This window comes from Vicia villosa, linkage group LG7, assembly GCF_029867415.1.
Source record: "Vicia villosa cultivar HV-30 ecotype Madison, WI linkage group LG7, Vvil1.0, whole genome shotgun sequence".
In the NCBI taxonomy this organism is placed as follows: Eukaryota; Viridiplantae; Streptophyta; class Magnoliopsida; order Fabales; family Fabaceae; genus Vicia; species Vicia villosa.
This window is the reverse complement of record NC_081186.1, coordinates 86,932,845-87,000,115: the sequence shown is the minus strand read 5'-3', so window position 1 is coordinate 87,000,115 and position 67,271 is coordinate 86,932,845. Positions and strand designations below refer to the sequence as shown.

At 35.3% G+C, this 67,271-nt stretch overlaps 5 protein-coding genes and 2 pseudogenes across 8 annotated transcripts; 4 read left to right on the top strand and 3 right to left on the bottom strand.

Annotated features, from left to right (window-relative positions):
- Nucleotides 1–9,583: 9,583 nt before the first annotated feature.
- On the top strand, nucleotides 9,584–13,311 carry LOC131621097 (ankyrin repeat-containing protein ITN1-like). 2 transcript variants are annotated; one of them, XM_058892310.1, is made up of 4 exons: nucleotides 9,584–9,698; nucleotides 10,135–10,997; nucleotides 11,822–12,372; nucleotides 12,478–13,311. In XM_058892310.1, exons 2-4 carry the CDS (start codon nucleotides 10,184–10,186, stop codon nucleotides 13,198–13,200), a joined length of 2,088 nt encoding a protein of 695 aa, XP_058748293.1. In that variant the 5' UTR covers nucleotides 9,584–9,698; nucleotides 10,135–10,183; the 3' UTR covers nucleotides 13,201–13,311. The 2 variants fall into 2 exon arrangements, with proteins under 2 accessions (XP_058748293.1, XP_058748294.1); XM_058892311.1 differs by lacking the exon at nucleotides 9,584–9,698 and having other exon boundaries at nucleotides 9,733–10,997.
- A 10,252-nt stretch (nucleotides 13,312–23,563) lies between these two features.
- On the bottom strand, nucleotides 23,564–27,465 carry LOC131619594 (protein ACCELERATED CELL DEATH 6-like; annotated as a pseudogene).
- Nucleotides 27,466–29,501: 2,036 nt separating this feature from the next.
- On the top strand, nucleotides 29,502–32,701 carry LOC131619593 (protein ACCELERATED CELL DEATH 6-like; annotated as a pseudogene).
- A 5,960-nt stretch (nucleotides 32,702–38,661) lies between these two features.
- Nucleotides 38,662–41,278, bottom strand: LOC131617710 (uncharacterized). The gene is made up of 5 exons (XM_058888971.1): nucleotides 41,138–41,278; nucleotides 40,988–41,058; nucleotides 40,781–40,861; nucleotides 39,873–39,916; nucleotides 38,662–38,999 (listed from the first exon to the last, which is right to left on the bottom strand). The coding sequence occupies exons 1-5, from the start codon at nucleotides 41,175–41,177 to the stop codon at nucleotides 38,900–38,902; spliced, it is 336 nt and encodes a 111-aa protein (XP_058744954.1). The 5' UTR covers nucleotides 41,178–41,278; the 3' UTR covers nucleotides 38,662–38,899.
- A 3,934-nt stretch (nucleotides 41,279–45,212) lies between these two features.
- Nucleotides 45,213–51,954, top strand: LOC131621096 (probable disease resistance protein At1g61310). 2 transcript variants are annotated; one of them, XM_058892308.1, is made up of 2 exons: nucleotides 45,213–45,739; nucleotides 46,853–51,954. In XM_058892308.1, exons 1-2 carry the CDS (start codon nucleotides 45,656–45,658, stop codon nucleotides 48,182–48,184), a joined length of 1,416 nt encoding a protein of 471 aa, XP_058748291.1. In that variant the 5' UTR covers nucleotides 45,213–45,655; the 3' UTR covers nucleotides 48,185–51,954. The 2 variants fall into 2 exon arrangements, with proteins under 2 accessions (XP_058748291.1, XP_058748292.1); XM_058892309.1 differs by lacking the exon at nucleotides 45,213–45,739 and adding an exon at nucleotides 46,335–46,409.
- Nucleotides 50,911–61,589, top strand: LOC131619592 (uncharacterized). Its single transcript, XM_058890676.1, has 8 exons — nucleotides 50,911–50,997; nucleotides 51,464–51,620; nucleotides 56,296–58,248; nucleotides 58,495–58,883; nucleotides 59,024–59,753; nucleotides 60,064–60,227; nucleotides 60,463–60,585; nucleotides 60,811–61,589. Exons 1-8 carry the CDS (start codon nucleotides 50,911–50,913, stop codon nucleotides 61,555–61,557), a joined length of 4,350 nt encoding a protein of 1,449 aa, XP_058746659.1. The 3' UTR covers nucleotides 61,558–61,589.
- A 1,174-nt stretch (nucleotides 61,590–62,763) lies between these two features.
- LOC131617709 (vacuolar protein sorting-associated protein 29) lies at nucleotides 62,764–65,542 on the bottom strand. 2 transcript variants are annotated; one of them, XM_058888969.1, is made up of 4 exons: nucleotides 65,407–65,542; nucleotides 64,302–64,470; nucleotides 63,512–63,649; nucleotides 62,764–63,330 (listed from the first exon to the last, which is right to left on the bottom strand). In XM_058888969.1, exons 2-4 carry the CDS (start codon nucleotides 64,431–64,433, stop codon nucleotides 63,028–63,030), a joined length of 573 nt encoding a protein of 190 aa, XP_058744952.1. In that variant the 5' UTR covers nucleotides 64,434–64,470; nucleotides 65,407–65,542; the 3' UTR covers nucleotides 62,764–63,027. The 2 variants fall into 2 exon arrangements, with proteins under 2 accessions (XP_058744952.1, XP_058744953.1); XM_058888970.1 differs by lacking the exon at nucleotides 65,407–65,542 and adding an exon at nucleotides 65,175–65,320.
- Nucleotides 65,543–67,271: the final 1,729 nt, after the last annotated feature.

The window sequence follows — 67,271 nt, the reverse complement described above, 5'->3', positions numbered from 1 at the left end:
TAAAGGAAAACTCTTACGAAAGGATGGTAAGTTTGACAAGAAGAAAGGCAAAAGCCAGTCGAAGTCTTACAGTGGCGAAGCATCTGGCATTCGATGCTACCATTGTAAAAAGGAGGGTCACACAAGAAAGGTGTGCCCTGAACGCCTGAAATATCATGGAGGTAAGGATAATGGCAACGCTGCCATTGTTCAAGATGATTTCGAATCATCTGATGTTCTTGTGGTTTCAAGCAGTGACTCTAAGAAGGAGTGGATTATGGATTCAGGTTGCACTTGGCACATGACTCCAAACAAAGACTTGTTCGAGGAATTATATGATCAAGATGGTGGATCAGTATTGCTGGGAAACAACAAGGCTTGCACGATTGCAGGTGTTGGATCTGTGAGATTCAAGCTCCATGATGAGTCAATAAGGTTGTTGACTGAAGTCAGGTATGTTCCTGATTTGAAGAGAAATCTGCTTTCTCTTGGTGAATTCGACAAGAAAGGATATGTTTTCCAAGGAGAGAAAAGTATCCTAAGAGTCATGAAGGGTTCGAAGGAAGTCTTGAGAGGCGTGAAGAAACAAGGCTTGTATACCCTTGAGGCTGAAGTTGTAAGTGGTTAGACAAATGTTGCATCCACGAAACCTTTGTCGAAAACAGAAATCTGGCACATGAGATTGGGCCATGTCAGTGAAAGGGGTCTGGTCGAATTAGGGAAACAAAACCTGCTTGGTGGAGACAAAGTCGAAAAGCTGAAGTTTTGTGAACCCTGTGTACTTGGAAAATCTTGCAGAGTGAAGTTCAACAAAGGCAAACAAAGAACACATGGATCCCTTGATTACATCCATGCTGATCTTTGGGGGCCTGCAAGGTGTCCATCACATTCAGGAGCAAGGTATTTTCTATCCATAGTAGATGATTATTCCAGAAAATTATGGGTATTCATCCAGAAGACTAAGGATGAAACTTTTGAGAATTTCAAAAGTTGGAAGACTCTGGTTGAAAATCAGACTGGCAGAAAGGTCAAGAGGTTGAGAACCGACAATGGCCTTGAATTTTGCAATGAGGCATTCGACAGTTTTTATGCTGCCTCTGGTATTGCAAGGCATAGAACTAATGCAGGTACTCCACAGCAAAATGGTTTGGCTGAAAGGTTTGATCGAACTATTTTGGAGAGAGTCAGATGCATGTTGACTAGTGCGGGGTTAACGAAGGTGTTCTGGGCTGAGGCTGTTTCGACAGCAACATATCTGATAAACAGATGTCCTTCGACAGCGTTAGATATGAAGACACCTGAAGAAGTTTGGTCGGGACATCCACTAGATCTCGACAAACTGAGAGTATTTGGCTGCGTAGCCTATGCTCATATTAGGCAAGACAAGGTCGAACCTAGAGCTCTGAAATGCATGCTCATGGGATACCCAGAAGGAGTTAAAGCTTATAGGCTATGGTGCCTAGAGCCAGGTCACAGAAGGTGTATCACTAGTCGAGATGTAGTTTTCAATGAAGCTGAAATGGCTTTTAAGAAAACTGATGATGTTGATCAAAGTACAAAAACATCTAACGAAGAGCTGGAACAGGTAAAGATTCCTGTTAAGGTGGAGCATGTTGATGCTGAATTGCATATCCCTGATGAAGTCGTAGAAGAAGCAAAAGATGCTGAGGAGGATGAGGAAACTGTCGATGACTACCTATTGTCGAGAGATAGGTCGAGAAGAGTCATCAAGGCACCTCAGAGACTTGGGTATGCAGATCTTATAGCTTATGCCTTAATCTCTGCAAGTGAGGTTCTAGACGAAGAACCTAGAGACTACAAGGAAGTTATGAGGAGTCGAAATAAGACTGAATGGCTGAAAGCCATGGATGATGAGATGAAATCTCTTCATGATAATCATACTTGGGAACTGATCAAGAAACCTGCTGGGACAAGGTTAGTCAACTGTAAATGGATTTTCAAAGTTAAGGAAGGAATTGAAGGAGTGACGTCGAAAAGATACAAGGCAAGGTTAGTTGCAAGGGGTTTCACTCAGAAAGAAGGTGTCGACTTCAATGATGTGTTTTCTCCTGTTGTGAAGCATAGGTCCATTCGAATGTTACTTGCCATGGTAGCACAGTTCGATCTTGAACTGGAACAGATGGATGTGAAGACTGCGTTCTTGTATGGCGATCTAGATGAAACGATCCTGATGAGGTAACCTGAAGGGTATGTCGAAAAGGGGAAGGAAGATTATGTGTGCAAGTTAAAGAGATCTTTGTATGGGCTGAAACAATCTCCTCGACAGTGGAATAGGAGATTCGACAAGTTCATGACACGCATAAGTTTCATTAGAAGTCAGTTCGACCACTGCGTTTACTTCAGATTTCGACCTGGTAATTCATTTGTTATTTTGTTGCTTTATGTGGATGATATTCTCATAGCAAGCAACAATGTTGAAGATGTGATGAGGGTGAAGGCTGAACTCAATAAGGAGTTCGATATGAAGGATCTGGGAGCTGCTTCTAGAATTCTTGGAATTGACATTCGAAGAGATAGAAAGAAGTCTAAGTTATGGTTATCTCAAGAGGCATACCTACGGAAGATTCTTGAAAAGTTTGGTATGTCGAATTCGAAGCCAGTTGTGACTCCAACAAACCCTCAATTCAAGCTGAGTATTGATCAGTGTCCCAGTAATGATGTCGAAAGAGCCTATATGAATAGCATCCCATATGCTAATATAGTTGGTTCTTTGATGTATGCTATGGTCTGTACTAGACCCGACATAGCATATGCAGTAAGTCTTGTAAGCAGGTACATGGCGAATCCTGGAAAGGCTCACTGGCAAGCATTGAAGTGGATTTTAAGGTACATAAATGGGTCTCTGAAAAGAGTCCTAATTTATGGTGGAGCCTTGGGTGAAGATGGTAAAGTAGCAATTGGAGGATATGTCGACTCTGATTATGCAGGTTGTATGTATTCCAGGAAATCTATTTCAGGATATGTTTTCACTATGTTTGGCACATCAATTAGTTGGAAAGCAACACTTCAAAAGGTTGTTGCTCTATCAACCACTGAAGTGGAGTATATTGCATTAACTGAAGCTGTGAAAGAAGCATTGTGGCTTGAAGGTTTTGCGAAGGAGCTGAAACTTCAAGGTCGAGGTATCACTGTTAAATGTGATAGTCAAAGTGCAATACACCTGTCGAAGAATTCAGCCTATCATGAGCGAACTAAGCACATTGATGTGAGGCTGCATTTCGTCAGAGGAGTAATCGAGCGTGGAGAAGTCCAAGTGCTGAAGGTTTCGACTGAAGACAATGCTGCTGATATGATCAACAAGACATTACCGAGTTGCAAGTTTTTCCACTGTATGCAGTTGCTAAAGCTGCATGAAGAAAGCTAGTTTGTTCCCTTGATGTTGTAGAGTTAGATCCAAGGTGGAGATTTGTGAGATATTGGATCGAACTCTAGTATGGTTGAAGGGTAGCTTCTTGGTTCGACAGGATTAAGCATGAAGTCGAAGGTTGTTCACATGCTTGTGTCGAAGATGCTAGGGTTGTTAGCATGTTAAATTAGGTTTTAGTGTTTAAACCCTAATTTATTAAGTTAGCTTGTTTATTAAGTTGGCTTGTGTAATGGGCCTTGTGGAAAAAACCCATTAGTTAGTATGTTAGGTTTTATTATAAATAGCATACTAGTCTCTCATCATTGCTAAGCTGCAAATCATAATTTGGGGTGAGAGAGGTTATTTGTTATTCTTGTAAACTTGTAATCTTGTTTTAAGAGAAAGTAAAAGAATAGCAGTTATAACCAATCTTGTGTTCCTCTTCTTTCATGTCCTTTATTCTTCCCTTGCATTATTTTTTGTTCTTGGCATTGAATTCACAACAATATATATATATATATATATATATATATATATATATATATATATATATATATATATATATATATATATATATATATATATATATATATATATATATATATATATATATATATATATATATATATATATATATATATATATATATATATATATATAGAGTACTGATAACGTAGCTTAAGACACAAAACATATTAAACCGACCCCGCAAACAAACCGATATAAAAAAAACATGAAAATATAATCACCTATTGACCGAACACTAAAGATAAGTCTCGGTACAAGAACAACCATGAATAGAAATAGAATCCTTCAATAAGATATTAGAAAAGCTTCTCCCCAAGAATCAATTCAAAGACTCTCAACATCTATTGACATAGAGAATATAAGTTTCGAACTTGTTCAAGAAAGGATGTGGATAGGTCATATACCTATCAAATAACCATTTTCAAGCAAGAAAAATGCACTTTTCTTTATTAAAAAATGTGAATCATGGATTTCAAAATAGACTACACAACCAAATTAAAATCATGGAAATACCAGACAATGGCTTAAAAGAGTTTCAAAGAGCAAATAATCAAGCTTAGCCTTAACAAGAGAAATACACTACAACATTTTGACCGGCAACGCCTAAAATTTGAAAGGTCAAAAAACCGTTCTTGTGGTAAATAACAGACAATGGTTTTTAAATTTTGTTGCAATAGCCCTTTTATTTTATTTTTTTTTGCATATTTTATGCAACGGACACAAATCGCTATTGTATATATCAAAGAGTTTAGAATTATTTTTTTAATTATATAAAGTTAAAATGAAGTCTATTATTTTAAAACGTTTTACAAGTTCTATTGATTTTTTGTAAGTTAAAAAAATTAGATATTATTTTTTCAATACATTTGTAAATATATAGTTAATTATTATTTTTTTTAAAATATAAGAAAAACAAGTAAATATAAAAGTTACATCTAACTATATAACCACACGCAAAGTGAGTTTGAGAAAAAAAAGGGGAGAAAGGGAGTTCGATCTAGGAATCAGAGGGGTATTCTTCGACTTGAAATTTCAAGGGTTAACACCGTTGATTCTTCCTCTCACAAGTTTTTCTGCCCATTAGATTCTACACATTTTATTGCAGAAAATCAATGATGGCATTTAAGACATTTTCAAATTTATTATGTAGATCTATAATCCTTATTTGCTTTAGGTCCGATCATTTTCATTTTCAATTAGGAATGACAATGAGCGGGTTTTGGAAAGCTTACTATAATATCCGTCTCCATACATGCGGTTTAAAAATATCCCGTAGTCAAGCACAAACCCGTTGGGCACCAATATTCATATCCATACTGTGACGACCCGATTTTATTAGTTCTTTTATTATTTATTTTATCAGGTATTTATTTTATTATTTATTATTTTGTGTGATAAATTGATTATTTGGTGTGTTTTGTGATTATTTGAATATGTGTGATATTTGGATAATTAGATAGAAGTGATAATATTAGTAAATTAGCTAATGAGCCTAATTAATTAGAAAGAGTAGTTGGGTGGGTTAAGCCCAATATCACAAAGTAGAGTTAGTAGAGATTTGTGAGAGAAAACCTAATTACAAGAAAAAGAGAGAAAGATAGAAAGAAGAGAAAAGAGGCTAAAGAGTAGAGAAGAGAGAAAGAGGGGAATCTTGAAGAAGAAGGACAAAAGATTCAAGGTAAGGGTTGGAATCCAAATGATTATAAGTAGTATGATTGGGTAATGTTGGTGGGTTCTATAATATGCATGATTTGGTATGGGTAGGTTACTAGATTCTTGAGTTTTGAATTGGAATTGGTATGATAATCCATAAATGTGTATGTTCTAACTAGTATTTTTGATTCTATATGAGATTCTATGAATGGGTAAGTGAATAACATATGATTTAGTGTATGTATGTTGAATTTGAAAAAAACCTAACTTTTGAGATTGTGTAGAATCCATAAAATTAATGTTTGAAACATGTTTTGATACTGGTAAGTGAGGCATACATGTTATGTTGATGATATGAAACATTTGATTATTGATAGAGAAGGTTTGGGGCTTTGAAATGGGGTTGAAATTGAGTTTAGAAACATAAAAATCAGGTTTTTTTGGTTCTGGTACAGTGGTAATCGGTTGCGGTATATGTGTACCAGGTTACCACTCGAAAAATGGCGTTTCTGGACTTTTTAACATGGCGTAACCGGTTACAAGCCATGCCGTACTCAGTTACGGCTGAGTCTGACAGTTTTTTTTAAAACTTCAAAAATTCGTAACTTTTTAACCGTAAGTCCAAATTGAGTGTCGTTTGAAGTGTTGGAAAGCTAAAACAATGAGCTATATTATGATAGAATAAAATGAGTTATTTTATGTGTAATTATAGTTTCCATGTATTTATGAAAGTTAGACATTTTGTTGATGCGTTAACGATTTCCCGTTTTGATGATGAGCTTGATGTGAATGATGTTCTTGGTGATGAATGTGAATTATATGTGGATTATTCATGGAATTGTGTATTCCTTATATTCTATAATGATTATGATCAATTGATAATTGTTAGAACTATGTATTGGATATCTTAAATGCACACTTGATTAAATATGAAATTTGTGTATATGTGAGACATGTATGTCGTGATTAAGCATGGAATTGGAATGACATGGATGTACTCGTTTGTTATGTGTCATTGTGATGGTTTGGTGTGGATAAAATGTTTATGTGTTATGATGTGAATTGATTTATAATGATACAATACATGTTATGCTATACTTGAATACATGTGATTGAATTGTTGTGTGCTAGTTGAGGCTTTCTTTGAGATTGAAGTCATGTTGTGTAATGTTGTGCAATGTTGGAAAAGATGTGATTATGTAGTTTAAGAGGTTGAGAATCATCTTATTTGCATAAGTCTTGTTTGTTGCACACTTACTCTAGCATGAGTCTTTGAAAGAGGCAATGTCGGATAATCTCGTGGAGATTATTTGCTTGTCCCAAACCTAACGAGTATGGGGTTTGAAAACTTAACGAGTATGGGGCTTTGAGGTGGTTATCTAGTCTAAGAGATGGACAATCGGCTTTCCAGAAATGATAATGGAGGGATCCACATGCATATTGCATAGAGTCACACTTGAGTCGCAGGTGTCGGTGTAAATTGTTATTGTGTGTGATTATGTGATATGAATATGTGGAATGATTATTGGTGAATATGCATATATGTGGATTTTTGTGATTGGTATTGTTTATGGGAATTGTGTCTCGTAATTGTATACAATTGAGGATTATGGTAAATGAATATGATTACTTGTTTTGTGGAACTTGTCGTAAGAGGTAAACATGTATGATGCATGGTTATGTGAAGAGTGATGAATTCTTGGAATGTATTCATGTTGTGTTTTACATTTCCCATTATCATGTTGTTTATAATGATTTGAATTTTCACCCTTCTGTTTGAATGATGTTCATCGTGACATCATGCAGGTTCTGAGTATAGAGGCACTTCAGAAGAGGCCTATCTTGGAGATTATATCTCCTTTTTGATCAAATGACTTCAATTATCATATGTTGATGATTTTGATCCTTAAAAGTCCATAGTTGACCAAAAATTCAAAAAGTCAAAGGTGATCTTTAATAGTTGACTTTTTTCAAATGAACTGTGTTCTTGGAGATTTCAAATGAATCAAACTCTCCTCCTCAAATGAATGTTGTGAGTGGATTATAATGAGGCTATGGAGGTACTTGGGCTACGATTTGAGTCATGGAGCCATGTCCTGATCAAAAGTCAACTTCCCAAGTGAATTTGGTCAAAAACCCTAATTGTGGACCAGATGAAATTGAGAATTGTTGAACTGGAATTAAAGTGTATCTTCCCTTGGATATTGATGTAATAAACATTTGAGGATGTTTGGACTCCTTGGATCATTCTTTGAAGCTTTTTAAGCCTTCCCAAATGAAAGCCCTGATTTCACTCCCTGATAGGCCCAAAACCCTAATCTGGTGATTTTGATGGATCTGAAGCTTGATGCCTTGAGTTTGGAGGTCATGTGGAGATGAATAAAGTATCTTGACCTTTGTGATTGCATTAAGGATCGTTTCAATCATTGATTGGTCCTTTGCCTGAATCTCTTGACTTGAAACCCCGATTTGAGTACTTGGTGAACAAGTGATTGCTCTGGGTGTTTGTTTTGAGTTTAATGGGGTAGTTGAGATGTGACATCTCAGGGGATCAAAAATTAAGGTATGACAACGGGAAACCTCTATTTATTCCTCGGTCATAACATGAGGATGCATCTGTCTCTAAACATTCACCCCTGCCATATTTCATAGGAAACCGATATTCTAAGGTATTCATGGAGAGAACTTCATCTGACAATGATTCTTCAGTGGAATCTTCCATATATGAATCATCACTCAAAACAATGATTCCTAATTCAAAACCCCAACTAATATAGAGGAAGGGATGCGATTCAAACTCTGTTCCCTTATTTTAAGACGAATAAACACTACCCTCCAAGTCGCTGTCGACGGAAAAATCGACGGTGAGATTTATTCTACGTAAGACAACCACACTCGAGTGTACTTAAGTACACAAAAAGCTGCATCACGTTATTCCATACCTTTTCAGATCACACGTTAAAGAAAATCGACGAAACATTTCAATAATGAGATTACCTTTAATGCTCACATCCCTGTCACGCTTTGACAAAACTAAAGTGATGCACACAATACGAAGCCTCAATGAACCACCTATGAGGCCGACCACTCTTATTTAAAGACTCCCACGACAACAAACATGCCTGACGAGTCTTTGGAGCAAATGTTCCATATCGACAAAAGACTCGGGACCCACGGCTCCGCTCCGGCCAAAGACCCAATAGCACGAGGCTCATTATCTAACCTACTCTATCAAACCCAAGATATAAATACCTTCGTAAAGGGGTTCTCGGGTACACGATATCTAATCGCCACTTTCACTATCACTATTTTGAATTCCAAACTGACTTCGGTGTTGGATTGCTAACCATGCATGTTCTCCCCCCAGTCAACCGTATCGAAGATAGAAAGCACCGGTTAACGGCACCACGTCAAGATTGATACCTCTGGTTTAAGAAGCATCGTGATCACAACCTTCGATCTACGGTGTCACATCAACATAGTGCGTCGGAAGCGTCGCTCGGCCGTAATTTCCACAACTATCATCATTTCTGGGTCCACAACGTAACAACTTTATTTTTGTGTGTTAATATTTTTATTAGTCTTTGATCCGTTTTTAAGGGTCGTTTTTTTGTAAGGGTTGCACCCCTAGTGCATTTCCTTTAATCAATTGCTTATTGAAAATATTTTTATTAGTCAGCAACTTTAAAAAATTCAACATTCTTCATTTAAAAATCTTTGAATGATTTAATGATGAAAAATTTAGGGACAAATGTTTTCTTTAACTTAATCACTTGAAGAAAAAGTAAATCACTATTGAGAGATGCCAACTAAGCAACTAAGTCATCGAATAACTTACAAGTTCAACAATCAGATAATTATTATTATTGTTTATTTAGCAAAATTGTTTAATCATCCTTCATTCCTTCCTACTGAAGAAAGGGATGATATATATCTTTTATTGTAAATAAAGAAAAGAATTATTCTTTAATTGTAGAAGAAAAGCTTAAATAGCATCAAAAGAGAGTAGATAATGGGCAATCCACACGTAAAGAACATTAAAGAATCAATTAAAGTACTATATATAGATAGTTAGATATATTTTACAGAGTCATCACTAGCATTCAATACGCCAAGGGAAAGCTGATTAATTTGTTGATCTATCGAGCTTGAAGTAGTTCAGACAACATTGGTTTGTCATTAAATTTTAATTCATCACAACTCTACATGTTCTGCATTTTATTATTTTGTCATACATTAGATCAATACTTATTCTTTTACATATTATTATTTTACATTTCTTTTGCATACTTTATTTCTCTCTTGCATATAAATATACATGATGCCCCGGATTTTAGGTAAACTCTAATAGTTAATATGATAAGTTCATGGGTGCAAAATTTATATAAGAGCAACATGATTGACTGAATTCATACGATGTTTAAACATTGATTTTTTTATTAAAAATATGTGTGCTAACATGTGTGTTGATAACACTTTTTATTACCAAACAATGATGTTTGATTTATTTTTTACCGTATACTGTTCTAATCATACACAATACATAAAGTTGAACTTTTATCAAAACATTCATTAACATTTCATATTTTGGCTTGCAAATATTAAAGACACAATCATCTCACCATCGGTTGAGAATTCAATACGACGCGTGAGATAATGAGGAACAACATGGGTTTATCATGGAAGGTGAATAGTAGTGAAAAGGATCCTGAACTTGAAACTGAACATTCAGAAGTCGATCGGATAGTTGCAAAATGTTGCGAATTTGATAACCAAATTAATTTGATTAGTGAAGCATATCACTTGGTATATGGAGGTCCAAAGAATTTGTTAGATGAATTTTCTAATCTAACACAAATCAAGACTCCTATGGGAAACACTGTGCTACATCTTGCAGCTTGGAGTGGTAATGATGATATTGTTACTCTTTTAATTGATCGTGATCCACGACTTTTATTTATAGTTAACAATAACTTGGACAATGTCTTACATGTTGCTGCTCGAGCTGGAAACACCTCAATCATTAAAAAACTATTAAATGGTTATTTTAGTTTCCTAAAGCTTAAAAGAGATATGGGACATGGCGAATTTTGGAAAATATATCGGGAGAAATATTATGTAAGTGGGGAATACGATCCTAGATATATAACTCGACTATCATATTTTTTCACTCGGGGAAATAATCAAGGAAACAGTATGCTTCATGAAGCAATGTTAGGTGACAAGAGTAAAATTGATGGGAATATGATTTTCAAAGTTTGTGAAGAATGTGAAATAGAAGATTGGGAAGATAGTTGTTATACTTATGCAATATATTATGATAATGATGCACAGAAAACAGTACTTTACCTTGCAGTTGAAAATGGAAACAAGGATGCAGTCAACCTAATATTGGAGAAGTGTCGCAAGGATGATATTTGTATATCAGGATTATCACCCTTAGTAGCGGCAATCATGATGCATAATCCAGGTATGTCATTACATATTTATAATGTTTGGTAATATTATTGTGTTTTTTAAAATGAAAAATCAATTAAATGGAAGTTGAAAATATAACTAAGGTAATAAGGAGGGAGGACAATAAAGATGTCTATAAACTAATCTTTTGAGAATTTGTCTCTCAACGGAAAATTAGGGCTTTATCCAAATCATAGATCGAGCCTTAATACTTGGCCAAGCCTTGTCCTTTACAACCATGAATATGATTCACTTCTACACAAGATACACTGCAAGGTATTCTTAATCTACAAAAAAATAAGATTGACTTCCCATTAGAATTACATCATGTGGAAGAATTAATAGTCCCACTTTTACTCTTTGCATGAACAAAGCTCCAGACACAAAAAGAGCCGACCTACCAATGTGACACCGAGATTCATCTACCATGTCAGTTTTGGAATTTTGGTTATTTGTATTGCAAAAAAATCAAAACGGTTTTTTGAAATGAAATGTTTCACATTTTCTTGCTTTATGCTAATAGACTCACCAATAATTGTTTAAGTATTTTTGAATCCCTAACAACTTAATGTGAGTGTCCCTAACATTTATGTTTGAATAATCAAATTACTTATATATTAGTTAAAATTCACATGAGTATCACCTAATTTGTGTGGAGACATGTTTTCAAAATAGTGAAATGTTTTGTAAAAAATGTAAATAGCAAATTTTCAATATAATATTGATAATTTCTACAATAATTTAAATTCTATTTACAAATAATTAGAGTATATATTTTATAATGCGAATAGAAATTATAAGATATTATTGGCTATAATATTTATGTTTTTGTATCAGAAATATTCAAGATCATACTAAAACACCAACCAACTTTGATCCATTCAAAGGACACACATTATAGACGTCCTCTTCATTATGCTGCATCTATAGGTTACTTTGAAGGTGTCGATTTATTACTTGGATTATGTAAACGTTGCACAATTCAAAGGGACAAGTATGGTTATTTCCCAATTCATCTAGCATCTTATGGAGGACATGTGAAAGTAGTAAAGAAGTTGTTAGAATATTGTCCAGATCCAACAGAGATGCTTGACACATTTAATCAGCGTAATTTTCTTCACATTGCAGCAAAGCATGGAAAACACGAGGTGATATGCTACATATTACAAAGTGAAATTCCTGAATATCATAAGCTAATAAACCAAAAGGATAAAAAAGGAGAAACTCCTTTGCATTTGGCTGCAAGATCATGTCATCCCAAAACTGTTTACTATTTAGTTAATGAAAAAAACAAAAGAGTGAATCTTGATTTGGTTAACAAAAACAATGAAACAGCTCTTGACATTGTTATTTCACTTTACGAGGCTGGAAAATCATCTTTGAGACAGGCAAGTAATTCTATCTTCTTACAAGAGACACCAACAAATAATGACTTAAAAATTCTTACATACTCGTTTAGTTACTTTTTTTAACAATGTTTGCAATATTTACAGCATCTTACATGGACTGCACTAAAATCTGCTGGTGCAAAGCAAAGTTCAGGAAAAGAAAGAATTCACATTGAATCTACACTCAATGATTCAAATTCACAAAAAAAAGAAAACAATAAAAACAAAACTCAAAACCATGTTGAAGAATCACAAGAAAGTGAAAAACAACATAAAGCAAAAGAAATTGTTTCAAAAAGATATAAGGACAGATTAGAAAACCTCACAGTTGTTTCAACCCTTATAGTTACAATTTCAGTTGCAGCATGTTTAAGTGTTCCGGGAGAAGCAGATGGAAAAGCAAATAACTTAAATCAAGCAATGTTTCAATTTTTCATTATTTTCATCACAATATCATTCTTTAGTTCTATTAGTGCTACTGTCATACTTTTTTGGGCAACCCTTGGATTGACTGAATTGGTGACTTTAACTCTCAAAATTGTGATGCCAGTTCTTGGAATCGCTCTTTTTTCATTATCTATGGCTTTTATGGCTGGTCTCTACATTGTCATCAGTAAACTTAGTTGGTTGGCCAATGTATTTATGGTTATGACTGTGATATTTGTTATAGTCGTGGTTTTGTTATACACACTCCTTTTTCTTCCATCGCCATCAACTACAAAGTCCTTGAGATACTTTTCTCACTATCCCTTACTCTATTTAGCATCACGTACCGAATGTAAATTTGATCAAGGTCTTAAATCTTGGGGTAGTATAGGTAAAAATTAATATGTATTGTTTCCCTTTTTGTGTGTGACTGTAAGAGATTAATATTTGTGAGCCTATGTTGTGATAAATATGTATGTGTCTTTTGTCTGAACCAATAAATGTCAACGAATATTTATTCATAATGATACTTCTTTTTAAAATGATGTATTTGCCACGAATATTTATTCTTTTTTTAGGATATGGTTTAATGGAAAAATATACCACATTTCATTATGGTTTTAAAATATTGCGGCTTTGAATGCAATTATGTTGCGGATGTTGTACTTGTGTAACACGTATTTTGAATTTTGTGGTGTGAATAATATTTGCGAATTTCTTTAAATACATCATTGAAAAACTGTTACAATTAATATTTTTTTATTGCATTGGACAAATATTGAAACATGGGATTGGAGCAAGTCTCAATTCATTACTAAAGATAAGCCAGAACTTGAAAGTTATGAAGAAGAGTCAGAGTCAGAGTCAGAAGGTGATTCTGAAGACTCTGAAGATGAGACAGATGTTGAATCTGATTCTGATCCTGATTTTGAATCTGGTGGTAATTATGACTCTGAAGGTGGACCCTCTGAAGGAGGAGCTTCTGAAGGTAGTCTTTCCTCTGACGCTGATCATGACTCTGAAGTTGGAACTTTTGAAGAAAAAGCTTCTGAAGGAGATCCAATTTCTGAAGTTGGTCATTAAGCATCTGATATTGTTCAAAGGCCACAAAGAATCAGACGAATACCAAGAAGGCTTGCAGGTTGTGACATGTTGCAAGACGCTAAAGTAGACTCTGAAGGAGAAATTCTTTAGTGTGCCATGTTAGTAGACTCTAAACCCGTGGATATTGAAGAAGTTATCAAGAAGAAAGTATGGCTGAATTCCATGAAAGAAGAACTTAAAGCTATAGAAAGAAACAAGACATGGGACTTGATTAGGATTTCAAAGGAGAAGAAAGCCATCAGCGTCATATGGGTTTTCAAGGTAAAATTTAAGCCGGATAGATCAATTGGCAAGCATAAAGCAAGGCTAGTGGCTAGAGGTTTTCTTTAGAAACCTGGGCTACATTACTTTGAGGTGTTTGCGCCTGTAACTAAACATGAAACAATCAGACTGATGATTGTTTTAGCTGCAAATAGGAATTAGCCTCTGATGCATCTGGATGTGAAGCATGCATTTCTGAACGGTCCGTTACAAGAAGAGGTATACGTGTCACAACCTCCTGGATTTGTGAAAAAGAATCAGGAAGGTATGGTGTACAAGCTACATAAAGCTCTGTATGGATTGAAGCAAGCGTCCATAGCTTGGAATCTGAAGATTGATTCATTTTTCAAGAAGCAGGGGTTTCAGAAATGTGAGATGGAATATGGCGTTTATTCTGGAGGCAATAAGATTCTGGTGTGTCTATATGTTGATGACATATTGCTGGCAGATAATTGTTCTAAAGAGGTAGTCAAGTTCAAAAAGATTCTGATGAGTGAGTTTGAAATGACTGACTTAGGAAAGTTGGTATACTTTCTAGGAATGGAGGCATTGTACTCTGAGAAGGGTATAATTTTGCATAAGCTTAATTATGAATTTGAGCTTCTGAAGAGATTTAAGCTGTAGAATTGTAAGGTTGCTATCACTCCATCAGAAACCAATCATAAATTGGATTCTGACTCTGATGGTAAAGATGTGGATGCTACAACCTTCAAATAGTTGGTTGGTTCTCTAAGGTATTTGTGTAATATCAGACCTGATATTTGCTATGCAGTTGGAATGGTTAGTAGGTACATGAGTAAACCTAAGTGGTCCCATTGCCAAGCTCCTGTCAGGATTCTGAGGTATATCAAGGGAACTCTGAAGTATGGAGTACAATTTCCTACTAGAAGAAAGACGGATTCAGGATTGATGAGTTACTCTGATTCTGATTGGTGTGGAGATAGAGTTGATAGAAGAAGTACTTCTGGATACTTGTTTAAGTTTTCTAGGAGGTCCTATTTCTTGGTGTTGCAAGAAGAAGTCTGTTGTTGCACAATCAACGTGTGAAGCTGAGTACATTGCAGGTGTTGTAGCTGCATGTCAAGTTGTTTGGCTTCTAAACCTACTATAGGATCTGAAGATCAAGGTAGATAAGCCGCTGAAGCTGATGATTGATAACAAGTCTGCAATCAATCTTGCCAAGAACCTAGTGCTGCATGGAAGAAGCAAGCAAATTGAGACAAAGTATCATTTCTTGAGAAATCAAGTCTAGAATGGAATATTAAAAGTTGTACACCGTAGCACCCAAAAGCAGCTGGCAGATATTTTGACAAAGGCGATCAAGACGGATCAATTTCTCCAGTTAAGGGATGGAATTGGTGTTATTAGTTTTGACTAGGAAATCCTAAATTAAGGGATGATATTGAAGGGTAATTTAATATTTTTAGTATGTTGCCTAAGTGGCCCTAATTTTCTGTGTATAAATAGACTAGTATTTGTCCTTATTTATTTACTCACTTTCTTACAGTTTTTGTAGCCGATATTACAGAGCATTAAATATAATATTCCTTTTATGTTCGTCATCTTGTGCACTAACAAATTGATGCCCCGCATTTTAGATAAATTCTAATAGTTAATATGATAAGTTCATGGGTGCAAAATTTATATAAGAGCTACATGATTGACTGAATTCATACGATGTTTAAACATTGATTTTTTTTATTAAAAATATGCTAACATGTGTGTTGATAACACTTTTTATTACCAAACAATGATGTTTGATTTATTTTTTGCCGTATACTGTTCTAATCATACAAAAAATAAAGTTGAACTGTTATCAAAACATTCATTAACATTTCATATTTTGGCTTGCAAATATTCAAGACACAATCTTCTCACCATTGGTTGAGAATTCAATATGACACGTGAGATAATGAGGAACAACATGGGTTTATCATGAAAGGTGAATAGTAGTGAAAAAGATCCTTAACTTGAAACTGAACCCTCAGAAGTCGATCGGATAGTTGCAAAATGTTGCAAATTGATAACCAAATTAATTTGATAAGTGAAGCATATCACTTGGTATATGGAGGTCCAAAGAATTTGTTAGATGAATTTTGTAATCTAACTCATAAAGACTCCTATGGGAAACTGTGTGCTACATGCAGCTTGGAATGGTGGTGATGACATTGTTACTCTTTTAATTGAACGTCATCCACGACTTTTGTTTGCATATAACAATAGCTTGGATGGTGTCTTACATGTTGCTGTTCGAGCTGGAAACACCTCAATCATTAAAAAACTATTAAATGGTTATATTAGTTTCCTAAATCAGAAAACATATATGGAGAAATATTATGTATACGGGGAATACGATCCTATGAATATAATGGAACTATCATTTTTTTTTTCATTCCGGGAAATAATCAAGGAAACAGTATGCTTCATGAAGCAATGTAACGTGACAAGAGCAAAATTGATGGGAATATGATTTTCAAAGTTTGTGAAGAATGTAAAACAGAAGATTGGGAGAAGGATGTGAACATACAAGTCATGGAAATAAACTATGGTAGCAGCCATTGTTGAACCAAATATGAACATGACTGTATGCAATAGAGAGAAAGAAGAAGAAGCTAGAAAATAGTATATTTAATCTCTGTTTGTTACATCAGTTACAAAGTGTATATATATATATATATATATATATATATATATATATATATATATATATATATATATATATATATATATATATATATATATATATATATATATATATATATATATATATATATATATATATATATATATATATATATATATATATATATATATATATATTTTGTACTATCATTTGTATTACATGTACTATCATTCACAACCCCCCTCAAGCTGAAGTGAATGTCCATCAATTCAAGCTTGGAAAGTAAATGATTGAAGGGACCAAGATGTAGTGATTTAGTGAAGATTTCTGCTACTTGTTCTTGAGTGAAGACTGGCATGAGGTGAATAGTTCCATTCAAGACCCTTTCACGAACCACATGACAATCGATTTCAATGTGTTTGGTCCTTTCGTGGAACACAGGGTTAGCAGCAATGTGCATTGCTGATTTGTTGTCAAAGTATAGAATAATAGGCATAGAAATTGAAATCTAGAGATCATTGAGAAGTGACAATTACCAAACACTTTCACATGTAGCACGAGCAAGGGCACGATACTCAGCCTCAGAAGAGGATCTGGAAATTACAGCTTGCTTCTTATTTTTCCAACTGATTAGAAAGTCACCAAGAAAGAAACATGTACCATAAGTGGATCTTCTAGTGTCTAGGCATGCACCCCATTCTGAGTCAGAGAAACCAGTGAGTTTCACTGTAGAGGTGGGTTTGAAAATGAGGCCTTGCCCAGGATTGTTCTTGAGATACTTCAATATGTGAATGCCAACCAACATATGCTTATCTGCATGGGGCCTCAAGGAACTGGGACAATTTACTTACAGCATAAGCAATTTCAGGTCGAGTATGATTGAGGTAAAGTAAACAACCTAGAAGCCTTCTGTATGTAGTAGGTTCAGATATGGGAGTTCCAAATGTTTTATGCAATTGCAAGTGAGGTTGCATAGGTGTGGAACAAGGTTTAGCTCCAAGGAGTCCTGCATCATTGATCAAGTCAAGGACATATTTTCTTTGGCAAATAGAAATTCCATGAATTATAAGTTCTACAACACATATACAACACATATAAACAACAATAATCACTAACATACATCAATTTCATATAATTTTTTGTTTTACGATCAAAATACGAATTTTTACAAAACACAACAACAACATCAAAATTCATGCAATATAAGTCTACAACATATAACAAGCATAATTATCAACATGTATCGATTTTATTAATTTTATATAATTCCCCTTCAAAACCTAAGTTATCAGTGAAACCCCAAAACTCATTCCTACATACAAATCATCATACACAATCTTATAGAGTTAGAACCCCACTCTTATCCTGGATTGAAGGTTCTCTACTTTTTCAATAAAATCCTTGCCCTAGCCTCTTTGTGCCTTTTCTCCTGTTTCACGAAAATCTTCTCTTTTCAGTTCTCTCCCAATTCTCTATTTTCTATTGCATTTTCCTTCTTACTTTTATTTAACTCCTTACTAACTTTTAACTTTACTAATGGGCTTAATAAACATACCCCGCTATTCCTCATACTAACACAACATAGATCCACTAACTATTTACTCATTTACTCTCTTATTATTATTATTATTATTATTATTATTATTATTATTTTTATTATTATTATTATTATTATTATTAAACCTCAATAATAATTCTTATTCTAATCATATTAAATCATCTAATTTTCTAATAAATTAAATCAAATGAATAATTAGAACTAATTATATTTATTTAACTCCGCAACTTTTAATTCAAAGGAACTACCCTCTATTCTAAGGATACATACCCTCTGATACCACAATCATCATATCAAAGAAAATTTATCCAATAAATTAACAAAATATCAAAATAACACAAAATCATTGAATAGCAAAAACCGGGGTGTTACGACTCTCCCACACTTAAAATATTTTCGTCCTCGAAAATCCACTCGATGTCAACAAATCTTGATACCCCTATCGTATTCTACTTTTTGTCCCCCAAGTTATGTTTAGCAATACCTTGTCTACTACTTCCCAACTATAATGATAACACAACAACAATTCAACCAAATTCACATGCTAATCATTCAACTTCTTCACGACATAATAGCTAACAAACATAGCATCCACTTAACAATATTTCAACGTAGCAACAACAACAATGCACATAGATTCATCATCGGCAAGTCAGGTGTGTTTTCCACCACATAATAATCGTCAACATAACACATTTGTACTCAGATATGCCACATCATTGATAAATCATCACATTATCATTACACCAACATCACTCACAATGTCACATCATCCTCATAGTGACATCAACATAATCAACATAATTAAAATAATCAACATAATCAGACTTCATCATAATATATATAGTATTACTCATTATTCCCAATAATCGACAACCACCCGATACAATGTCACAACAAGTGCAACAAGGTCATTGTAACATCACACAACACCAATTCGATATCAACATATATTATGATATCACAACAATTCACAATGAACACCTTTAAGTTAGATAACACACCACACAACTATTATGCTACATCACGCTTCGACTACGCTACTCTAATCATCTACCACAAAATCAATATCCTCATTTGATTTCCATTGGGTCATTCATCTGTTTAGATGAGAATATGGAAAACAAAACTTGTTTGGACATTTCTAGGGTAATGGTAAGGGTGCCTGCATCGTTCAACCTGGTAGAAGACATTAAAGTGGTGATAGATGGAGTGGAGTTTTGTTTGGTGTGCAGAGAGGATTCTTATGGGCCGCTGCGCATAAATAGAACTATTCTCGTTTGCATTCTTAATAAGATGGACATTACATGCTCGGAGGATTCATGGTCTAAACATGGAGGAGAAATGGAAGGGGAAGAAATCTGTAATAGAGGAAAGGGTTTAACCGATGGTTATTCCACACGAGATTCTAGAGAAGGGGTGTCTAGGGCTAATGAAAAGTTCATGAGAAAGGACTCTGCAGTTGGGAGAGGTAATCATTTGTCATTTTAGATTGCGGTTCATTCGAGGCAGGAAGAGAGTTTTGAGGTCCACGAATCCTTTGACAAAGTCGTGGAATCAGCAAAGCAGCAGGAGTGTATCAGAGAACAAAGTGATTATTTTGGCCATCTTTTAAAGGAAAGCAGGATATATTATGAAAAGGCTGGAGAGTGCGTGTCAAACGGCATAAAAGTTGCAGGTTCAGATGTATCGGGTGGGCCCGGTTTTTTGCGAGCTATTAGTAAACGCGTGGAAAGTAAAAAAGAAAGAATAAATTTTCTTTTAAAAAACTGTCTGATTTCATTGGGAATGGTAAGAAACCTTTATCCAGACCCAAGAGGATTGTGGGTACCAAAGGAGATAGCAAAATTCTAGATCGGGACCCAAAGGGCCTATTTCTTCTTTTTTGGATCCTATCACCCAATTTTCGTTGCCTTCAAATTCTATCAAGAGGATAGGGAGGAATGGGAACCGAAGCCTTTCAAATTCAACAACGAGTGGTTTCAAAATAACGATTTCATAGTTTTTCTAGAGAAGGAGTGGAGGGAGATGAATGTTTTGTGTCGTGGGGATTATGCCTTGAAGGAAAAATGGAGGCTCCTCAAAAATAGGCTAAGATGGTGGAACACTAATATTTTTGGTAAAGTTGATATGGATTTGGAGGAAGGAGTGAGGGAAATAAACGAAATAGATAATCTTCCTTTGGATGTTGAAGAAGAGGCGGATGCTATGAATAAGGCAAATAAGAAGTTTTGGTCGAATCTCAAAATTAGGGAGAACATGCTTATTCAAAGGGTGAGATTGAAGTGGCTTAATGACGGTGACGTTAATAGTAGGTATTTTCCCACGGTTATGAAGAAAGGCTTGAGGCATAATTTCAGTGGACCTATTTCAACTTCAAGAGGATTTCTAAGTTCAGTGGAAGAGTTAAAAGGAGAGGTCTTTAATCATTTCGAGGCTAAATTTAAGGAGAATGATAACAATAGACTGATATTAGAAGGGGACATTTTTTAAACGCTGAGTTTGGGAGACAAAAGTTCTCTTGAATTACCTATTGAGGAAGCGAAAATTAAAGAGGCGGTATGGAGTTGCGATGGATCCAAGAGTCCAGGACCGGACGGATATTCTATTCTTTTCTTTAAGAGGTGTTGGGAGTTTATTAAGAATGACGTGGTTCTTGTTTTAGTATTTTCATTCCGGGGCGGTTCTTTCTAAATCAATTACTTCGTCTTTCTTGGCCTTGATCACTAAGTCTAACAACCCGTTGGATTTAGACGATTATAGACCAATTTGTTTGGTTGGTAGGATCCACAAGATTATCTCTAAAGCGTTGGCGGGAAGACTCAAAAAGGTTATAAGAAGTTTTATCTCTAACAGTCAAAGCACATTCGTTACGGGGAAGCAATTGTTGGATGGGGTTTTGGTGGCAAACGAGATGGTGGATTTTTCTATCTAGAAAAAGAAAGGATGCTTGATTTTCAAAGTAGATTTGGAAAAAGCATATGATAAGGTCAGTTGGGATTTTCTTTGTTCTATGATGATAAGGATTGGATTTGGTGAGGGTTGGTTGAAGTTGATGAAAGCGTTGGTATTTACTAGTAACATGTCGGTGATGGTGAATGGTAGCCCCACCAAAGAATTCATGGTGGATAGGGGATTTAGGCAAGGCGACCCGATCTCTCCTTTTCTTTTTGTCATCGTGGCGGAAGGATTCAAGGGCTTGGTGAACATAGTGGTGGAAAATGAATATTATGCGGGATTTGCTTTCAACAGAAGGAGTTTTATAGACGTTCTTCAATTTACGGATGATAGGCTTTTGGTAGGAGATGGTAGTTGGTCTCATCTTTGGGCCATAAAATCGGTGTTGAGAACGTTTGAATTGATTTCGGGTCTTGGCATAAACTTACATATAAGTAAACTAATCGGTATAAATATTAGCAACAATTTTTTGGAGGTGGCTACTAACTTTCTTGCTTGTAGGAGGGAAGGAAAAGAGTTTAGGTTTTTAGGTATACCAATCGGAAGAAACCCAAGAAGAATTTCCCCTTGGGATCCCTTGTTGAGGAATATAAAGAAGAGATTGGCTACTTGGAAAGGGAGGTTTCTTAGCTTCGGGGGAAGACTTACTCTTATAAAGTCGATTCTAGGAAGCTTAGCAATCTTCAATTTATCTTTTTATAAGGCGCCTAAGAAAATCACAAAAGAGATGTCTAAAATTCAAATTAATTTCTTGTGGGGTGGATCAGAAGATAAAATGTGCATTCATTAGGCGATTTGGGAAGCAGTTTTTCTCCTAATTGAGAAGGGGTTTGGGGATTAGAAGGATCTGCAATATCAATTTGGCGCTTTTATGTAAGTGGAAGTGGAGAATTCTTGATCAACCCGATTCTTTGTGGTATGGGGTTTTGAAAGAAAGATATGAAGATATTAATCTTAGCGTGGTGCACGGGGGAGGAAAAGGCAAGGGGAAGGTTTCTATATCGTCATGGTGGAAGGATATTTTGTCCTTGGACTTAGTCAAACATCTAGAATTCTTCAACTCGGCTTGTAAATTCTCTATGGGAAATGGCTTCATTTCTTCACTTTGGCATTCCAATTGGACGCTTCAGGGCAAGTTAAAAGATCTTTTCCCTCTGTTATTTTCTGAATCTCATTTGCAGGATGTTGCGGTGGCTCTTATGGGAGGTTGGCGCGACAGAGAATGGTTGTGGGGGGACTTTGGTATCCCCCGTAAATGTTGGAACAACTCTACTGTAACGGATGAAACGCTGCTGTCACAACAGGATTCGACAACAACCAGCCCCTTGGCCGGTTCTGGTATAGCATACGATATGTTGTTGATGCAGCAGGAGCTGAATGTTGTTAGTATTGATCAAAACAATCTCGATATAGTCCAATGGCAGGCAAAAGAGGAAGGGCTTTTCTCGGTTAAAAGCTGTTACCATATTATCAATTCGGTGCATATTCCTTTTGGTCCCTCAGGTAAGCACGATAAGGCGCTCATAATTGTTTGGAAGATGGACGTTCAGATGAAGATAAAAGCATTTGGATGGAGGTGTTTTGTTAATAAGCTCCCGACAAGAGTTGCGTTAACTCATAGAGGTATTCTCCCTTATTTCAATTCCTCTTGTGTTTTCTGTTGCATGAATGAAGAAACTATGATTCATTCGCTTTTGTCTTGCCCCAATGCAGACTTAGTTTGGAAGGATATTGTCGCTTGGATTGGTTTTGATAATTATAAAGCGGGGGATATAAAGGAAAGCTTTTTAAAATGGTTGAATTTCGGAAAGAAAGTTAAAGTTTGAAAGGGAAAGGAGGGAGTGGCGTGGTTGGCGGTTTGTTGGTCTCTTTGGTTGGTTTGAAATGGGATCATTTTTAGGGAAGAGACGTGGAACATTTCAGACATAGTTTGGGGTGTGAAAGCGTTGGTTTGGAAATGGGCTTTTGTTGGGAAAAGTATCCAACCCAATTATAATTTTTACGAGTTTAGTAAACACCATCTTCTATATCTATTGTAAGATGCAATTGACATATAATTTTCCTCTCGAGTATTAGCTCGAGTTTTTTTGTATCATGCTTTGAGAACTTGGGTTATCTTATCAATATATCTCTTTCTTAAAAAAAAAATCAATTCTTAAACCAGTACTATCACGATAAACATTATTTGGCATTTATTGGTACACACAAGAAAAACGTTCATAATTATTACAAAATATGTACATAAACATATATTAGACACACACAAAAAGGGAGACAACACACCTTAATATTAACTTGTACTACCCCCAGGGTTTAAGACCTTGATCAATTTTACGTTCAGCACGTGATGCTAAATAAAGGAAAGGATAGTGAGAAATGTATCTCAATGGCTTTATAGTTGATGAAGATGGAAGGAAAAGGAGTATGTATAACAAAACCACAACTATAATGAATATCACACTTATAACTAAAAAAACATTGGCCAACCAACTAAGTTTACTGATGACAGTGTATATACCACCCATGAAAGCCAAAGATAATGAAATGAGAGCGATTCCAAGAAGTGGCATCACAATTTTGAGGGTGAAAGTCACCAATTCGGTTAGTCCAAGTGTTGCCCAAAAGAGTATGATTGTAGCACTAATCGAACTGAACAATGATATTGTGATGAAGAGAATGAAAAATTGAAACATTGCATGATTTAAGTTATTTGCATTTCCATCCGCTTCACCGGGAACAGCTAAACATGCTGCTACCGATGCTGTGAGTATAAGGGTTGAAACAACTGTAAGGTTTTCTATTCTGTCCTTATATCTTTCTGAATCATTCTCTTTTTCTTTACTTTGTTTCTCACTTTGTTGGGATTCTTCATTGTGGGGTCTTACTTTCCTTAGACTTTGCTTTGCACCGGCAGATTTAAATGCAGTCCATGTAAGATTCTGAAAATATTACAAACATGTTAAAAAATTTCTACACCAGTTTAAAAGAATTGCTAATTCACTTTTTGTTAGCGTTTAAGACAAATTTAATGATTAATTTCACATTTTCTAGAGCTTAGAAGAGTATAGAGTAACTTGCCTGTCTCAAAGATGATTTTTCAACCCCGTAAAGTGCATTAACAATGTCAAGTGCTGTTTCATTGTTTTTGTTAACCAAATCAATATTCACTCTTTTGTTTTTTTCATTAACTAAGTAATACACTGTTGTGGGATGACATGATCTTGCAGCTAAATGCAAAGGGGTATCTCCTTTATTATCCTTTTGGTTTATCAATTTATGATGTTTGAGAATTTCACTTTGTAATATGTAACAAACCACCTCATGTTTTCCATGGTTGGCTGCAATGTGAAGAATATTACGCTCATGAGAATAGTCAAGCATCTCGGTTGGATCTGGACAGTATTGTAACAACTTCTTCACTACTTCCACATGACCTCCATAAGAAGCTAGATGAATCGGGAAATAACCATTCTAGTCCCTTTGAATGGTGCAACATTCACATAATTCAAGTAATAAATTAACACCTTCGAGGTAACCTATAGATGCAGCATAATGAAGAGGAAGCCTTTCATGTTTGTCCTTTGAATGGATCCAAGTTGGCTTATGTTTTAGAATGATCCTCATCATTTCTGACACAAAAACAAAAATTTTATAGCCACTAATCTCTATTCTCTACTAAATGTTATTTTGGTTTAAAATATATCTTGTATCTATTTCTTAATATAATTTCTATTTTTTTTAGAAATGATCAATATTATTACGAAGATTTTTATTGAAATTCTTTTATAAAACATTTCATATAACTTTAGTAGATTAATCAAATATTTTACAAATTAGGCAACGCTCTTGTGAATTTCAACTAATATAAAAGTAGTGTTAACGCCAAACATATTGTTCCAAGATGTAAGGGTTCGAGAGTGTATTTCACCGGGGATGAAATGGTTAAGATTAGTCGATTAGTCAAACATGAATGTTAGGAAATCTCACATACAAGTTTTTTTTTGAAATCACGAATGATAGACTAATAATTGGTGACTCTATTAGTATGGGGTTGGATGGGAGAATAAAGCAAGAAAATGTGCATCATTTCATATCAAAAAGTCACATGGATTTTTTTATCAAACATGAAGGGATGGATGAATCTATGTGATTAGAGCTTTGTTCCTGTGTAAATGGTAAAAATGGGGTTATTCTTTGACCTGAAATAATTCTAATGGGATTTCAATCTTTTTTTGTGGATTTAAGTTTCTTTGGAGTGTGTCTTAAGATAGATGTGAATCATTTACATAGTTGCAAATAATTACTTAACGTCTAGTCTTCCAAATAAAAGGATTATTTAAAATAAACTATGTTCCAGTAGGTAGGTCACTATTCAATTAATGGTTAAATAAGTTTTTGGTCCCTATAAATATTGCAGTTTTCATTTTTAGTTCTCCCTGTCTTTAGACAACGGTTTTTACAAAAAACCGTTGCTAAAACCAGCTAAAACCGTTGCTAAAACCCAGGAGGGACTAAAAATGAAAAAGGTAATTTAACCCTTGAATTAATTAAGGTAATTTCTTTTTCTAACCTTATGATGTGGGTCGCATCTCAGAAAACCCAAAAATGCTCTCAGGTAATTTTGGAGATACTTATCTAAACGCACTACATTTCATTTTTGCCAACTATGCGTTTAGACATGCATCTCCATGAAACGTGAGTATTTTTGACTTTTTGCCAAGGGTTTAAAGAATATATATGGATGGAAAAGGAAATTACCTTAATTAAAAAACTTTCTAATTTTGTCTAGCTAATTGAATGGGCCAATCATTAGTCAACTAGAAAAGACTTTATTATTAGAAGGTTGGTAGAAAAACATAGGTGTTATGTTATAAGTCAAGGGTTATTGGATAGTTATTAAGTATTCCACCTAATGTTAAGGGTTCAAACCCGTTAGGTTTAATAATTATTGGCATAAGCATGAAGATTTTAAGGAAGATGTTGCATATAGCTAGGCAAATTAGGAGAACTTTGGGTTAATGAAATTCTATTTTAAGAAAAAACTTGATTTTTTAAAGGGTGATCTAAAATGGTAGAATAAGGAAGTGTTAGGATACTTGCATGGAAGGATTGAAAACCTAAGAGAGAAGATTAAGTTGATTAATGTTCTCTTATGAGACGAGGCTTTATAAGAAAAACAACAGTATCATCTAACTTTGTAAACATGTAAACACATACCTTGATTATGCATCATGATTGCTGCTACAAAGGGCGATAATCCCTTTGGCATCAAATCATTCTTGCGACATTTCTCCAATATTAGATCAACTGCATCCTTTTTTCCATTTTCAACTGCAAGGTAAAGTACTGTTTTCTTTGCATGGTTAACAATATCTATTGTATAATCGTAACAACTATTTGACGATGACTTCTGATTCTGATTCTGATCTTTAGTTTGGAAAATTTCACAAACATTGAAAATCATATTCCCGCCAATTTTGCTCTTGTCGCATAACATTACCTCATGAAACATAGTGTTGCCTTGATTATTATCCCGTTTCACAAAGGTTAATAGTTCCTCCCTAATACGCTGTTCGAAATCATCTTTCGATTGACGGCTGCTATTTGACATTGTTTTTAATTGCTGCATTTGAAATCTAGTATAACCTTCTAATAGAATTTTAACAGTTGAGATGTTTCCACCTCTTGCAGCTACATGTAAGACACTATCATTGTTTTTATTATTTGCCAACAAAAGTTTTGGGGCACGTCTAATTAAACGAGCAACAATGTCATCGTTACCATTCCAAGCTGCAATATGCAGCACACTGATTTTCATAGGGGTCTCAAATTCAGCAGTTTGATGAGAAGATTCATCTAACAAATTATTTGGATCTCCATATAGCAAGTGATATGCTTCACTTATCAAATTAAATTGATTATCGAGTTCGCAACATTTTTCATTGATCTTTTCTACTACTGAGGGTTCACTTTCAAGATCAAGATCCCTTTCCTCCTGAATCTGAATTAGTAAGGCTACAGCTTCATCTTGATCTGGATTAACCATACTCATCCTAGGTCCCCATTTTTTTTCTTTTTCTATTTTAATATACTCGGGTAATAAGGCTTCATCTTGAATTTGATTATCCAAAGCAATAAGCGGTGTCCCGTCCTCACGCTTCATATTGAAATCTCAACCGTTGATGAGATGATTGTGTCCTTAATATTTGCAAGCCAAAATTTGAAATGTCAATGAATATTTTGATACAAGTTCAACTTTATGCATTGTATGATTAAAAAAATATAACCTAAAAAAAATCAAACATTTTTATATGATTTTTAAAAAATTATTGTTTAAAAAATTATTGAGGCTTCATCTTGATTTGCATTAAAATATAATGACAAACCAAAGTTGTCAAAACTGGTTCAAGCTCGATAGCTTAGAAAATTAAACAACTTTCCTTTGCGTATTGAATGCTAGTGATGCTTCTGTAAAATATATCTAACTAGCTATATATATATATATATATATATATATATATATATATATATATATATATATATATATATATATATATATATATATATATATATATATATATATATATATATATTATTGTAATTTATTATATGACATACATATCCATTAAACTTTTATATATGCAGAAAATGTAGAGTTAAGATTAATTAAAATGTAGTGACAAACCAAAATATTGTCTGAACTGCTTCAAGCTCGATCACCCAGCAAATTAATCAGCTTTCCCCTTGCGTATTGGTTGCTACTGATGACTCTGAGAAATATAAATTACTATCTGTGTATATATAGTATTGTAATTGATTCTTTAATGTTCTTTACGTGTGATTTGTTAAGTATCTAACTTTCTCTTTTGTTCTATTGAAGCTTTTCCTGTGCAATTAAAGAACAATTCTTTTCTCTATTTGCAATAAAAGATATATATCCTCCCTTTCTTCATTAGGAAAGATGAAACTAGCTTACCAAAAGATTCAGATCCCATAGAGTTTTCCTTTCATTTGGTAGACTTAAGACAATATTTATATTTATAGATAGAACATTAAAGAATCAATTACAATACTATATATAGATAGATATATATTTATATTTTTCAGAGTCATCAGTAGCAACAAATACGCAAGGGGAAAGCTGATTAATTTGTTGGGTGATCGTGCTTGAACAAGTCCAGACAATATTTTGGTTTGTCATTAAATTTTAATACATCATAACTCTATATTTTCTACATATATAAAATATAAAAGTTTAATGGATAACTTAAGGTGCAAAATATTTCATCCTGTCGTACAATAACTAATTTTAAAATGTCTTACAAATTTAGAGGAATACATTTCATTTATAGGATATCAATATAAAATTATTTTACATATTGTTTCCTTTGCATATTTTATTTCTGTCATTGCATATTATTAGAATTCTGTTTGTGTAACGAATCTTAGATAACCTCTCACAACACTATTAAGTTCTTTGTTTTCAATATATAATTGATTTATGTTAATTCACTATTATTTGATTTCACTCCCTCCGTTTTTTATTATAAATCGCTTTGGAAAAAATATGTATTTAAATATAAGTCGTTTTACAATTCCAATAATTAATTAATGATGTTTTTTTATTATATTCTTAAATATTTATCATTCTCTCCTTTCAATTATGTAAATTTATCTTTCACATGTCATTAATGAAGAACAATTTTGTAAAAACCTTCATATATTTTAATTTTCATACAACAATTATTATTTTTCTTAATATATTTCTTAATATATGTAAAAAGTCCAAAACGACTTATAATAAAAAACGGAGATAATAATTTTTATCATATATGTTATTTAGCTTATGATTCTTATTCATGTGATTTAGTCTTTATAAAGTTTATTCATAATATTAATAAAATTAAATACTCCTTAAATAGATGACAATGTATCTGCAATTAATGTGTTGTTGGAAATATCCTTTTGTGCATCTTTATTAATACATCCTTTGCTTATCAAAAAAAAAAAAAAACTGAACAAAAAGTGTTTAATATTTTTTTTTCACAAAAGTTGACAATGTTGAACTTAATGAATATTATCACACAAATCTTACAATAGGTAAATTTGAATTTGTATCAAAATACTCATTAAGATGTTGAATTTTGGCTTGAAAATATTCAAGATACAATCTTTTCGTCAACAGGTTGAGATATTAAAATGACGATTGGTCCAGAAGAAAAATTATTTCTGGCTGAACCATTGCAAGATGAAGGCCATTCAAGGGAGATGATTAGTAAAGAAAAGGAACCTGAACTTGAAATTGAACTCTCTGAAGTCACTGATGTCAATAAATTTTTTTTCAAATTCGATAATCAAATTATAAATTTGATTAGTGAAGCATATCACTTGGTATATGGAGGTCCAAAGAATTTGTTAGATGAATATTCTAATCTAACTGAAATTGAGACCCCTATGAGAAATAGCGAGCTACATATTGCAGCTTGGAATGGTAATGATGAAATTGTTGCTCTTTTAATTGAACGTGCTCCAAAACTTTTGTTCAAACTTAACAAAAACAAAGATAGTGTATTACATGTTACTGCAAGAAGTGGACGCATCTCAACCATTCAAAAGCTATTAGAAGGTTATACTAATTTTCAAAGGCAAGATATAAAATCAGCATGGTTTGAATACAATGATTCCGGTAGTGACTCCGAAGACTATGGTGACATGTCAAATATGAAAGATCTATTAACTTTTGTTCAATTGAAGAATGATCAAGGCAACACTATGTTTCATGAGGCAATGTTATGTGACAAGAGAAATATTGGCGGTGATACGATTTTCCATGTTTGTGAGCTTTTCAAAACAGAAGATTCGTCCAAGAAGTCATTGTCAAATAGTTGTTATGATTATGCGCTAAATATTATTAATCATGAAAAGAAAACAGTACTTTATCTTGCAGTTGAAAATGGAAACAAGGATGTTGTTGAAGTAATATTAGAGAAGTGTCACAAGAATGATGATATGCCGTTGGGATTATCACCTTTGATAGCAGCAATAATGAAGCATAATCAAGGTATGTAATTACATATTTACATATCTAGGTGATAATATTATTAGGAAATTAGCAACTATTATAGAATATTAGCTCATTTTTTTGTTTATATATCAGAAATATTGAGGATCGTAATAGAAAACAAGCAAAGTTGGATCCATTCATGGGACAAACACAAAAGGCTTCCTTTACATTATGCTGCATCTATAGGTTACCTTGAAGGTGTTGATTTATTACTTGAATTATGTAAATTTTAAAGGGATAAATATGGTTATTTCCCGATCCATCTAGCATCTTATAGAGGTCATGTGGAAGTAGTGAAGAAGTTGTTAGAATATTGTCCAGATCCAACAGAGATGCTTGACACTTCTCATGAGCGTAATATTCTTCACATTGCAGCAAACCATGGAAAACACAAGGTCGTATGCTACATATTACAAAGCGATATTCCTGAACATCAAAAGCTGATAAACCAAAAGGATAATAAAGGAGATACCCCTTTGCATTTGGCTGCAAGATCATGTCATCCCACAACTGTATACTACTTAGTTAACCAAAACAACGAAAAGGTGAATCTTGATTTGGTTAACAAGAACAATGAAACAGCTCTTGACATTGTTAATTCACTTTACGAGATTGAAAAATCATCTTTGAGACAGGTAAGTAGTTCTATCCTCTTACAAGCTCATAAATTTATAAGTTTGTTTGTTTCATAATCAAATCATTCATTGAATTATTCTCAAACACTAACAAATAGTCATTTAGCAACTCTTACAAACTTTTTTAGTAATTTTTAACAATGTTTGCAATATTTACAGCATCTTACATGGACTGCATTGAAATCTGCTGGTGTAAAGCAAACACCAAGGAAAAATGATCAAGGTAAAGACAAAAACATAAACCGTGTTAAAGAATCCCAACAAAGTGAGAAAGAGAATAATGAAAAAGAAAAGGCTTCAGAAAGATATAAGGATAGATTAGAAAACATCACAGTTGTTTCAACCCTTATAGTCACAGCATCAGTAGTGGCATGTTTAGCTGTTCCAGGTGAAGCAGATGGAAAAGCGAATAACCTAAATCTTGCAATGTTTCAATTTTTCGTTATCTTCATTACAATATCATTGTTCAGTTCCATCAGTGCTACAATCATACTCTTTTGGGAAACACTTGGTTTAACTGAATTGGTAACTTTTACTCTCAAAATCGTAATGCCACTTCTTGGAATCGCTCTCATTTCATTATCTCTGGCTTTCATGGCTGGTCTCTACACTGTCATCAGTAAACTTAGTTGGTTGGCCAATGTGTTTTTGGTTATGACGGTGATATTTATTATGGTTGTAGTTATGTTATACATACTCCTTTTTCTTCCATCATCATCAACTATAAAGCCCTTGAGATACATTTCTCACTACTCTTTCCTTTTTTTGTCATCACGTACGGAGAGTAAAGCTGATCAAAGTAATAATCCTTGGGGTTAATATAGGTTAATACTAATGTGATTTGAGGCTAAGTGAGGGTTCATATCATGTCACTTTCTAAAATTAGCCCTACTTAATTATATGCATGTATTCTTTGTGTGTGAGATATATATTGTGACAAATATGTGTGTTTTTCTTGTGTTGACTAATAAATGTCAATGAATATTTTTATTCAAAACAATGTTTATTTTAGAAATGATGTGTCAATATATATATATATATATATATATATATATATATATATATATATATATATATATATATATATATATATATATATATATATATATATATATATATATTTTTTGACACATCATTTCTAAAATAAACATTGTTTTGAATAAACATCCAATTTTGAAAAGTACACATAACTGAGCTTAGGGCATAAAAAGGTATCAAACTGGCCTTTCAAACACACCAATACAAAAACAAACATGAAAATAAATTCACATATACAAAAAAAATCAAGACAACAAGAAGAAAAAAAGCAACCAGTCAACCGACCACTAAAAGAAAATACCACACTAACATTAACCACACAAATGTGAGAAAAATATGCTAGGTCTCAACTCAAGAACCACCATCGACAGAATCAGAATCCACCTAAAAGACATTAAGAAAACTTCTCCCCCAAGAACCGGGTTAATGACTCTCAAAAACATATAGAATCAAATAGAATAGATTTTTCAAGCTACTCCAAGAAAGGATGAGAATAGGTCACAGACCCATGATTTTAAATTGCGGTTGCGGTCGCCGATGCGGTTGCAGCTGTTGGGATTGCGGCCGATGCGGTTGCGGTTGCGGTCGCCGATGCGGTTGCAGCTGTTGCGATTGCGGCCGATGCGGTTGCTGCGATGCGTATTGCGGCAGTTGCGGCGTGAATTTTGATCGGAAAATATTTGAAAAACACCATTAGAAAACTCTTAAAGTTAATATTTTACACTACAAATTACATGTACATTGAATTTTGGATTCTCAAATGATGAGTTATGATGAAAATATGTGAAGAAACATGGGTGAAGGTGTTTTATGAGAATTTTAGTGTTGTCGGAAGTTTGATTACAAATCACAACGCAATTGCGGCCTGATGCGGATGCGGAGGCTACCACATCAGCAATATTGCGGCTGCAATTACGGTTGTGGAGCGCAATTTTAAACCATGTCCAGACCTATCAAGTAACCATTTTAAACAAGAAAAGTGCTCTTTTTTTCATTATATTAATAAAGAGATCTAAAATACAATGTTAAACCGAGATTTAAAAATAGATCACACACCCAAATGCAAGATAATAGAAAAACCACCTCTAGTCCATGACAATCATGTGGATCCATGTACTTGTAAGTATTTTTAAGATTAGGAAATATGCAATTAACTATTTGATTTTGCAAAATATTATTTACTTTGAAGACAAAATTATGGTGAAGGAGGGGTATTTAAAGAGGTAGAAATATTGAATCAAGTTCTAACTGTTACAGAGGAAAATATGAATAAAGGGCTGAAGAAAGCTCTTAAAATACCAATAAGTGTGAGTTGTTTTCTATTATATCCTAATATATCATATTTCACGACAATTGCTTTTATAGACCATGGTGAGAGGTATTTTAATTTTAATATAAATATTAAGATTACAAGTAATACGCCCATTTTCACTACAACAAAATTGCCATTTACCATCGGATGGCTTAGCGACAGCAGTAAACTACCGTACGTATAGGGCTTATATAGGTTGGACGAGTATATGACGTATATGATAACTTTTATTTAAAAATAAATAAATTATAAAACAGCTTCACGAAATGTTCTCTCTCCCTCACAAAACCCTAAATTTGTCGCTCTGTAAGCAAGTCTCACTCTTTCCATAATTAGCAAGCTCTAAAACATGCTTTAGAACTTGACTTTGGCCCCCATCTTCTTATGGAATTCCCTAAGAAGATGCCTTCATCATTCTTAGGATCTAGCTTTTGTTTGTGCTTTTTATCTACAAGGATATAACAAGTACTGCAAAAAAAAACATGGACATATTTAACATTTTGCTTCCTTCTTATTCATAATTGATATAAGGGTTAAATATATAAATCCCCCTATAATATTAGCGAGTTTCCATTTAGCCCCCTATAAAAAAAATTTAATCACCCCCTTAATTTATGTAGATTCTCTCATTGTTGCCCCCTTCTGACCATGTGGCATGAAATCTTTAGTTGAATTTGCACGCGTGGCATTTGATTAAAATTTTTATGTTATTAAATGTCCAGCATGGCATAATTAGGGTTATTTCTTCCCCAGTTCCTCTCCTTCTTCATTTTCGTCTTCTTCAACCTCCAACCTTCTTCTTCGTTAGGGCAAGTGTGTGTTCCCAGAAAACAATTGTACGCCCTCTTCCGTATCATTCCACATCAGGTTATAAGTCACAGCGAATGGGTGGGAGCAAGGCCTCTTCCACGAATGATTATGGAGTTGGTTTACCCAAGTGTGGGTGCAACATGCCAATGAAGATGTGGGTGTCCAAGTCAGTTGATTATCCCGGGAGGAAATTCTGGAAATGCAAGAACATGATGGTTAGTTGATTTTCGAATAATTTGTTTATGTTTTATGTTGTGTTATATGTGCTAATGGATGGTACGATTGGAATGCAGGATGGTTGTGGTCTGTTCTTATGGGATGATTTGATTGAAGAAAAAGACATCAATCCTTCCAGATGCTTACAGTGTGATGGAGAGAAGAAATACTTGAGAGAATTGGCTAATGAGATTGTGGGCGAGATGGAATGCAGAGCCGGAATGCACAAGAAAATGGAAAAACAGAAGAAAAAGATTGCAAGTGAAAGGAGGAAAAATTTCTGGTTGATGGTTATAATTGGCCTGTCTTGGATTATGTTTTAGCTTTAATTAAGTTAGTGTAGGTAGAGAGTTAGTTTATCATATGTAATCCAAATGTTGTATCCAATTGCTTACAGTGTGATGCAATTCTAGTGGTGTTGTTAATTTATGTTCTTTGAATATTGTAATGGCTTTCAATATGGAAATGTGGTTGTTATCAGTTAAGTTCTGTTATTTGATTTACAATTACAAGGACGGATGGAGCTTATAACAGTTAAATGAAGATAACAAGCACACTATGGTGCATAACATTCATATACATTAATAAAAGTCAGTACATAAAAGTTACAACAAAAGAAGCACACTATGGTGCATAAAATTCAGATACATTAAACTTAAACTAGCAACTAAATAACTACATTAAACACACAGAGGTGCATAAGTCACATACAGTAAAGTTGGCCAAAACAAGCACACTATGGTGCATAAGATGCAAATAGATAACATTCATTACAAAAGAAGCACACTATAGTGCATAAGATGTAGATACATAACATTCATTTAATCTCTCATCTTCCTTGTCTTCCATGTCTTCATGTTCCTAGTTGAAACTCCAAGTTTTGAGTCCTTGGGTAAAACTTTTTCTTCAATTTTTGGCAGCACTATTGGTTGGTCTTCTGAACCTTGCCCTGTGATGGGTTTTTTGAACCAAAACAGTTTGAACCTCTCACTTTTCCTCCTTCTGATAGGTGGTTTGGTTGGATTTTTGTTGCCTCTTTGTCCTTTATGTGAATCAACCACACAAGACTCAGATTGACTAACTGTAGTTGGGATAGTTTCAGCATCATTTCTAGCACCTTTGTCATCACCAGTTTCTTGATCATTTTTAGTTGTAGTACCAATATCAGATTGGAAACTAGCAGCACCAATATCAGTTTCAGTTCCAAGTTCAGTTGCAGCATTCATGTCAATTTGTGCATCACCATTAGGAATTCCTGTTGCAGCATTCATGTCACTTGGGATAGCAGTTTCTCCAGCATTAGCATCTTCTTGATTTTGGCCACCTTGTCCACCATCAGTGTGGTCATCAGATTGGACACCACTTGGTCCACACTTAGATGTTGCTTTGGCTTTCCTCTGCTCATTGTGTAAACAAATGTAAAGATGAGATAACAAATCAAATGTAAACAAATGTAAAGATGACCAAATCAATAGGTTATCTTTCTTTTAAGGGCATTAGGATCATGTGCCTTTGCCTTACATGTCAAAGAATTGTGACCAAATTTATCACACTTTGTGCACTTGCATGCTACCCCTGGCCTTCTCTTCCTTGCACCTTCTTCACCACTTTCTCTGATCCTTATTTTCCTAGGTCTTCTAGGAGCAGTCTTGTATGCAGGAGGCAGAGGTGGCTCAATGTCTACCTCAGGCCACATGTCCTTCCCATTGATTGGACTTACAGCATAGCCATAGCACTCTGCATACTTGTCTCTTGAGTAGCATTCATCTACATACTTTTACAATGTCTTCCAGCAGCTGTTGGATGAACCATCTCTAACTTTTCTTGGTTTCATTCTCAACAAGTCCAAATGTTAGTGGAAAGTATTGATCATTTACATCTCTTCCCACAGCAATAAGTAATTGTCCCCCATATTTTGTTTTCAAATGACATCCTTCCACCCCCACAAATGGTCTGCATCCATTTGTAAACCCTTTCTTACATCCATCAAAACAGAAATAGAATGACCCAAACCTAGGTTGAATGGTAGGACAAGGTCTGACAACATTGATTTTAGTTGTATTTCCTGGATTTACTCTAGTTAATTCAGCTACATACCTCCATATAGAGGCACACTGATTATCAGCATCTCCTTCAATAATCCTATTAGCAATTAACTTGGCCCTCCATGTTCTTGCTACATTTATACCAACTGAAAAATTCTGCCTAATAACTTGCATAATATCTCTAATTCTGATAGATTCACAGGTTTGCATCCTCTTTACCACATGCTTAGCCACCTACCTAGAACTTGCAGACTTGTTGTTCAAAACCCTAGCACATGTATGTTTGTCTACAAGTGTTTTAATAGCAAAGGTCTGTTGGTGGCCCACCTGGGAACATAAGACTAAAAAACCACACTTGGACTTACAAATTACCCTTACCCTGTGGGCCTCATTTTTTACAAAAGTTATCTCTCTCCCATTAAGCACTGACCCACTACAAGAAAACAGTGTTTTAGCGTCGGCCAAAAGCCCTCGCTACCACTCCCTAATAGCCTCTCGAAAATCATTGAGGGAATTAAATTCCATGCCCGACTTGAACTTAAAGTCTTTGTTAAAGTGCTCTTTCATATACTTGTCATACTTGGGCTTATCTTCATCACAAGAGTTATCTGGATCGTCACTATTCAATTCATCACTTTGATATTGGTCATCATCATCCATGCTCTTATTGGGCTGAACTAAAAGCCCATTAAGATTGTTATCTACATTTAGAGGCAAAGTAACGTCTATTTCTTCATCGAAACCGTCGGCAAGAATGGTTTCTCTTTCATCTTCACTATCATCCAGTCCCTCAACAATTTCATCTTCCAACGCATCCAACTCCTTTTCCTCATTCACACAATTTGGTTCCCTATCACTACGATCAAATTCCATACCTTTACTGTGTTCCACATACAAATTTCCTGTGATATTTAGTGAGATAAAATACAGGGCAAAATCTATTGCATCATCGTCCTTTCTAATCAAGATAAATCCGTCTTGGATGTCTAATACCTTTGCCCAAACCCTAAAACTACACTCGTTATACCCTAACCTACTAACGAATTTTACAATACTATACAATCCCCAACTAGCTACGTGCATATCTGTAATGGTTGTATCAACACCTCCTCTGTAGATGATTTCTTCGTCAGCAACCCTCACGAACTCCCCACCATGGTGAAACGTCACATTGAAATGCTCTGATTCCTGATATTGAACCAACATCAATTTTTGTAACACGTTTTAACAACATTTATTAGAAATAAAACCTACCTGAGATTTCGCGTGAGCTTCTTCCTGAACATTGCTCTGGCTGCGATTTTTCGTACTCTTCTTCGCCATTGTTTTCTGAGTGATGAATGCCCTAAATGTTGCAAGGGGGTATTTGAGAGAAACAATGTGTAATATACCCACTAATCAAACATTAAATAAAAAATAAATACACGTGAGTATTAAGAATGCTTTTGTGGCAAGTGTGGCAAAAGATTCCATGACATTTGACCAATAGGGGGGTCCAGTGAGAGAATCTACAAAACTTAAGGGGGTGATTAAAAAAAATATTACGAAGATCTAAAATGGAAACTCGCTAACATTACAGGGGGGTTTATATATTTAACCCTTGATATAATGAGTGACCTTGGTACATATTCGAATGGTTACTCGATTGTGAATGTGATAAACAGTATTCATTTCCACACAAAAATGTTATGGAAGATTGGTACTTATTCGAATGGTTACTCAATTGTGAATTGTGAATGTGATAAGCAGTATTCATTTCCTCAACACAAAAGTGGTATGGCAGATATTGGCATGAATCATAACAATTGTCGCATGTAACAATTTTTGGAAGATTCTTATCGTAGGAGTCCACATGTAACAATCCTCGGCGGATCTATTTGAGATATTATTCTCACTCTTATGTCTCTATTTTATTCTCTCACATTTTTGTGCTTCTGAGAATGAAATTTTTATATATGTGAGGTAGTTTGCTCTAGTGTTAGGGCCTAATTGTAATTTTTTTATTGGGAGAAAATTTTATTTTTGCTATGAGCTACACTAAGTAAAAAAGCTCATGTGTGGTTGGTGATGGTGAGGTAAATTTTATTTTATACCTATGCTATATAGCTAAATTGATATAAGTAGAGTGGGTGGAGTAGTTCAATTGATATGTGCTAAATGGATGTAAACTGCTAGTCTATAAATCAATCTTATACTAATAGTGCACACACATGACTCACCATTAAGAGAAAACTTCAAATATTTCAAGAACATCATCCAATGAAAGATAACTGCGTACAAGTCATGTTACCAAATGTGAAATATATAGGTAGATACAAAGACTTCAAGATCATGAACCATTGGCAAGATAAATACAAAAATACTTACAAATATAAGGTATGCAGGTTAATCAACTGTCAAATACATTGATAGTATAATTTCTTATTAATAAACATTGGATAGATGTTGTAGGAGCACAATCTAAAACGATGAAGTCATCAGAAAAACAAGCTTCCCCAGGCTGCTATAAATGCAAAGCCGCCAAATGGAGCCAAGGTTGAGTATTTTCTGTCTTCAAGAAATGCAACCGTATAACACCTAAAAGTTCAACAGTTATCGTCAAAGATGAACGCAGATTAATCAAATTCTATTTTCACAAATATTTATTCGCAACAATCAGATAGCACGGGTCCAAGGTATTGTTATAGGCTTGACTTATACATTGGACAAAGGGTATGCAACAATAGCAAAAGCGAGAAAACAAAAGGATGTCAACTCACAGATAGTGAAATAAAGAGCATCAGAAATATCCTACAATGATGCCAAACAGCAGAGTTTTTGAGGATGGATGGTCAAATAGGTTGTTGCCCCCTTAAAAGCAGATGAGTCTTAAACCATGTTCACATTGTCTTTCTACCTAATGTGGAGACCCCAACTTCTGTGAAGACTAAGTTATGAAGCACCGGTGCAAACACAGACAAGATATTGACACGTGAAGAGTGGTAATAACTTGAGAAAATGGACATGTCTCACTCTCATCATTTTTAACCATATCACATGAGCATCGCTCTAAAAATAACTACTATCCAGCAGCAGTCCTATAAACAAAATGGTTAACTTCCCCTTGATTGATACCCTGACTCTGAAGTTACTGATTTCAATCTAAAAATAAATAAATCGGACCTGGAAAACCTTAATTCAGTAAGGGGTTAAGAGAAATTATATCTAGCACCATCATCAACACAAATAACTCCTAAGCATAGATACATGATGTCGCCCTTCTTCACATGAATAATAGCTTAAATATTAAACTTTATATGTCTCTCAAATCCTTGTGCCCACTATTGATATCCCACACCCCCTTACCCTCAAAAAAAGTATAAATAGATAAATAAAGCAACTTGAAAAACAACTACTCAAATTTCAAATGAGCATCACAAAAAGCTGGAAGTGAATTTTAAGAGAACTTACGTCCCAGAGAAAGCCAAGATTCCAGCAGTTAGAAGCCCTCCAAACTGCATAAAGAAAATGATGAGAGAAAAAACAAATTGATGATTATCATTTCACAATCACCATATACTTAGCATTTGTATGGTTCTACGGTGATAAATTATGAAAAATTTGATTTTGTAAAATTGATTCCAAATAAAATTAAGAATGTGTTTAGAACTATGCTTGCAAACCATTTTTCGCATCCCGAGCATATGCTTGGTTCTGCGGTGAAAAAAATTCATTTTGAATGAATTGATTCTAGCTGAAAGTGAGTTGAAAGTAAAATGATTTATGTTTTGATAAATTTATGTAGAAATGAGTTGTACAGTAAATTTCAATGTAAAAATCACATTTAAACTCAAAAGCTATAAATTCTAGCTTCAAGTAAAATCTATTCTGGAAGTAGAATCAATTCTACTCTAGAAGAACCAAACACCTCAAAATCTTCCAAAATCAATCCTATACCTCTAAAATTGCTTTTGTCTCGTCTAAAAGCTAAACCAAACATACACTGAGACATTTTCACCATGAAAATATAGAACTAAGCTTCTCATCACCGTGCTTTTTTCTACTGTGCCACGGTACTTAACGTACAATTCGTTGAAATGTAAAGTGATTTATGATAGAGTTTAATGTATAATTGAGTTAGAACAAATAAATTGGAGAGACAAAAACTCAAAAGTTTAGCTTTATGTTAAAATCAATTCTTCTAGAAAACATTCAAATATGTCAAAACCAATTCTACATCTCTATAATCAATTATGCCTCCCCCAAAAGCGAAATCAAACAAATACATTGTAATTATAGTCTAATAGCATTTAAAAGGGTATAGAAGGGAAGAGAAGCAAAAAATTAAAAAAAAAAAAAAAAAAAAAAAAGGAACTTACAAGATTGGGATTTTTTGTAATTGGAGCTGAAACTAATGCGGCAGTATGAACCAAATGGTAAAGTGATGCTGTATGCCAAACCTTCAGAGATACATTCAAAATTTCTGATTAAACAAAACAAAACAAAAAACTGAAGCTTTAATCATGAAATAGAAATTAAAAAAAAAAACACAATTGGGGGAAAAGGAAAATGCAGGGGGAACGTACATCTTTGTAAGAAGGGTTTTGGGGCTTGAAAGCATGCGCACCATAAGTGCCCAATCCAAGTGCTGCTACACCTGTTTCATTCAATTTCTCATTCAATTACTTTTACAGAAGAAGAAAAAGACATTGATACAGATCAGTTGAGGGATTCACCTGAAACCGCAGCGACTTTGTGCCAAATTAGAGGGTTCATTTTATTTGTTTAACTGTTTTCTTACTTTTTCTCTCCAAGGAGTAACACAACTATGTTCAGTCGGTTGGTTCTTGACTCTTGAGAAGGGGAAGTAATACTTTTTCAATACAACAAATATTATTTTAATTTTTATAAAAATATTTTTTTGGCTTAACTATTGGTCCCCTATTTTGTCTTTTTCTCGATTTTAGTCCCCTCATTTTTAAAACCACGATTTTAGTCCCCTTTTGAGTTTTCTATTGAAAAAGATACAGGAATATGGACTAATTTTGCAGAAAAAAAACAAAATAGGGGGACGAAAATTGCACAGAAAACTTAAAAAAGGAACTAAAATAGTGATTTTTAAAAATAAAGAAATCAAAATCAAGAAAAAAACAAAATAGGGGGATTAAAGTTACAATTAAACCTATTTTGGCTTACATAGAATATGTATATATTTTTTTTATCCCTATAAACAAGATATTTATACTCATCTTCCATAAAGTTAAAAAGGCATAAACACCAAACTCTAATTTTTAAATAAACCTTAATCTTCTTAATTCCTCATTAAATAAAAACCCTTTCATTTTTCATTTTCATCAATGTTTTTAAAAGACATACATATAAAGTTTGTGACATTTTAGCGGATTTTGTATTTTAGGTGAGACGAGTTTTATTGAAGAGTAATTCAATATTCAGAAGTTGTTGTTAATCAGAAGAAGATGCTTCTGATATTCTGATGTGGGCTGATCTTCTGATGGTTACTCAGAAGATAGTATTGACCAGAAGATGCTGTCTGGGTCCCATTAGCTTAGCTGTTTAGTAGTAAGGGTACTTTAGTATTTTGTAGTACTGTACTGTTTGTACCCTAAACTTGTTCACTAAGTTTAGTCTGTTAGGGCTTAGGTGGCAAGATTTTCTTTTCTTATAAATAGTCTTGTAGTAGCTATCATTTATTAACAACGCAAGTAGAATACAACATTTATTCTCTCATCTCTTTTGCGCCGTTATTCTATTATTCTCTTTGTCACCATCTTTATTCATTGTGCACCAACAATTGGTATCTAGAGCTCCGGTTCCAAACACAGGGAAACACGAGTGAACGTGAGTTTGTGTGACTGTGTGATTGATTTTGTTTCGGGGAAACAAAGTTGTGTTGAATCACATTTTTTCTTGATTGTTTGTGGGTTGGGAAACACTGTGTGAGTGTGAGTGAAATCTGTTTTTGTCTGCACAAGTTTAAAGATGAGTGGAAGCAACTTGAATACCAAACTTCCAGTTCTTGATGGTAAAAACTGGAATAGATGGATGATTCAAATGCGTGTATTATTTGGTGCTCAAGATGTTCTAGATCTTGTCACTGGAGGATATATTCCGGTTGCAGCGGATGCAACGGAAGAACAAAGAGAAGCGCAGAGAGAGACGAAGAAGAGAGACCAAAAGGCGTTGTTCTTCATCCATCAGTGTGTGGATGTGAATGTGTTTGAGAAGATTGCTGATTCTATGACGTCAAAGGAGGCGTGGGATATACTGGTCAGGTGTTACGGTGGTGACGTATCAGTAAAGAAGGTGAAGCTTCAATCCCTGAGAAAGCAATATGAAAATCTCAACATGAAGAACAATGAGAAAGTCTCTGAGTATATCTCTAGAGTGATTGTGATCACTAATGAGATGAAGGCTTGTGGAGAAACTCTTTCTGAACAAGTAATCATAGAGAAGATATTGAGGTCACTTACTCCTCAATTTGATTACATTGTTGTAGCGATTGAACATTCTAAAGATATGGACACCATGAGAATAGAAGAGCTGCAAAGTAGTCTAGAGGCGCAAGAGTTGCGTCTGACTGAAAGAACTTCTGAGAGGGAAGTTGAGCAGGCTCTGAAGGCTTCTTTTGTCAAGAAGGACCAGAAGCTGAAAAAACATGGTAGGTCGCAGAAGTCAGAAGTCTTCTATTCTGATGAGGAGAAACATCAGAAGGGAAAGGAGAAGTATGACAAGAGAATGGTTCAGTGTTACTGTTGTAATAGGTTTGGCCACTTTGCTAAAGATTGTTGGTCAAACAAAGAAGAAGCAAAAATAGCCAGAGGAGATTCTGATGATGAACCTGTGCTATTAATGGCTTATGAATCTGATGAGGAACCTGTGAGTTTGTCATTTTCTGATGCTGAAGGGGAAGAAGATAACTCTGAATATTCTGAAGGAGTATTTTTATATGATTCAGAATCAGAAGATGACTTTGAAGATTCTGAAGAAGAGTCAGAATCTGAGGTTTCTGAAGATGAGTCAGAGTTAGAAGATGACTCTGAAGCTGAAGACAAGTCAGAATCCGAAGGTGATTCTGAGTCTGAAGGAGAATCAGAAGATGAGTCAGAATCTGAAGAAGATTCTGCTTCTGATGATGAGTCAGAACTTGAAAGTTCTGAAGAAGAGTTAGAGTCAGAAGATGAAGAATCTTCTGGAGACTCTGAAGATGAGTCAGATGGTGAATCTGATTCTAATCCAGATTTTGATAATGATCAGGAATCTGGTGGTGGTCATGCTTCTGGAAGGGAAAAATCTGAAGACATAGGTTCTGGAGGACAAGCTTCTAGAGATGATCATGTTTTTGGTGTTAATCATGACGTTGAAGGTGGAACTTCTGAAGGCGGAGCTTCTGAAGGTAGTCCAGCTTCTGACGGTGGTCATGATTCTGAAAGAAAAGATTATGAAGTTGGAACTTCTGAAGGCAGAGCTTCTGAAGGCGATCCAACTTCTAAAGGTGGAACTTCTGGTGGTAATCAAACTTCTGAAGAAAATCCAGAAGGAGATATGGTTCTAGAATCAGAAGGAGATTCTGAACTATTGGGTATTGAAGAAGCACTCAAGAAGAAAGGCTGGCTGAATGCCATAAAAGAAGAACTTGAGGCTTTAGAAGGAAACAAAACTTGGAAGTTAACTAAGCTTCCAAAGGAGAAGAAAACCATCAACGTTAGATGGGTTTTCAAGGAGAAATCTGCATTTTTAAATGGAGTATCAGAAGTTGCACACTGTAGCAACCAGAAGAAACTTGCAGATGTTATGATGAAGGATGTCAAGACTGAACACCTTATCCGTTTGAGGGATGGAGTTGGTGTTGTAGATTTTGGCTAGCTGAATATGAATTAAGGGATGGTATTGAAGAGTAATTCAATATTCAGAAGTTGTTGTTAATCAGAAGAAGATGCTTCTGATATTCTGATGTGGGCTGATCTTCTGATGGTTACTCAGAAGATAGTATTGACCAGAAGATGCTGTCTGGGTCCCATTAGCTTAGCTGTTTAGTAGTAAGGGTACTTTAGTATTTTGTAGTACTGTACTGTTTGTACCCTAAACTTGTTCACTAAGTTTAGTCTGTTAGGGCTTAGGTGGCAAGATTTTCTTTTCTTATAAATAGTCTTGTAGTAGCTATCATTTATTAACAACGCAAGTAGAATACAACATTTATTCTCTCATCTCTTTTGCGCCGTTATTCTATTATTCTCTTTGTCACCATCTTTATTCATTGTGCACCAACAAGTTTAATTTCCACTTGTTTTCTTATCATTAAGAAAAATAAAAATCTCTTGAACTTGGGTGATAGAATCTAATCTAAGAACATTGATATTTGTGAGTTCAGTTAAGATTTGCCGACACACAAATATCATCTCTTATATTGACGTAGAATATGTTAGATGTTCAAACACATGAAGGTCCACTTCTAGTTAGGCTACGAAAAGGCAACATACATAATCTATATTTGGCGCATAAGTTGAAACTTTGAAGTAGCTAATGGAGTGTCTCATTCATACAAGATTAGAAGTTTGTTTATAAGACTAAATTGTCCTATTTCAAAAGCAAAATTGATCTATTATGATAACATAAACACTTTGTATCTTGTTTGACAATTATGTTCAACATCAACGCACTAAATATATTAAAATAGATATACACTTTGTGCTTGAGAAAAGGACTCAACAACAAAATTATTTTGAGAATTTAAAGTTAACTTTATAAATTTAGATAGTAAAGGACATATGGAACAACAATGGGAACCTAAAAGCAGTGCCAGTAGTAATGGAAAAAGCGTTTTATTACTCATTGATTTCAAAACATTCTCATAGCTAAGATATTCATCTTTCGTTGCACGAATTGCACTCAAATTTTCAGTGTCAACCTTATAGAAATTATTCATCTTTAAACATCACTTGTTACAATTTTTTCCCTCTCCCTCTAACTCTGCTTCGTCTTTCACTCTGGTATTTTCTCGAACACCTCGTATGCAACAGAGATTAAAACAGATAGCTTATGCCAAGTAAAGTTTTTCCGAGAGGAAGATGGGGAGAAAACCATTCCTAACGAGAAGAGATTCCGTCGTCACATGGTGGGAAGAAGAGAACCATTACAGCAACATTATTATGAAAAATCATCCTCCTGATCCTCAAGATTCCAAAGTCTCCGCCGGCGATAATGGCTGCCGCATCTAAAAGAGATGACGGCGGTGGATGACTAGGGTTGGAAAAGATACAATTCAGAGTGGTCATAATATGATCGCGAGAATAATGTTGATCCAATGGTTAAAAATATTGGTAAGTTTGCAAAAACTGCACTCTGTGTTTAACTGTTTATGGTAGGTTCTACTTTCAAAGGAGTTGAAATTGTTTGTTAAGGTATAGGTATAAAAATAACCATGACATGTTTTGTTCTGTGTCAAATTGATTTTGTTTTTAGAATGGATTCTAATTTAACCATATTGGCATTTGTAATTGTATGATGAACTAAGATTTATTGATTCTCAAATAGATTTTTAAGCTCAAATTATTTGATTAGTTCAGTTTTACATAAATTTAATCAAATATGAATTATTTACCTCCAAATCATGTCTAGTCTGAGTGTGTATTTGGGAAACTTGAAAATCACGGGGAATTTCACTTTGTGCCAGAAGCTACACATTCTAGCTTCTCAAAATCAGGGTAAAAAGGGTCTTAAACGTGCAACAGCGGTGGCCGAGCGGGTTACTAAATATAAGCAGAATTAACTTTACAAAATTAATTAATTCAACTCACACTATAGAAGACTTGTTAATTTAAACAAAGGGTCAATGCTCACCGGTCAACATGTTAGTATGTGGGAGGATACTTGTCAAAGTCTTTGTTTATTTTATTTATTTCTTAATTGTAAAAATCCAGTTTGAGAGTTGAAGAAATTGAAGCACCCTTCAAAAAAGTACCAAGCTTGATCTGAAGTTCACAAAATAAGGTTATTATAACACCTTTTTTTTTGTTATCATTGATGTTTCTAAGTTACCATGTTCTGAGTTGCAAATTAGCTTTTTGTTTGGTTTGATTTTGCAAAATTTTCTATTTTGAATGATTCTTTCCTTTTTGATTCTTCAATTAAAGTAGTAATATACTTCTAGTTTGTTTACAATTATTTGATTCATATGGGCCCTTTGTTATAGATTAAAATAAAAGTTATTTTGATATAAATAATTTGGAGATTTTTCTCTAGAGGCTTTTAAGAAAAAATTATCCCTGTTAAAATAATTTTTCATTAATTTGATTAAGAAACACTTATTTACCCAAGGATGAAAAAGCATAAACACCATAAATTATATTTTTCTTTCTATTCTGTTTGTCTCACTTTTCTGCAGTAGCATTTCTAATTAATAATTATGACATGTTTGTCTCTCTTTTGTTCAGGCCAAAGAACAAGGAAGAAGCCACACTAAACTAATGGACTACCTTTTTGGATTTGCATCATCCCTTTCAAGAGATTTGGCGTGCGGTTTAATAGGTGAATTAAGTTATCCCTGCTGCTTCAACAATTTTGTTCAAGATGTTTCAAAAGAAGAAGGTAACTTGGCTGTAACAAGAGATAGTGTCCAAGAACGTGTTACACGAGCCAAGAAGCAAACTAGAAAGACCGCTGAGATTGTTGAGAAGTGGCTGAAGGATGCTAACGTTGTCATAGGCAATGTTGATCAATTACTACAAATGGCAAAAATGGAAAAGAAGTCTTGTCTTGGGTACTGTCCAAATTGGATTTGGCGATACCGTGTAGGCAGGAAGTTATCAAAGAAAAAAAAGGAGCTTAAATTGTGCATTGAAGAAGGGAGACAATATATACAGATTGAATGGCCTGTTTCACTTTCAGGAGGCTTTTTTTCTTCGGAAAAATGCTGGGAGTTTGATAGTAGAAAACCTGCTTATGAGGAACTTACGTGTGCTTTTGAAGATGATGAAGTTACTATGATTGGATTATATGGGATGGGGGGTTGTGGCAAAACAATGCTTGCAATGGAAGTAGGCAAGAGATGTGGTCATCTTTTTGATCAAGTGCTTTTTGTGCCTGTGTCTAGTACTGTGGAAGTGGAAAGGATCCAAGAAAAAATTGCAGGCTCTCTTGAATTTGAATTGCAAGAAAAAGACGAAATGGACAGATCACAACGCTTATGCATGAGGTTAACACAGGAAGATAGGGTGCTTGTGATTCTAGATGATGTGTGGCAAATGTTAGATTTTGATGCCATTGGGATTCCTTCTAGTGAACATCATAAAGGTTGCAAGGTTCTCATTACCAGTAGATCTGAAGCAGTTTGTACTTTGATGGATTGCCAGAAAAAAATTCCCCTATCAACACTAACCAACGATGAAACGTGGGATCTTTTCCAAAAGCAATCGCTCATAACTGAAGGAACTTGGAATACTCTAAAGAATTTGGCTAAAGAAATTTCAAATGAATGTAAAGGTTTGCCTGTTGCCACAGTAGCCGTGGCTAGCAGCTTGAAAGGCAAGGCTGAGGTGGAATGGAAGGTCACATTGGATAGATTGAGAAGTTCGAAGCCTGTTAATATTGAAAAAGGTTTGCAAAACCCGTACAAGTGCTTGCAGTTAAGCTATGATAATTTGGACACTGAAGAGGCCAAGTCACTTTTCTTGTTGTGTTCTGTGTTTCCTGAAGATTGTGAAATTCCTGTGGAGTTTTTAACTAGGTCTGCAATAGGGCTAGGCATAGTTGGAGAAGTTCTGTAATACCCCGTATTAAATTAAATGCTCTAATGTTATTAGCTGACACCGAGGTTTTATTAATTGGAACATTAGAGATACTTTTGGACACTTAAGTTATAAGTGCTAACTTAAGGTTATGTTGCTTATATTCTTTTCCTTTCTTTTCCCTTCCTCACAATTGCAACAACACAAGAATATAGAGAGATAAAGTAGAGAGAAGGAAGAGAAGAGGAAGAAAAGAGCTTGTGAAGAGGAAAGCATGGATCTTCATCATTTCTCCGCCGAATCGACTCATCTTCGACATCAACGACTCATAATCGAGGTGGGTTCTAGTTAGAAACTTATAGCTTTTGATTATGGATGGAAATCATAAGTTATGCATTTTGGGGTTTTCTATAGAAAACCTAGGTTTTGAATCAAATCATGAATGTTCATGATTTAGTGTTGTATATTCCAAGTGTACCATGTATAAGTTGTTCTATGCTTTAGTATGATTCTGGAACAGGTTTAAGTATGGAGATGGTTGGATTAAACCATGGGAAAGCAAGAAACAGATCTGGAATTTCTGATTTTCGCGCGCTTCGCGGCGCGAACGGGGCTACGCGGCGCGAGCTATGCAGGTTTTTAGGGGTCTTGGTTCTGTCATCAGTACGCGGCGCGTACAAGGGTTCGCGACGCGAACACTATGAGAATGTTGTGAGGTTTGCCACTGCCTGAGGTTCGCGGCGCGACCTAGCTGTTGCGCGGCGCGAACTGAAGGTTACTTAGCCAATTCTTTAGTTTCATGAGATAAAACTGTTTCGATCGTAACTTTTGAACCATAATTCTGTTTTAATCACCGTTCGAAGTGATAGGAAGCTAGAAGCGTGTACTTTCTAGTAGTATAGGTTTTGGGAACAAAGGGAGAATTATTTAATCGAGAATCGGGAATTTGCTTGAGTACTTGGGTTGGTTTTTGTTCGAATTCTTGAGAACGTTATGCTTTTAGTATGATGCTTGTGTACTCTATAATTGTTACTGAGTTCTATTGCAGGTGGATTAGTATACCTTGTTATAAATGTTTATATCAAGAGGGTTGAATAACTTCATTGTTATGTGAATAAAGGATAAATGAGGAAAACTAGGAATTGTTAGGTTTTGTAGCTTAACAAAGAAAACCTAGGATGAGACATTATATGGACATACGTGTTGGAATCTTATGAGGAAAGGCTAACAGGCCTAGTGATTTGCGTGAGCGGTCACCAAAGTATGAAAGGCTAACAGGCCTAGTGGTTTGCGGAAGCGATCACCATTGTTGATGTATTAATCGGAACCGTAGTATTTTCTTTATTCTTTATTTTTTCCTTTGAATGCTAACAGGCATTCACCGTGCAGAGAGGCACATAATCTTGGCAGGTTTGATTCCCGCTTTTGTGTACGAATGGAACCTACGGGTAGAGACTTGTGATGGTGTACGGGCCATGTGAAGTGACGATTCATGGGGAAAGGCTCATGAGTCCGAATCCATTTCGTATGTCAAGATTTTTCCAAAGGATTCATGACTCGTGCCACCTCCTAGACGTAGAAGGGGACGGGAATATGGGGATGCCTTGGTATTGGTTTCCGATTAATAATCTTGTGTTGAGTTGTTGAACTCTAAGTATGATTCCATATAATGTTAGTATGAGAGCTCAAGGTCTAGTTCCTTTTATGACTTGAGACTTATAGGTTAGAACCTTGTAAAGCCGAGAGGATCCATAGGATAGGGAACTCACTGAGATTTTATATCTCACCCCATTATATATTGATTTCAGGTACTACAGGTTCCGCGAAGGGTAAGGAGAAAGCAATTAATCCCTTATTCCTTATGTTCTTTTGGTATGGCGAAGCTCCCGTTGTGGAGTCCTTTTGAGATCATTGTTTGATCTAGTTCTTAGTATTTTATTTTGAACATCTTGTATGTATTATGCCATTGTGTAGAATTTTTGTATTAGGGCATTAATATGTATAATGTGTTGACTAGGAACTTATTGGTATTTCAGTACCAAATACTTGGATTCATGTATATTTATATGATTTGATGCATGTAATTATATATGGGTGTTACAGTTGGTATCAGAGCAGGTCGTATCCTCGACCTAGCCATGAGATATTATAAGTGTTTCTTCCTGTCCAAGATGTGTTGGGTTCCCATGATTTTGTTGTGTTATGACTATGGTATTAAGCCTGATCAACTTAATCCCATTTTCATGACCTCCAGGAACATGGTGGACGGACGCAGGACTCGTGGTAGACCCCCACACTCAACCCCCACAAGTGAATCAACCGTATGGCGGCGAGAATTTCCGTGGCCCCAGTTGATGCATCAGCAGAAGAATCAGTTCATGCTGCAGAAGATGCAACAGATGAATGGCGGTCATATGTTCCAGTGGTTGTACCCGAAGCTGCAGGTGCGACTTATAAGGATTTCATTCGCATGAATCCTCCGGAATTTCATGGCGGATTAGATCCTATTAAGGCACACGAGTGGGTGGCCAATGTGGAAGGAATCTTGGAAATCGTGCATTGTAATGAAGAGGGCAAGGTGGTGTTGCTTCTCATTCTCTAAAAGGTCCAGCGATGAGATGGTGGAAGAGTGCTTCTGCGTTGATGACTATTCAAGAAGTACCTAAGGAGTGGGTTAATTTCAAGACCACTTTTATGGAGAAATATTTTCCTGGTTCCCCGAGGACTAAAAGGAATTGGAGTTCCAATAGTTAAGGCAGGAGAATATGTCGGTAGCTACTTGTGCAGAGAAGTTTGGAATTCTGGCTGCTTATTCTAGGGAGGCCGGGTATGCTCTTGATGAGAGTTGGAAGGTGGGCCAGTTTTTGTTTGGTTTAAGGGCTGAAATTTCGCATAGTGTGTCCTAGAGGGAGTTCACTACCTATACGGAGTTGTTGTGACAATGTTATGTGGCTGAGACCAGTTTGAAGAAAGTTCAAGCTGAGGAAGATTTAAAGAAGAATCAGAATGAGAGAGGAAGGCCAAGCCAACAGTTTCGGCCTAGGTCACAAGTTTTCTAGGGGAAACAAGTGTAAGGTTCTCGGTCTAGTGCACCTCCGGTGTGTCGTGGTTGTGGTAAGAATCACCTTGGAAGGTGTAACCTTAGAAAGGGCGAAATGTTTTTATAATTGACAAGAAAGGCATGTGGTGCGGAATTGTCCTCAGAATAGGAATCAAATGCAAGGAAGAGGTACTGGTCGAGTGCATACCTGGATGAGGTGGTCGAGACACCGTGGTGTGTGAGAATTGTGTTTTATCTGTGGATGGTAGAATTTCCAGATTGATCTTATTTGTTTACCACTTAAGAAAGTAGATGTTGTGTTGGGAATGGATTGGCTTTCTGCTAATTCGGTATTCATTGGGTGTGGAGAGAAACTAATCATTATTCCATCTAGAGAAGTTACTCCGGAAGATGTTTTAATTACTATACTGGAAGGTACGGTAGGCATGATTAAATTCTTGTTTGAGAAAGAGGAGTTTGTTCTGTTGGTGCTTACTAAGGAGACGGGTGACAATTCGAGATTTCACAATTGCTGTTAGTGGTTTCCCTGATGTTTTTCCCGAGGATGTCAGTTCTCTTCCTTCCAGAAAGGGAAGTGGAATTCTCTATTGACCTGACACCGAGAACGACTCCTATATCCGTTTCTTTGTATCGGATGGCACCACTTGGATTGAGAGAATTGGAGGAGCTGATGGATAAACACTTCGTGCGACCTAGTGTCTCACCGTGGGGAGCTCCGGTGTTGTTAGTAAAGTAGAAGGACGGTGGGATGAGGCTATGTATTGATTACCGTCAGTTGGATAAGGCCACTATCAAGAACAAATACCCTTTACCAAGGATAAACGACCTGTAGATCAATTGAAAGGAGTCTGTGTGTTCTCGAAGATTGATTTGCGGTCAGGTTTCACCAAATCCGTGTGAAAGACTCAGATGTGCCAAAGACTGCATTTAGAACCGTTATGGTCATTATGAATTCTTGGTGATGCCTTTCGGTGTTGCGAATGCTCCAGCTGTTTCCATAGATTATATGAATCGGATATTCCAGCCTTACTTAGATCAACTTGTGGTAGTCTTTATGGATGACATTCTTATTTATTCTCGTACTCCACAAGAGCACGATGAACACCTGAGGATTGTTCTGTCGGTATTGCAAGGAAATCAATTGTTTGCTAAGTTAAGCAAGTGTGAGTTTTGGATGACAGAGGTAAGATTTTTTGGTCATGTTATATCTCAAGGAGGTGTGGCAGTGGACCCGACAAAAATCGAAGCGGTAATTAATTGGGAGAGACCGAGCAATGTCTCAGAAGTCCGAAGTTTCTTGGGCTTAGCCGGCTACTACAGAAGATTTATAAAAGGGTTAGGAGGTTTATTGATGCAGGAGGGTCAGGTGGTAGTATACACATCTCGACAGTTAAAGTTCCGCGAGGAGAATTATCCAACTCATGATTTAGATTTGGCTGCGGTTGTTTTTACCTTGAAGGTGTGGCGTCATTACTTGTATGGAATTCATTTTGAAATGTTCAGCGACCACAAGAGCGTATAGTAGCTATTCGACCAGAAGGAGTTGAATATGCGTCAGAGGCGGTGGATGGAATACTTAAAGGATTACGATTTTGACTTGAAGTATCGTCCAGGCAAAGCAAATAAAGTGGCGGATGCTTTGAGTCGGAAGGTGTTAAAGGGGGGCCGAATTGACGATGTTAGAGTATGCGTTATTGGAAAATTTTGAGATCTCAACCTTCAATTTGTTTGGACCCAAAATGGAGTATTGATGGGAAACTTGAATGTGAATTCTATTTTGAGAAACGACATTCAACAAGCACAAGTGTTAGATGCTAAGTTACGAGAGGTGTTGGTTCAACCAGGGTTTACTCGAGCTACGTATCGGAGTATGCAGTATGCCAGCAGGTAAAGATAGAATATCAAAGAACATGTGGATTGTTACAACCACTAGAGATTCCAATATGGAAGTGGGATAGTATTTCAATGGATTTTGCGGTTAGTTTACCTCGTACTCAAGGTGGATATGATTCTATTTGGGTGATTGTAGATCGGTTGACGAAATCTGCACATTTCTTAGCCGTGAAGACTACTTACAAGGCAAGTCATATTGCACGGTTGTTTATCGCAGAGATTGTGAAGTTGCACGGTGTACCCTCTAGTATTGTGTCGGATAGAGATCCAAAGTTTACTTCAAGGTTTTGGAGAGCTTTTCAGCAAGCGATGGGATCTAAATTATGTTTGAGCACGTCGAACCACTCTCAAACGGATGGTCAAACGGAACGAACGATACCAACCCTGGGGATATGTTGAGAGCTTGTGTGCTTGGAAGTAGAGGAAATTGGAAAGAGCTTTTGCCATTGTTGAATTTGCGTATAATAATAGTTATCACGCGAGTATTGGTATGACACCTTATGAAGTATTGTATGGGAGAAAATGCAGAACACCGGAAGTTTTTCAGGAGACCACAGACAAGATTAGAATGATTCGTGATAAGGTTAAACGAGCTCAAGATCGTCAGAAGAGTTAGGCGGGTAACCGTAAAAGGCCTTTGGAGTTTATAGAAGGTGACCATGTATTCTGGAAGGTTACTCCGAGATTGAGGTTGAAGGGACCGTTTAAGTCGAGAAAGTTAAGTCTGAGATACGTGGGACCGTATGAGATTCTAGAAAGGATTGGTGAAGTAGCTTATCGTTTAGCTTTACCACCTTCTCTATCGGAAATACATGATGTTTTTCACGTGTCTCAACTTCGGAAGTTTATTCCCGATCCCTTTCAGCCAGTGTTACCAGATGCAGTTGAGTTAGAATCAGATTTGACTTTTGAACCTTTACCGAGCCGTATCGTGGGAAGAGAGACTAAAGTGTTACGAAATAAGGAAATTCCTCTTGTTAAGGTTCAGTGGGATGCAACGCATCCGGGTGATGCTATGTGGGAGCTTGAATCGGAAATGCGGGATGCTTACCCTCATCTATTCAGGTAATTCTTAAATTCGAGGACGAATTTCTATTTAAGGGGGGGAGGATGTAATACCCCGTATTAAATTAAATGCTCTAATGTTATTAGCTGACACCGAGGTTTTATTAATTGGAACATTAGAGATACTTTTGGACACTTAAGTTATAAGTGCTAACTTAAGGTTATGTTGCTTATATTCTTTTCCTTTCTTTTCCCTTCCTCACAATTGCAACAACACAAGAATATAGAGAGATAAAGTAGAGAGAAGGAAGAGAAGAGGAAGAAAAGAGCTTGTGAAGAGGAAAGCATGGATCTTCATCATTTCTCCGCCGAATCGACTCATCTTCGACATCAACGACTCATAATCGAGGTGGGTTCTAGTTAGAAACTTATAGCTTTTGATTATGGATGGAAATCATAAGTTATGCATTTTGGGGTTTTCTATAGAAAACCTAGGTTTTGAATCAAATCATGAATGTTCATGATTTAGTGTTGTATATTCCAAGTGTACCATGTATAAGTTGTTCTATGCTTTAGTATGATTCTGGAACAGGTTTAAGTATGGAGATGGTTGGATTAAACCATGGGAAAGCAAGAAACAGATCTGGAATTTCTGATTTTCGCGCGCTTCGCGGCGCGAACGGGGCTACGCGGCGCGAGCTATGCAGGTTTTTAGGGGTCTTGGTTCTGTCATCAGTACGCGGCGCGTACAAGGGTTCGCGACGCGAACACTATGAGAATGTTGTGAGGTTTGCCACTGCCTGAGGTTCGCGACGCGACCTAGCTGTTGCGCGGCGCGAACTGAAGGTTACTTAGCCAATTCTTTAGTTTCATGAGATAAAACTGTTTCGATCGTAACTTTTGAACCATAATTCTGTTTTAATCACCGTTCGAAGTGATAGGAAGCTAGAAGCGTGTACTTTCTAGTAGTATAGGTTTTGGGAACAAAGGGAGAATTATTTAATCGAGAATCGGGAATTTGCTTGAGTACTTGGGTTGGTTTTTGTTCGAATTCTTGAGAACGTTATGCTTTTAGTATGATGCTTGTGTACTCTATAATTGTTACTGAGTTCTATTGCAGGTGGATTAGTATACCTTGTTATAAATGTTTATATCAAGAGGGTTGAATAACTTCATTGTTATGTGAATAAAGGATAAGTGAGGAAAACTAGGAATTGTTAGGTTTTGTAGCTTAACAAAGAAAACCTAGGATGAGACATTATATGGACATACGTGTTGGAATCTTATGAGGAAAGGCTAACAGGCCTAGTGATTTGCGTGAGCGGTCACCAAAGTATGAAAGGCTAACAGGCCTAGTGGTTTGCGGAAGCGATCACCATTGTTGATGTATTAATCGGAACCGTAGTATTTTCTTTATTCTTTATTTTTTCCTTTGAATGCTAACAGGCATTCACCGTGCAGAGAGGCACATAATCTTGGCAGGTTTGATTCCCGCTTTTGTGTACGAATGGAACCTACGGGTAGAGACTTGTGATGGTGTACGGGCCATGTGAAGTGACGATTCATGGGGAAAGGCTCATGAGTCCGAATCCATTTCGTATGTCAAGATTTTTCCAAAGGATTCATGACTCGTGCCACCTCCTAGACGTAGAAGGGGACGGGAATATGGGGATGCCTTGGTATTGGTTTCCGATTAATAATCTTGTGTTGAGTTGTTGAACTCTAAGTATGATTCCATATAATGTTAGTATGAGAGCTCAAGGTCTAGTTCCTTTTATGACTTGAGACTTATAGGTTAGAACCTTGTAAAGCCGAGAGGATCCATAGGATAGGGAACTCACTGAGATTTTATATCTCACCCCATTATATATTGATTTCAGGTACTACAGGTTCCGCGAAGGGTAAGGAGAAAGCAATTAATCCCTTATTCCTTATGTTCTTTTGGTATGGCGAAGCTTCCGTTGTGGAGTCCTTTTGAGATCATTGTTTGATCTAGTTCTTAGTATTTTATTTTGAACATCTTGTATGTATTATGCCATTGTGTAGAATTTTTGTATTAGGGCATTAATATGTATAATGTGTTGACTAGGAACTTATTGGTATTTCAGTACCAAATACTTGGATTCATGTATATTTATATGATTTGATGCATGTAATTATATATGGGTGTTACAAGTTCGCTCATATGAAGGGGCTAGGGATGAAGTGAGTGCGGCTAAAAATAAGCTTATAAGTTCTTGTTTGTTGCTAAATGTTGATGAAGGAAAATGTGTTAAAATGCATGACTTAGTTCGCAATGTAGCCCATTGGATTGCAGAGAATAAGATTAAGTGTGCCTCGGAAAAGGATATTATGACTTTGGAACACACTCCATTAAGATATCTGTGGTGTGAGAAATTTCCCATAAATTTGGATTGTTCCCATCTCGACTTTCTACACATTCACACAGATACACAAGTATCAGATGAATTTTTCAAAGGAATGAGAATGCTCAGAGTTTTGTTTCTTTACAACAAGGGTCGGGAGAGAAAGCCATTGTCTACTATGTCATTAAAATCATTGACAAATCTTCGTTGCATGCTTTTGAGTAAATGGGATTTAGTTGACATCTCATTTGTGGGAGATATGAAGAAACTTGAAAGTCTTACATTGTGTGATTGTTCATTCCTTGAATTACCTGATGTGGTTACACAATTGACAAACTTGAGATTGTTGGATTTGTCAGAATGTGATATGAAAATGAATCCGTTTGAAGTGATTGGGAGACACACGCAGCTTGAAGAACTGTACTTTGCTGACCGTAGATCAAAATGGGAAGTTGAATTCTTAGAAAAGTTTACTGTCCGCCAAGAGTTACAGAGGTATCAAATACAATTAGGAAGCATGTTTGCCGGTTTCCAAGAAGAGTTTCTCAATTGTCACAGAACTTTGTTTCTCAGTTATTTGGATACATCTAATTGCACGATCAAGAATTTGGCCGAAAAGGCAGAGGTCTTGTGTATAGCAGGTATCGAGGGGGGTGATAAAAATATTATCCCCGACATATTTCAAAATATGAACCATATAACTGAGCTTTTGATACGCGATTCTAAGGGGATAGAGTGTTTGGTTGACACTTGTCTGATGGAGGTAGGAACTCTCTTCTGCAAGTTGCATTGGCTAAGAATTGAGCATATGGAGCATTTTAAAGCTTTATACAATGGTCGAATGCCTCTTGGTGGTCATTTTGGGAATTTAGAAGACCTATATATAAGTCATTGTCCAAAGCTAACATGTCTCTTCACACTTGCAGTTGCTCAAAATCTGGCACAACTGGAGAAGTTACAAGTATTATCTTGCCCTGCACTTAAGCACATACTAATCGATGATGATAGAGAGGAGATAGTTAGTGCATACGATCACAGACTACTGTTGTTTCCAAAATTGAAAAAGCTTCATGTTAGAGAGTGTGATGTGCTGGAATACATAATCCCAATCACTTTAGCTCAAGGCCTTGTACATTTGGAGTGTTTGGAAATTGTATGTAATATTATGTTGAAATATGTATTTGGCCTGAGCACACACAAAGATGGTCAGAATCAAAATGAACTCAAGATAATCGAGCTTTTGGCATTGGAAGAGCTTACTCTTGTTATGTTGCCGAATATCAATAGCATTTGTCCGGAAGATTGTTATCTAATGTGGCCAAACTTGCTTCAATTCAATTTGCAAAACTGTGGAGAGTTTTTCATGGTGTCTATCAATACTTGCATGGCTTTACACAACGATCCGATAATCAATGAAGCTTCAAATCAAACTGTGCAAAATATAAAAGAAGTTCGAGTCAATAACTGTGAGTTAGAAGGTATCTTTCAGCTAGTAGGATTATCCATTGATGGAGAAAAAGATCCACCGACATCATGCTTGGAAATGTTGTATTTGGAGAATCTACCTCAGCTCAGGTATCTCTGTAGGAGTGATGTAGAATCAACAAACCTCCAATTCCAAAATCTTCAACAAATGGAGATATGTGGATGTAGAAGATTAAAATGTATCTTCTCATCCTGTATGGCAGGAGGGCTCCCTCAATTGAAAGCGCTAAAGATAGAAAACTGCAATCAGCTAGATCGAATCGTTGATGATATTGGCACCGCAACTCCCTTAGGTACACAAACATCCACTTACTCTCAGTAACTCTTACGTTAAGTTGATGCTCAATGAAGTATCAATAGTTTCAAAAAAATTGGATAAAAAAGAAATGACATATATGCTTAAATAATCGAAGTAATACTCCTTATTCCAATAGTTTCAAAACTTTGCTTAATGAACATATATAGTAGATGCAATATTAATCATAGATCATCTCTAATATACAAGGACGCGATGTTGCTCCTATGCAACTACTTTTCAGGATTATTTGGTCTCCCTAGCCTTGTAAGGTTAACACTAATATCGTGTCCCGTGCTGGGTTCGTTGTTCACAGCATCCACTGCTAAAACCTTGTCTTCATTGGAAGAATTGATGATACAAGATTGCCATGGTTTAAAGCAACTGGTAACATATGGAAGGGCTCAGAAAAATAGAAGGGGCGAAATAGTTGAGGATGATCATCACGACTTTCAGAGTTATAAGTCAATGTTCCAAAGTTTGAAAAAGATTAGTATTATAAGATGTCATTTGCTGAAATGTATATTGCCTGTTACATTTGCAAGAGGACTGGTGAAATTGGAAGCTATAGAAATCACAGACACTCCTGAGTTGAGATATATATTTGGTGATTCAGATCTTAGTTCCAAAACAGTACAACTCTCTTTCTCCCTCATTGTCTTTCTTAATACATGCATTTGTTTCTCTGTATGCATCAAACACAAAATAAAATCGATATATTCTGTTTTATACCGTTCGATATATTAGACCTAATGGTTAGTATGCTTTTACAGGATGAAGGAGAAACAAGCATGAGCATTGAGAGGAAGTTAATATCTGTTACTATAGAGAACGGATCCGAAATTGAAGGCATTTTTCAAATGAAGGGATTCCCAAGTGAGAATGGACAACAAGTGATGTCCTGGTTAGAAGACCTTAAATTGGTCAATTTGCCAGAGCTAATGTACATATGGATGGGTACCAAACATTTTGTGACCCTTCAACATCTTCACAAAATACACATTTGCAATTGTCCAAAACTAAAATCTATATTCTCCGTTGCTGTTTTGAGAGTCATACCTCTGTTGAAGATCCTAGTGGTAGAACAGTGTGAGGAATTGGAGCAAATCATTGAAGACGAAGAAGAAAATGAAAATGTCCCAAATCCTTTAGTGTGCTTCCCACAGCTAAAGTTTCTTCTTGTCACACACTGCAATAAGTTGAAGCATTTGTTTTATATCCCTACATCCCACGAGTTTCCACAACTGGAATATGTAACCCTCAATCAAGATTCTAGTCTAGTTCATGTTTTTAAAGTTAGTCCTGGTGTGAGAGAAGGGAGAGTGGAAGTTTTGCTTCCAAATCTGAAACATGTAATGTTAATGCAACTGCCAAACCTCAGTAATATATGTCAAGGGATTGTTGAGTTTCAGACTCTGACCAGTCTTTTGGTGCACAATTGCCCAAAATTCTCACCAACTTCAACAACTACTATTGAGGACATGCTACAAACTTATGATTGTGGTACGCCGCTATGTACTACTCCCTCTATTTTATTATCTATCTCATTTGGAATATTGGCGTCTTAAATTATTCCTCCCTTTATAATATCAAACATGGTATTGGTTAATTTTTTTCCATAAAACTCATATTTATTACTCTATATTACATACCATATTTCATGACCTTATTAAGATATGTGTATTACTTAAAACTACTCATAAAATGAGATTGATGAGTATGTTAAATTGTGATCATTTCATACGTCATTGTAATTCTATTTTTTGCTTTTGTGTTCTCAAAGTTTATAACTCGGTACAATCTGTTATTTTAGACAACGAAATTGGTTTCTATCTCCATCCTCACCTGCACGACATAGGTTGCACAACAACAAATGGTCATGAGTTCCTTACATCGAAGAACAAAAACAAAGAGATACAAGAATTACAATCACAGGAGCAGAAACTGTCACCCATTTCTTCACCAAACTCGACCGAGGTACAGTATTATTTTAATTTTTCCTCCTTTATGAAGCCTGACATATTAGAACAAAGGGGTTTCTATATTTGAGAAAACTGTAACAGAAACTCTCTTCAAAAAGGAGAAAGTTATCCTCACCAACCATTACATATTCCTTTTAAAATGGCATCCCACTGATTTGCAGCATATTTTGAATATGGAAAGGTAAGTATACTGCAAAGTTACAACTTATAAATCTTTTACTCTTGTGCAGAGAGTTACTGAAGACGGAACAGCATTAAAGAATTCAGAGATAGTACCTTCGTCAATTCATTCTGAATCTGATAGCTCACATTCAAGCCCACTAGCTACCTCTCAATGTAGTCCACATCCTCGAGTAAGTTTCTTTCGTGTATACAAGTGACCTCTCCAACAAAATAGTGCTTCCTTGTTTCTGATTTATTATTTGCAACAGAAATAGAATCAAGAAACTGAAGTACTATAAGTTTCATCAACTTGTTACTATCACATTGATCATCACATTCATATTTTAACTTACTTTTCTATCCAGAAAACTGATGTGGCTAACTGATAATGCCTTTTCTATTTTTATTCTTCCCAGTATGAAATCAGCTTCAGCCAAACTGAGACTTACATTAATGAAGAAAGCAATGGCCATCCAATAAACATAGGAGGAGTCATAGAGGCCAATGATCTCAAACCTGTGGTAGAGGATGATGAAGGCCAAATAACCACACCTTTTGTTTATGAAGTAATCACAACTGATAACTTAGTTGCAAAGGCTCTTTCTGACCTGGAAGAGTCCTTAAGCATACCTCTAAAGGACATAGCTAGCTCAGAGACTAACAGCCTTCGCCTCCTAACGGCTCTTAACTTCTTGTCCCACCTTTCCTTAAAAGATATAGCTCTGTCAGACGAACTCCGAGCTATAATAGACACTATGCACACAGAATTCCCAACCATCCTATGCTCCTTCAAGCAAGCCTTTATTACCATAGACAAATTTGCTGCGATTGAAGCTCATCACGACGAGGCGGCCGTTACTCTCTCTTCCAAAATTTCCAATGCAAAAAGTTTTTTGGATGAAGCTCAACAGAGGGAAGCTGCTTTAAAGGAAAAGATCATTCAATTGGAGAAAGAAATTGAATATCTTCAAGAGGAAAAGGAGAAATGCATTCAAGAAACTGTAGGCTATAAAATGGAGTTGGAGAATGTAAAGAAAGACAAGTTTCAACGTGTGGAAGTTCAAATAAAAGCACGACAGCAAATATTTGAGGTTGATTATAAATGGTCTGCTCTACTTAGTCAGTTTCAGTACAACAACACTGTTGCAAGAAATTTTTCTTGATGGTTATTGCTTTTTAAATAATCATTGTTAAGTTTATAGGCTAAATGAATGTCATCTGCTTCAATAAATTGAAGAGATTCAATATTCTAATATAGTACTCGAAGGCAAGCTATTACTGTTGATCCCAAATTTGATTGTGCTATTATGTTTTGAGAGGATGACAAACGTTCGAAAGACAAGTTATACAACTTGTATCTAAACACTAGGAGATCACAGGGACATACATCCAATAGATTCTTTTTCATCCGGTTTATTTATGAAAAAAATTTGATTGAAATCGAACCCAAATTTCTCAAAGATGACAAGTACTCGAAAGACAAGCAATACAACTTGTATCCTAGAGTACTCGGGGACCACAGGAATATACATCGGATAGATCATTTTTCATTCACTTTATTTGAGAAAAATGTTTTACTTTAAAAGCTTGAGTTTTTATTTGGAAAAAAAAGAGGTTTGAAAGGAATCGAGTCGAAGTTCCTCAAAGATGACAAGTACTCGAAGGCAAGCTATTACGGCTTGTATCCAAATGCTCAAGGACTAGGATGAATATTACGTCCAATTAGTCCTTTTTTCGAGTCGAGGATGGAATATTAATTGTGCATTTCAATTGGCAAAATCCGATATTGTTGAACGCTATCATCGGGATTTAAATCCCAGACCTCATGATTTTGTATGAATTTTAGTAGTTATTATCACTTTTCTACGAATTATAAAAAAATATAAAAACTTAATTAATATCACCTTAAAAATAAAAAATGTCAATTATTTTGTTAATTTTGTTTTCAAATAGTAGGATAGAGAGTCCTGACTTTTATTGTTTATTGAAAGACCTTTTGTAACCTTGCATCGAAGGTAGCATAACTAAAAAATCGTGTATAAATTGTCTCAGTATGTGTTATTTGTAAGACTAAAAGCTAACATTTAAGTGCAGATTATGGATCTCTTAAATAACTGATTCTGTATGAATTTCTAGTAGTTATTATCACTTTTCTACAAATTATAAAAAAATATAAAAACTTAATTAATATCACCTTAAAAATAAAAAATGTCAATTATTTTGTTAATTTTTTTTTCAAATAGTAGGATAGAGAGTCCTGACTTTTATTGTTTATCGAAGGTAGCATAACTAAAAAATCGTGTTTAAATTGTCTCAGCATGTGTTATTTGTAAGACTAAAAGCTAACATTTAAGTGCAGATTATGGATGTTTGAAATAACTGATTTTTTATGAAATACAAACTACATTGTTACATATTTCTGCTTGAGCAAATATTTTGCGGCATATAATCTCTGGACCAATCACTGGTAAAAGGGGTACATAAAACCATTGCTAATCAGTCACATAAGTTCCTCACAGGTCATAATGATCAAATCCTACAATAATGCCAAATACATGTGTTTCAAACTTCAAAGCTAAATACCCTTGTAAACTTTGAAGGAGAAAAAAAGAGTAAGATCAAAATACAAGTGTTTAAAGAGCAGGGACGCTTGTGGATGTTTTCTTAAAATCAATCTTGTCAACCTTAACCTCTCCATCAATAAGTTCATATACATAGACCACGACACGCAGAGCGTCAATGTCCATTAGCACAAAACTTGGGTTCACGTCATAGGTGATGCTGCTGTAGGCACCTGATGCAGAACCTGGATTTATAACCACGCCACCCTCGTGTTTGTAAGCGGTAAACTGATGGGTGTGACCTGTAACAAGGATGTCTACATCAAGCTGTCTCTGTAACATCGCCAGTGAGTCCAAGTCTCCCCATGGAATAACCTTCAGAATCATTAAGACATAATCATCTTCTAGCAATACATATCATAACACATTTTTTTATTATTTTTGTGAAACACAAACAAAAATAGTTTCTTAAAAAATCCAATCAATGGTGAAACCTGGAAGATGGTTGAATGGAAAACTTTGCGCATATAATATCAGAGTAAGAAATAAATCAAACCTGATGACCATGGCATAGCCCCAACTTAAATTGGCCAATGGTTAGTGTCTTAGTCTCTGGATATCTTGAATCTTCATCATACTCACCACGAGCTATATGCAAGTCGGGACAAAGAGTCTTTAGGTAGTCATGGACTTCCTGAATATAAATGACATAAAACTTACGTTAGAAATTTAATCATAAGAAATTCTACTTTCAAATCATAGTTAATGGGAATAGAAATAAATATCAAATGTAAAAAAATAAACCATAACAAATGTACTGGATTATTTTTTTAGATGCAAACAGATGATTGATGTAATACAAGGGAGTAAAACAAGATGTGATACTATTTCACATTCATTCATCTACTACCAAAAAGTTAGAAATGATGTAATCAACTTTGCCTCAACACATCTTTAACTCATACATCTGTTCAAGGATTATCTAAGGTGTGACGAAGCAAAATAAAATACAATTGGGACTCTTGTTTGAATTGTCATACGAGTACCGAACGGATGTCGGACATGGGGATATGCCTAATCACAGAAGTGTTTGTGCTTCATACGATAGTACCCATGCTTACAAAAGAAGAACAGCAAAACAACCTACAATCATTACTTTCCTTTCTTGTCACCAATAACACGGTACTATCACTGATCTCAAGGGAAGTGATCAACCAATTTTACATGCATAAAAAATGGTTAGAAAATCATATACACTGTTTATCAGTATCAACAAGAAAAGAAGACGGGGGCAGGAATCAATCATCAAAAATAATTGAGTTATGATTATGATAAGATGGGCATACTTTAATACACAAGTTTCCAGTACATATGATGTGCTGGATCTTGCCAGGGACAAGCATGGACTTAAACTTTGCAGGAATATCAGGCGCTCTGTGGGGTATGTGCATATCCCCCAGGGCCAATACCAGCACCATCCTCAATAATCAGAAACTGAAAGTTGACTCAGTGAACCTGCACAAACAAAGTATCACCCATAAATTATAAAACAGCAACCAACTGTTAAAACAATTTAACTCACACAAGAACCAAGGATAAGACATGCACATAAAAGTTAAAATAAAAGTAATCAAGCCTGAAATAACCACAACAAGTTACTTAATAAAAGCAAAGCTCAACAGTCTCCCTGCATATGTCTAAAGAGGAAACCACTTTGGAGCAGACATTGTTGAGGAATCCGGGGAGTGCCAGAAGCAACAACAAGACCAGAACAACACATCTCTATTCAAAATCTTAAGACAACTGAAAAATATGAATTCCCTCTCACTTAAACTCCAACAATCTCCCTCCCAATGTGAGTTTTCCACTTCACAATATCCGGGTTGAATGATGGCAAAGACCTTTCCAACAACTAAAATGATATTAATCGAAAGTTGCTCCTGATGCTCCTCCGGACACCAAACATTGTGCCCCCTAAAGAGTCTATCAAAACCTCTAAATTGACATATGACAGACCTTCTTAATCTTCACAGAACTTAATTTCAACCTTCCCATAACTTGATTTGAACCCATCTAAATGTTAAGTAATTACTATTTACTATATAGATCTATCATATCTTCCAAAACCAAGATTCTTACAAACAATTTTGAACTTTTGAAGGGTATGATCTACCAGATGGAAATTTAAAATCCAAATTCAGACTTTCTGGGAAAATTACCAAATCAAAAACGTATTCAGTGGTGTGATATTAACTTTGATCCCTTCTATAAAGTCTACATATGCATAAATTATGAAGAATCGCTAATCAACAATACTCCTCTCTTAGCAGATGAAATATATACAAAGTTGAAGCGGAAGAAAGGGAAACGAAGGAGCGGAATTGGGAATGAGAGAGAGAGAGAGAGAGAGAGAGAGAGAGAGAGAGAGAGAGAGAGAGAGAGAGAGAGAACCTTGTCTTGTTTGATAATAGCACACAGAGAGACTCCGATCGCAAGCTGGGCGGTAGAATCAAAACGCCGGCAGAGGCACCAAATCCACGTCAAATCAGTTTCACGAATCCGTTACATCAAATATTTTTTATTTTTTTACTTAAATACGTTTTTGTCTTTCATTTTTAATATTTTTTAAAATAAAGATTTAATATAAAATGATAAAATAATGATTATTATCATTAATATATTTTTTATTTTTAAAATACTATAACAAAAATTATATTTGAACTATTTATTTAAATCTTTCAAAAAAATTTAAACTCTTTATTCGATACACTTTTTTAGTTTCATTAAATTAGACAATTTTTTCGTTTTTAAATAAAAATAATTTTTCAAATCCATCCTCACCTAAATTCTTGTATTCTTTTCACTTAATATTTACCTTTTCCAAAGCCCTCGCCTCCTTTTCTCTCCAACCTCACAAACAAAGCTTAAGAGATTAGAGTTTTCCCATTATAAATAGAGATATAATTGTAATTTTTTTATTATCTTGGTCTCCATCTCAATTTTAATTTGAACACTTAAACATCACTTTCAGGCCTCTAGACTCCTTTCTTTTGTATTCTACGAGGCACATATTTTTTATCAACTCCTCGATGAGATTTTCAGATAAAATCACTTGTTAGTATTGTGACTGTGACTCTTGTGTGTGGATTTATGTGCTTGTAGATATGAAGTTGATGTTCTTGTTGATAACCCTTCAAGTGTTTTGATAATGACAACACTAATACTAGTTGTTGAAGTCGTAGTAAAATCTTTTCAACTCTTTGATGATGGTTATTGACTTGAAATCATCTCAAGTCTCATCAAGTAGAAGACTCAAGGTTCCAAAAAGTTCTTATATAACTGGTATATCTGGCAAAGGAACTTGAAAAACTCATAATTGTGAAAGAGATTAAGTGTGAAAGCTTATCTAATCGTGTTAGTCTGAGTGGCCATAGTCTTGTGAAAGTGGGAAAGTAACTCCTAACATACTCAGACAACTTACATACGTACTTAAAAAAAAATATGAATTCCTTTATATGTCAAAACACCTAAAAATGTTTTTAAGCCCTAAGCAGTTGAATAGGAGATTGTCGGCTTCATTAAAAGAATTTTTTGAACTACCTAATCAATTAGATCTTACGGCCAATCGATTAGAAGAAGAAAAATCAATTGCATAATCGGTTATGATAATGTCTTAATGATTGATAACGACTCTCTATCCAAACTTTTCAAAATAGACACAAATTATCGATTATTTGTGGAACCTAATCGATTAGACTTAGGACCTAATCGATTATGTGAGTTAATTGGTCTATAAATTGTTTCCTTTTGGAGTCAATTTTTCTCCTATATTAAGCACTTCCTCCCTTCATTTCACACTAAAATTTAGAATTTCTCTAATTGTTTACAATTTATCTCTCTCCCTCTAAATATTTTCTTTGCAATTTGTCCTTGAGGATTCCTCTTTCGCACTCACAATTGCTTCGGGAGTTTCGTATTAGATTGTTCGGGAAGAGATAGATGTTTGTGAGGAAATAATCGAAGATCTGGATTTACAAGGGAGAAATGATTGTTCTTCGGGGAATTCATTAGAATAAGATGTTGCTTCTCATAAACAATGCCATTGTTCCACTTGGTAACCAGATTTGATTGACGAAACGATGAGATGAGGTCTTGGATTGGTGGAGAAAACTTTCGATATGGCGGAGAGGAGATGACCTTTAAGATTAGCTCTTCAAGGCCTAATTTAATGATAGAATAAAGAGTAGTGTGAAAGTGAAAAATGGAATTAAATACTTGAAATTGTGTGTTTTTCTCACTATATAGTGAGAGCATTT

Bases quoted from the DNA above. Each gene is read 5' to 3' on its own strand.
- LOC131621097 (XM_058892310.1), top strand. From the start codon at position 10,184: ATGAGGAACAACATGGGTTTATCATGGAAGGTGAATAGTAGTGAAAAG. The intron at 10,998-11,821 runs GTATGTCATTAC...TTTTTGTATCAG, and splicing joins AATCATGATGCATAATCCAG to AAATATTCAAGATCATACTA. The intron at 12,373-12,477 runs GCAAGTAATTCT...CAATATTTACAG, and splicing joins GAAAATCATCTTTGAGACAG to CATCTTACATGGACTGCACT.
- LOC131619592 (XM_058890676.1), top strand. From the start codon at position 50,911: ATGTCGGTAGCTACTTGTGCAGAGAAGTTTGGAATTCTGGCTGCTTAT. The intron at 51,621-56,295 runs GTACGGTAGGCA...GCTCATATGAAG, and splicing joins TTTAATTACTATACTGGAAG to GGGCTAGGGATGAAGTGAGT. The intron at 58,249-58,494 runs GTACACAAACAT...ACTACTTTTCAG, and splicing joins TGGCACCGCAACTCCCTTAG to GATTATTTGGTCTCCCTAGC.
- LOC131621096 (XM_058892308.1), top strand. From the start codon at position 45,656: ATGACTAGGGTTGGAAAAGATACAATTCAGAGTGGTCATAATATGATC. The intron at 45,740-46,852 runs GTAAGTTTGCAA...TCTTTTGTTCAG, and splicing joins TCCAATGGTTAAAAATATTG to GCCAAAGAACAAGGAAGAAG.
- LOC131617710 (XM_058888971.1), bottom strand. From the start codon at position 41,177: ATGAACCCTCTAATTTGGCACAAAGTCGCTGCGGTTTCAG. The intron at 40,862-40,987 runs GTACGTTCCCCC...GTATCTCTGAAG, and splicing joins AAAACCCTTCTTACAAAGAT to GTTTGGCATACAGCATCACT. The intron at 39,000-39,872 runs GTAAGTTCTCTT...TTGAACTTTTAG, and splicing joins ATCTTGGCTTTCTCTGGGAC to GTGTTATACGGTTGCATTTC.
- LOC131617709 (XM_058888969.1), bottom strand. From the start codon at position 64,433: ATGGTGCTGGTATTGGCCCTGGGGGATATGCACATACCCCACAGAGCG. The intron at 63,650-64,301 runs GTATGCCCATCT...ATTTATATTCAG, and splicing joins CTGGAAACTTGTGTATTAAA to GAAGTCCATGACTACCTAAA. The intron at 63,331-63,511 runs GTTTGATTTATT...ATGATTCTGAAG, and splicing joins GGCTATGCCATGGTCATCAG to GTTATTCCATGGGGAGACTT.